The sequence below is a fragment of the Gossypium hirsutum genome, chromosome D08, assembly GCF_007990345.1.
Source record: "Gossypium hirsutum isolate 1008001.06 chromosome D08, Gossypium_hirsutum_v2.1, whole genome shotgun sequence".
Classification (NCBI taxonomy): Eukaryota; Viridiplantae; Streptophyta; class Magnoliopsida; order Malvales; family Malvaceae; genus Gossypium; species Gossypium hirsutum.
Window position 1 is genome coordinate 60,789,371 of NC_053444.1, and position 72,089 is coordinate 60,861,459.

General features: G+C 34.6%; 2 protein-coding genes and 1 long non-coding RNA gene across 4 annotated transcripts in view; 2 read left to right on the forward strand and 1 right to left on the reverse strand.

Moving 5' to 3' along the window:
- Positions 1–27,028: 27,028 nt before the first annotated feature.
- On the reverse strand, positions 27,029–28,082 carry LOC107936690 (protein LURP-one-related 4). Its single transcript, XM_016861579.1, has 3 exons — positions 27,770–28,082; positions 27,461–27,679; positions 27,029–27,376 (listed from the first exon to the last, which is right to left on the reverse strand). Exons 1-3 carry the CDS (start codon positions 28,004–28,006, stop codon positions 27,242–27,244), a joined length of 591 nt encoding a protein of 196 aa, XP_016717068.1. The 5' UTR covers positions 28,007–28,082; the 3' UTR covers positions 27,029–27,241.
- Positions 28,083–59,487: 31,405 nt separating this feature from the next.
- LOC107936702 (probable LRR receptor-like serine/threonine-protein kinase At1g63430) lies at positions 59,488–64,014 on the forward strand. Of its 2 annotated transcripts, XM_041098642.1 has the most exons (13): positions 59,488–59,922; positions 60,143–60,281; positions 60,402–60,473; positions 60,563–60,706; positions 60,805–60,954; positions 61,443–61,559; positions 61,645–61,709; positions 61,939–62,187; positions 62,283–62,488; positions 62,581–62,713; positions 62,795–62,952; positions 63,106–63,321; positions 63,471–64,014. In XM_041098642.1, exons 1-13 carry the CDS (start codon positions 59,838–59,840, stop codon positions 63,714–63,716), a joined length of 1,980 nt encoding a protein of 659 aa, XP_040954576.1. In that variant the 5' UTR covers positions 59,488–59,837; the 3' UTR covers positions 63,717–64,014. The 2 variants fall into 2 exon arrangements, with proteins under 2 accessions (XP_040954576.1, XP_040954577.1); XM_041098643.1 differs by lacking the exon at positions 59,488–59,922 and having other exon boundaries at positions 60,379–60,473.
- Positions 64,015–68,832: 4,818 nt separating this feature from the next.
- Positions 68,833–72,089, forward strand: part of LOC107936709 (uncharacterized) — a 3,322-nt gene continuing 65 nt past the window's right edge. Inside the window, exons 1-3 of the long non-coding RNA XR_001694478.2 lie at positions 68,833–69,077; positions 70,807–70,883; positions 71,698–72,089. The exon at positions 71,698–72,089 is cut by the window's right edge and continues 65 nt beyond it. This is a non-coding gene — a long non-coding RNA (uncharacterized lncRNA). The remainder of the gene's footprint in view (positions 69,078–70,806; positions 70,884–71,697) is intronic.

The following is a 72,089-nucleotide window of genomic DNA, read 5'->3' on the forward strand; positions in this document are numbered from 1 at the left end:
CACGGCGGGCTATTCATTGTTTTCTTTCATGGACGGTTTCTCTGGATACAATCAAATAAAGATGCATCCTGGAGACATGAGGAAAACCACATTTATTACCTTATGGGGAACATTCTGTTACAAGGTAATGCCCTTCGGATTGAAGAATGCGGAAGCAACATATCAAAGAGCTATGGTGAGTTTGTTTCACGACATGATGCACAAAGAGATCGAAGTCTATGTTGACGATATGATCGCGAAGTCTAGAACGGAAGAAGAGCATGTTCAGGTCTTGAAAAGGTTATTTTTGAGATTAAAGAAATTTCAGCTCAAGCTTAACCCGGCCAAATGCACGTTTGGAGCCAGATCAGGGAAGTTATTAGGCTTCATAGTTAGCAAAAAGGGGATCGAGGTTGACCCAGACAAAGTAAAGGCAATACGAGATTTACCTCCCCCGCGCACTCAGAAAGAGGTTCGAGGTTTCCTAGGGAGGCTGAATTACATTGCTCGGTTCATCTCACAACTGACAGAGAAATGTGATCCAGTATTCCGGCTCTTAAAGAAACATAATCCGGGTGAATGGGATGAAGAGTGTTAGAGGGCTTTCGATAAGATAAAGCAGTACTTGGCTAATACTCCAGTCTTATCACCTCCAAGTCCAGATAGGCCATTGATATTGTATCTAACAGTGTTGGAGAATTCCATGGGATGCGTATTGGGCCAACATGATAAGACGGGAGAGAAAGAAAGGGCAATATACTATCTCAGCAAGAAATTTACCGATTGCGAAATGAGGTACTCATCAATTGAGAAGTTGTGTTGTGCTCTAATCTGGGCAACCCGAAGACTGAGGCAGTATATGTTGTATCACACGACTTGGCTGATTTCAAAGTTAGATCCTTTAAAATATATGATGGAATCGACTGCTTTGAACGGGAGAATGGCTAGATGGCAGATCTTGCTCTCAGAATTTGATATAGTATATGTCAGTCAGAAGGCCATAAAGGGAAGTGCAATAGCCGATTTCCTAGCTAGTAGAGCCTTGGAGGACTATGAATCTTTGAATTTCGATTTTCCAAATGAGGACTTGATGTATGTGGCGAATACTGAAGAAAATCCTCAAATGGATCACGTATGGAAGTTAAATTTTGATGGAGCTTCAAATGCCACGGGTAATGGAGTTGGGGCAGTTTTGGTATCCCCAAGTGGAGATCATTATCCTGTTGCTAGCAAGTTGGACTTCGATTGTACAAATAACATGGCAGAATATGAAGCATGTATTATGGGCATTCGTGCAGCCATTAAACGGAACATCAAAGTACTGAGAGTATACGGGGATTCAGCGTTGGTGATATACCAACTCAAAGGGGAGTGGGAGACTAGAGATCCTAAGCTAATCGGTTATAGAAAACTAGTTCTTGAATTGGCTGAGGAGTTTGACGATATCACCTTCTATTACCTCCCACGGGAGGAAAACCAAATGGCTGATGCATTAACTACTCTAGCTTCGATGATTCAGGTGAATAGACTTGAGGCAATGAGGCCTGTTCAGATGAGTATCTCTGAGACCCCGGCTAATTGCTGCAATATTGAGGAGGAGGGAAAAGATGATTGTCCTTGGTATCAGAGTATCCTACAATATGTGAAGAATCGGGAATACCCTGATCAAGCGACAGAGAATGACAAAAGAACTCTGAGAAAGATAGCCATTGAATATGTCTTAGATGGAGAAGTGTTATATAAAAGAAAGAAGGATCAAGTACTGTTAAGATGTGTGGATGCTGTGGAAGCCAAGAAAATTTTGGAAGAAGTCCATGAGGGTATTTGTGGGACGCACGCCAGTGGTTTCACGATGGCCAGACAGATCATGAGATTTGGGTACTATTGGCCCACCATGGAAGGAGATTGTATTGATCATGCCAGGAAGTGCCACAAATGCCAAATTTACGGAGACAAAATACACGCGCCTCCTTCACCTCTTCACGTCATGACCTCTCCTTGGCCGTTTTCCATGTGGGGTATGGATGTTATTGGGCCAATATCACCAAAGGCTTCTAATGGGCATCGCTTCATCTTCGTAGTAATTGATTACTTTACCAAGTGGGTGGAGGCTGCTTCATATGCAAATGTCACGAAAGCAGTAGTCAGCAAATTCTTGAAGAAGGAGATCATTTGTCGATATGGAATGCCTGAGAGGATCATATCCGACAATGCGATGAACTTGAATAATAGCACAATAGCTGAAGTTTGTAGCAAATTTAAAATTAAGCATCATAACTCATCGCCGTATCGTCCCAAAATGAATGGTGCAGTGGAGGCGGCCAATAAAAACATTAAAAGGATTGTGGGGAAGATGACTGAAACCTACAAGGATTGGCATGAGAAATTATCATTTGCTCTCCTTGCCTATCGAACATCTGTTAGAACTTCTACTGGGGCAACGCCTTTTTCTCTGGTTTATGGAATGGAGGCAGTATTACCCATTGAAGTTGAAATCCCTTCTCTACGGGTGTTATCTGAGCTACAGTTGGATAAAGCTGATTGGATCCAATCTCGGTACGATCAGTTGAACCTAATAGAGGAAAAGAGGCTAAGAGCTATTCACCATGGGCAAATGTACCAGAAACGAATGATGCGAGCCTATAATAAAAAGGTTCGCCCCCGAGAATTTCGTGAAGGGGACTTGGTACTAAAAAAGATTCTTCCTATGCAAAAAGATTTTAGAGGAAAATGGATGCCAAATTGGGAAGGCCCTTATGTTGTAAAGAAGGCCTTTTCCGGTGGAGCTTTGATCCTATGCGAGATGGATGGCAAAAGTTTACCAAATCCTGTAAACGCAGACTCCGTCAAGAAATACTTCACTTGAAAGAAAGGAGAACCAAAGTGAAAACCCGAGAAGGGCGCTTTACTTCCTAAAAAAAAAAAGGGAGACTTTGGAGAGGCTAAAGTGAAAACCCGTAAAGGGCACTTTGAGACCAAAGAGGGCTTGAGTCGAAAACCCGAAAAGGGCGACTCAAGTATTGGGCAGGATTGGAACATCAGGACTTGAACGGATCAAATTTTGATCGGGGGGATATGATGATCTTCCTTTACTTGAACCAATAAGAAAGGATATGCAACGTCTTGGAACATTGACAGAGTATTGCAGATCTCCTGAACACATGTCAAACTTAGAAGGGTCTTCGGAAAGTTTGTACAGAGAAACTCAAGCTGCGATAACTGGGGCACCTAGTTCTTATGTGTATTCTTGAAAATACATTCTCTTTTTTTTTCTTCCTTTCTTTTTGTGAAAACGCACATTCTCAATCCATTTCTTTGTTACCTTTTCTTTCGCCATCTTTGATGTTTTATTTGAGTTATGATCAGAACTAGCTTTATTCTTATCCATTGTTATGATCTTTTTGCAAACATGTTGCATAGGAATAGTGATTAACGAACTAATGAAACTTTCAGGAAAGAAGTTTTGCACATTACTCTGGAAAATTTCTAAATAATATAGGGACCTGAAACATGACTATTGTTTAGAAAATACCAAGTTTAAAGGGTGAAATATCTAAGAAGGAAGAGTCTAAGCTAAAGACTATCCTTTCAGATTTTGTTGTCTAAACATTGATTGAACAAAATGACAAGTTGTCGTGTTAATTACAAAGCTTAAATGAACAAGCAAGAAATGATCATCAGGCAATAGGAAGAGGTTACCTCGGAGAAGAGAGCCTTCACTTGCGCATAAGACTTTGGTACGACACCTTGAGAATGGTGTAGGAAACCAGAACGGTTCAGATCCTATATCCCCGAATTGTGATAAAAGAGGACAGAGGAAAAGCCACATATTTCTACCCTTAGATTACTGTGAGAGAATGATGGTACAAATTTTGGCGTCCCAGTGGATATAACTTTGAGGTTTACAATGGGGACAGTCTGGCTAAATGTTTCTTCAGAAAAATCAGTCAAGCGAGAAGGCGTTGTAGCACATCAGTCACAAAACCTTGATAAACTTCGAGTAGTGATAACCTAAGCGAGATCATTCTCGGAAAAATAAAATTCTGCATTCATGCAAACACCATTCACATATGTCTAGTTAGGAGCATTTGTTTCATTTTGATCATGTCATCCTAATCATTAGGCATAATTAGGTTTATTATACAGGTCTTATCTCCCTGAGATTACAGTGGAACAGACCAAAGAATTTCAGATCTTATCTCCCTGAGGTTACAGCGGAGTAGATTGAAGCCAGAGATCTTATCTCCCTGAGATTACAGCGGAGCAGATCAAAGATAGTAATCCTATCTCCTTGAGATTACAATGGAGCGGATTAAAGGATCTTATCTCTCTGAAGTTACAGTAGAGAAGATCACATCAGGTCTTATTTCCCTGAGGTTACAGTGGAGTAGACCGGAGAATTTCAGATCTTATCTCCCTGAGGTTACAGTGGAGCAGATTGAAGCCAGAGATCTTATCTCCCTGAGATTACAGCGGAGCAGATCGAAGACACTATCCTATCTCCCTGAAGTTACAGTGGAGCGGATTAAAATAAAGGATCTTATCTCTCTGAGGTTACAGCAGAGTAGATCGCATCAAGTCTTATTTCCCTGAAGATGCAGTGGAATAGACTGAAAACAACAAGTCATGTCCCCCTAAAGTTGTAGCGGAGCGGACAGTAGATAGCAATTCTTATCATGTCTAATCTTATTCCCCTAAAGTTGTAGTGGAATAGATGGAAGCGAAGTCACAAACCTTGTCTCTCTGAAGTTGCAGTAAAGCAGGTTGAAGTCACGAATCTTATCCCCCTGAAGTTGTAGTGGGGCAAGTTGAAGATATGAGTTCGATCTCCCTGAAGTTGCAGTGGAGCGGGTCAAAATGATGGACCTTACCCCCTGAAGTTACAACAAGAATGGATTGAAGCCACAAGTCATATCTCTTCTTGAAGTTGCAGTGGAGAGGATCGACGCAACAAGACAAAGTGGACTGAAATGAAGCTACCTGAAGAAGAAAGGCACCAAAAAGTAAAGACTCAGCGAGACCGGGCAAATTTGGTCTTTCTTGGGCTTTGCCCTGTTCTCATTACACGACAACGAGCAAAGAGGGGAAGCTGTACAAGCCCAAATTTACCCGGGGCCCAATATGGTCCAAATAAAAACCATTACAAACCAACCCACCTAAACACTAACCCACAACCAGCAAAGCCCAAATTACAACCAAACCTAATTAACCCAAACCCAAAATCTAAAAGCCCAAACCCAATACACCCAACTACCCTAACCCATGTTCAGAAAAGAAAAAGAAAAAAGCAGCAGCAACCCTAGGTGCGCCGCACCTAGGGCCTTCTCACCAACTCCTTTGCACCGCCATAGCCACCAACTGTTCTGCCACTTGCGCCGCGCACGTCCCATCGTCCTCCATCAGCCCTGCAAAATGAAGAACACACGCAAGCAGCAACAAACAATAAATTTTTTTTTTGTAAAATGGCTCTATATAAAGCCATTCGAACATCATAAAAAAGGGGCTTTTTTTTTCTTTTCATCTATTTTGTAATATTTACCTGGAAATATAAACAAAAATCGAAAAGGTGATTTTTTTTGCATCTTTTATTCTCTATATTTATTTATTTTTAATCTTTCACACATATATACATATATATTAAAAAGCAGTTTATTTGCAAAAAGAAAAAAAAATAAAAAAAAATACCTTTTGAATTTTTCGGCCACCGCGTGCGGTGGCCGGCGCGGCGCTGGTGCGGCAAGGCGATGATCGGCGCGACTGGGGGCTGAGAACCCCAAAAGGTCGGAGCGTTAGAGAGTTGAGAGAGTATTTTGTGTTTTTTTTTAGAGAGGAAGAGAATGAATTTTTGCTAAAAAATTTAGAATTTTATACCCCTCTTAAACGGCGTCGTTTAGGGCTTGGCATCATAGCCCTAAAACGACGTCGTTTAGTCTTTAGACCCGATCCACCCGACCCGCCTGCCAAGGATCCGCGTGTTTTCTATCAAGGGGTTATTTGCGCTTCAGGCCCTTCCGCATTTTCAGTCTGTTTCAATTTGGACCATTTGTCTTTTTTCTCCTATTTTAATTTGGACCACGGATTTGTTCCCTCTTTTAATTTGATCCTCAATTAGTTGGGCCCCTAAGGAAGGGACGCGTGGCCTGAAAATCGGGTTTATTACCCATTTGGTCCTTCTTCCTTTCGCGCCCTTCTATTTTGGTCCTCCTTTGTGCATTTTATTATAGTCTTACCCTTTAAATTTTATTTTTATCACAAATTGACCCATTTCGTTATTTTTGTTGTTTTATTAACTAATCTAGCTATTATTATTATATTTTGGCCATTACATATATGTATATTTACGTCACCATTATTATACCATTTAGTTTTACATTGTTATTGTTATATTTAATTTATATTTACTTATTTAAATTTTGAATATATTTGTCCTATTATTATTATTATTATTATAACTATTTATATATATCATCTTATTATATATTTATATCTTATTATATATATCTATATATCTCTTTATAGACACGTTTTTAGCTTATATACATACATATGTTTTGTTATACATACATACATATACGTCTATATCCATCATTTATTTTTATAAAATATACGTATATATGTCTTTTTTTTTCATATATATGTACATACTTACACTGTTTTATTTTACAATATACATACTTATATCATTTATTTTATGTAATATATATGTATGCACATACCCATTTTTTTATTTATATGTACATATTTATACTTTTATAATATATATACATGTGTATGTACGTGTTTTTATATATATATACACATACTTATACATATTATTTATATTTTAAAATCTATATTTTTCTTACATATTTTCTATATTTTATAATTCACATACATATGTTTTTTTATATATATATCGCAATACATATTAGCATCGTGTTTCATTTTGCCCAATATATCAAAATCCATTTCAAATAAATTAAATCTCGTGTTCAGATATTTGAAAATAGTGCCCTAACTTACTGGGTTTCGACTTTCTCAATAAATCTAAATACACGAATCTTTTCAAACTCGAAGTTTTTTTAAAATGATCTCGGAAGTTAAGAAAAGATCGTGCCCTAACTTACTGGGCAAGATTTATTTTCTAAACCCGAGATAATAAAACATTTTTTGAAAAGGGGTAACATTTTAGCATTCACTCCAGTATCGAGAATTCGAGACGTTGTATCCTAACTTACTGGATATGATGTCTTTTCTCGATTAATGTGAAATATGCCACTTTTTCCAAAATTTTCAACTTTTTAATACAAGGATCGTATTTTTAAATTTCTTTAAAGTTTTCAGCTTTTCGACATTAAGACATTAAGTAATCAACTAAGGTACCAATTTTGGGCGTATCGAGGGTGCTAATCCTTCCTCGTGCGTAACCGACTCCCGAACCCGTTTTTCTGAATTTCGTGGACCAAACCTGTTGTTTTAATAAAATCAAACCGTTTATTAAAAACAACCACTTTTCAAGGTGATCCAATCACACCTCATAAAAAAGGATTGGTGGCGACTCCCGTTTCATTTTTCAAAACCCAAGTCAACCCCGTTTTTCATCAAAAAAATGGTGCCAACAATAGCATTATACATAATTTCACTATTCACTTATATTTAAATTCAAAGCTGACTAGTCGAGTTATAGTCACTAAATTATTTTTATCTGGAGCTACAGAGCTCAAAATTAAGATCCGTTAATTTTCTCTGAAACTAGACTCACATATCTTCTTACCCTAAAATTTTCAAAATTTTTGGTTTAGCCAAATAGTACAGTTTATTCTTTAAATTTTCCCAGTTTCGCTGTCTGACAGTTCCAACCACTCTTTACTAAAAATGAATTATCTAATTGTACAGAATTCGAATGATGTTTCCGTTTATTTCCTTTGAAAATAGACTCATTAAGGATTCTAAGCATATAAATTTTATCTCATAATTATTTTTCTTCAATTTTTTTATGATTTTCAAAATTCAGAACAGGGGAACCGGAAATCATTCTGGCATTGTCTCACAAAATTTATTATATCTCATAATTTACAATTCCATTACTTACACCGTTTCTTTTATGAGAAACTAGACTCAATAAGATTTAATTTCATACTTTATTCACCCTCTAATTAAATTCCCACAAATTTTGGTGATTTTTCAAAGTTAAACTACTGTTGCTGCCTAAATCTGTTTTAGTGTAAAATGTTGATTTCCATTTTGCCCCAAATTTCACAGTTCATACAATTCAGTCCTTGCTTAATTAACCCCTCAATTAAGTTAAATTTTCTCAATTAGTACTTTACCTAGACATTATAAATTATTTCACAACTATTGAAATTCAATATTTCCACATAAAACCATAACTTCAAACTCTTTTACTATTAGGTCCCAAACATTCACTTTCTATTCAATTCTTTCAATAAAATCAATATATGAACAATTTAAAGCTCTAATTCCATGCTAAATCATCATATACTTCCAGCATGTATTCATATCAACTTTCAAATTCTTTCATAGAATCAAAAACTAATGAATACAACAAGTGGGCCTAGTTGAATACAAAAACACAAAAAATTCAAGAAATAATCAAGAATTGAACTTACTTGTAGTAAAAATATGAAGAACCAGCTTAAGGAAACCCTTCTATGGTGTTTTAGCTGATGAGAATGCAGAAAAATGAAGAGAAATCTAGATAATTCTACTTTGGTCCTAACTTTATTAAGTAAAGTTTGCAATATTCCAATTTTGCCCTTAATTCTCCTGACTTTGTTGCTGATTTCATGCCTTTACCGTCCAGCCCAAATAGACCTTGGGTCTATTTCCATTTTAAGTCCTCTTCCTTTTATCATTTAAGCTATTTAATAATTTTTCATAATTTTGCATTTGTTACAATTTAGTCCTTTTTGTTCAATTAATTATCAGAACTTTAAAATTTCTTAACGAAACTTTAATACTAACTTTTTAACAGTCCATAAATATTTATAAAAATTTATAAATATTTATGGCTCGATTTAAAATCTCTGAGGTCTCGATACCTCATTTTCGATTCTAATTATTTTAATATTTATTTCTAGTGCACTATTCACTATTTTAAAAATTTTCCTAACTTCACATTTAACTTATACTCACTGAATTAATAATATTTTCTACCCATTTGTCGAATTTAGTGATCTCGAATCACCATTCCGACACCTCTGAAAATTCAGGCCATTACATTTTTTCCTCGTCGGATTTGTGGTCCCAAAACCACTGTTCCGACTAGACCCAAAATCGGGCTGTTACACGTGTGTCCCCTGCACCTAAGAAAAATTTGGAGATTTTGCGAAAAATTCTCTAAGTTCCCAATTGAGTCCTGACTTGTTTCTAAAGCAAAAATTGGGTTTCGAGGGCTTATTCAAGGGTTATTCAAGGGACATTCTGATTGAATATGTTTGATTTCAGTTATGAATAGTAAATGATATGTGTAAACTGTTTTTAAGTCTGTAAACTCCGGTAATGTTCCGTAATCCTGTTTCGGTAATAGATATGGGTTAGGGGTGTTATACTAAAGTTGTTCTTGGAGCTTTGAGACTTATTATATGTAGCAGGCCCAATTAGCCCTAAATCAAAATAGAAAAATACAATAAACAAGCCTACATTTTACACGGCCCAATAACCCATTGACATAGCCCAAACCAAGTTACCCTAAATCTAACCCAGCACTAAAAACAAACCCTAGTCGCATTTGCCTAGCGCCGCCTTCAACGCCTCCAGCGAGTGTCCAGTCACTGCAGGACTCGGAGATCGGCCTCCCCAAGCGCGTTTGCTCCCCATGACACCTGTAAAAACGGACTAAAAAAGTTCGAAAGAGAAAAACAAGCAGAAAATAATATCATTGATTTGATTTCTTTTTCTTTTCGGCCTATAAAAGGCCACTTTTAATATGTAAAAAGGGGAGGAAATAGATACGAAAAAGCACAAAGAAAATACAGATATAGAATTTGTTTTTTTTTCAAAGGTGATTTTTTATTTATTTCGCAGTGTCCATTTTTAATTACAAACGTTTCTTTTTTCTTTTTTTTTTCTCATTATTATTTCGCAAAATAACAAAGAAAAAGAAAGGGAAACTTACCTGAGGTCGCCGCGCCACCGCCATCTCCATCGCGATCGGAGCTTTTGGTGAGGAGGCCGACGAAAGGCGGCGCGAGGACGCTAGGGACTAAACCCTAGCAGAACAAAAGAGGGCATTTGTTTTTTTTTTCCTTTCCTTCTGCTGTAAATGATTTTGAAAGGAAAAATCTGTTTTAAATAACAGGGCAAAACGACGCCATTTTGCCCAGGCTTGACATTTTGTTTTTATTTATTATTTCCATTACTATTATTATTACATTATTTACTATCATTATTATTATCATAGTTTCTATACATATACATTCGCATACTTTCTATATCATATCTATGCATATTTAATATATATATATTTTAGGCTTTTATATATGCGTGCTTCTGTTCTTCTATATACTATTTTATTTCCATAATTTTTACATTCATATATATATGCCTATATACATACGTTTTTATATATGTTCTCTTTTATTATTTTTTAAACTTTTATATACTTTATATTATATATATATTTGTAAATACATATTCACATGTAATTCATTATTGAAGTACCTGTTTTGATATTATACATCCACTTTTAACATGCCCTTTAGAAAATGTATTTTGGTTTTGACAATACATCAAAGTTTTTTTCTTGATTCGAAGGGTTTTTTTAAATAAAAAATAAAAAGTAATATTCAAAGTTTGGGATTTTCAAGGGAAATTGAGCCCTAACGTATTGGGTTCTGATTTTCTTTGATGATTTTAAATAACCGAGGATATTCCTTATTCAAAATGCATGAGTATAAAAATCATTTTTGGGAGCTTAACTTGTTGTGCCCTAACATATTGGGTGTGGCCGTTATTTTCTCAAAATGAAGATTTTCACATAAAATAAAGTGATATTCAAAGTTCGGGGATTATGAAGAATTGTACCCTAACGTATTGGGACTCGATTTCTTTACATGACTTGAGCAATTGATTATCCTTTTTTCAAATTCCATCGCTTGAGTTGATTTTAAATTTTTTTTTAAAACTTTCGACATCAAGACATTAAATGATCAATTTCGTACCGATTTTGGGAGTTACGAGGGTGCTAACCCTTCCTCGTGCGTAACTGACTCCCGGACTCTTTTCTCAAAATTCGTAGACCAAAATAATTTTTAAGGTGAGCCGATCACACCTTAATAAAGGATCGGTGGCGACTCCATTTTTATTTTTAAAGTCAACAACTAGAATTTTTGTTTTCAAAAAGGTGGTTTCGACAGCTTGGCGACTCCACTAGGGGCAATAGAGAGTCAAGCCATAAATTGGTTTTCTTTGTGTCGTATGATCGAAGAATCAAATTTGGGTTTTAAAATTATGATTTCCTTTCACACTCATTGATCTTTTATCATGGAATGTTGGCTACTTTGCATTTACATTTGCATTTTTGCATTACATGGTCAGTTTTACCCTTTAAGTGGGAGCAAGAAACTAGTCCTTCGTAAGGTTTTCACCTCCGTGCAGGGTAGTGGACCGCTTCCGGGATACATCCGTACCTATGTCTTCGTGAGATTTTCATATCTGTGCAGCCATAGGGAAATGTATCCCCCTGAACTGAACTCGATCCACATGAGCCTATAATGGGTGATGATCGAGGAATCTGCTGGTTCGGGTACCCTTACTTTAGAAACTAAGCCTCATATAGTGAGCTTTAGGAACTTGCCCTAGGTAGAACTATCCCAAAACCCTAGCAGATTCCTGATAAGTGTTTTGCTATTTCATGTTTGTATTGGATATCTTTTTGGTGTGATACTAACTTGGGTTTGTTTTGTTTTGATTGCATGACATTAGGATTGCATAACATTTCATCCAAGAAGACGTTAGTTCATATTCAGTTACTAGATAGAAAGCTTATCATGGAAAAAAAGGGTTTCTTGATAAAGTGGAATATAATGCGGCTGTCTAAACTTGGTCAGAGACAACACAACAAGAGAAAGGTGATAGTTTGGCCAAATGATATGTGTCAGAGTTGTGGGACTTCACTCGCATCAGTGCGACTTAGAATTGCCTACAGGAACTGAAAGAAATGTGGGATCAGTGGGATGATGAGATCAAATAGCTCTTTTATTCTAGCTATGGAGATCTACCTTTTTTGCTCGACGTAAAGGTGGATAAGCACATGTTTCGTGCCTTAACCCAATTTTGGAACCCTGCTTATAGTTGTTTCGCATTTGGAAGTGTTGATTTAGTACCTACAGTGGAGGAGCATACTGCCTTACTTCGTTGTTCGAAGATCCAAGTAGACAAAGCCTACTCGAGAGCTGCTAATGTTCCAACCTTTTTGAAGAAATTGACGAATATTACAGGGATGAGTGAGCAATGGGTCGCAACACGAATCAAACAAAAGGGAGATAGTAAATGCATTCCATGGAAGAACCTGAAAGATTTAATCCTAGCACACCCGGATACGAGGAAGAGGGTTGATGTCTTTGCCTTGGGTATTTACGGTTTAGTTATCTTTCCCAAAGCCTTGGGACATGTTGATGAAGCAATCATTGATCTTTTTTACCGTTTTGATAAGGGGGTTACACCGGTTCCAGCAATTTTGGCAGAAACTTTCAGATCTCTGAATGAATACCGAAGAATAGGTGAGGGCAGATTTATTAGATGCACGCAGCTCTTTTTAGCATGGTTTCACAGTCACTTTTGGAAGGTGGATAAGGTTTCCTATCGGGTTTTTCTAAAAATTATTCGTCCTTAAAAGAAATAGTGGCATTACCAAGGCAGGATGATATTTCGGAGGAAAAATAGATGTCAATTCTTCAGAATCTTCAAGAGGAGGATATTGAATGGAGAGCTCCTTGGATGCTGCCAGATGAGATCTTATATAGGTGTGGAGATTTTGATTGGGTCCCTTTACTTGAGATTTGGGGAGCCATTGGCTATGCACAGTTGTTGGTACTGAGACAGTATAGGTCAAGGCAGTTCGTACCTACAACCCAAGGATTAGCTCAATGTGAATTGTCGTATAAATGTGATGGTTGCAAGAAGAAGATATGAGAAATGACTAATGCTTGGAGGCAGACTCGCCGAATGAAGAGGTTAGCAGTAGGTCCATCAACGAATCCTAAATATATCGAGTGGCTAAACAGAAGAATCAATGATAATATACCTGTACCAAGTCAGAGAGACAATCAACTAGCAGAAAAGCATGTACGAGTTGTCCCTTTCGAGCTAGAAATTATAAGGCAGGATTTTGAAAGAAAAAATTCAGAGCTCGAAAAGAAGATAGAGCAAATGGAAGATGAGAAGATGAATTTAAAGTTGGACATAGATGTTCAAAAGCTGGAAACCGAAGGCCTGAGAAAAGGAAAACGCAAAGCTGAGGAAGACTTGAATAGCTTGAAGATGGATTATAAGAGACTACGTCTGTTAGTGAGAACTGCTGGGTTGGGAAAAACTTCAGAGCAGTGGCACCAAGAAGTTCAAGAAGAAAAGGTCAAGGCTGGTAGGTGGGAAAAGAGATTTCAGGAGGCTCAGACGCAAAATAAGTCCCTTGAAAGGAATTTGTCAGAAAGCCAGAATGAAAGGGATAAACTAAAAGCTAGGGTAGCCGAATTGGAGAAAACTGTTCATCAATATCGAAATCGTAATATTGTGATGGAATTGCAAGCAAGCTTGAGCAGGATCGAACAAATGAAGATAACAGTAGAAGGATTAGAGATGGCATTACAGAACTGTGAAGCCAGGATTGAACATCTGGAAGCAAATGAAGAACATCAAAGTGAACAACTTCACTATCTCCAGGATAAAGTTGCAAAAAAGGATCATATTATGGGAGAAGCTGTGGTTCAGATTCATGGGGTAGCTGAGCACCTGCAGACTTTGGCAATACAAGCTGATATACTAAATGTGAAGTACGAATTGAAATCAGATCAGGGGCAGAAGTTGGCATCATTACTTAGGGAGATTAAAGTTCTAAGTGTTAGGGCAAAGCCATATTTATAGCCAGTTTATGTAAAGAAATTTTTTCTCTAGTAAAGTTTTCTAAGTGGAATTGAATTATGATTAACGTCTTTCTTGCGTTCATCTCATGCATCGCATCATATGCATTAAAAATCTTTAATTGATTCTAATTAACTAAAATTATTGCTTAGTTAACCTGGAAGCCAACCAACCAACCCAACACCGATACGGCACTTGAACAAAGATAAAAGACATGAATCAGATATTAGAAAAGCTCGAACAGTACCAGAAGGAGATGCAAGACCGACTTCAGCTATAAGTGCAGGAGCGGTTAGATAAGATGCAACAGGATATGTCTGAGAAGATGCAGGAATCCCAAGATGATATGATGGCGAAGCTAACCCAACAGATAACTGGGGAAGGTAATAAAGGAATGGGCCCCATGGCAAATGTCAAATAGGGAAATGATGATGAACCTCTCTATCCTCCAGGATTCACCCCTCTACATGTACGAACTCAAGCTGAATACCCGCGCAAATCTACTGTCACCATCATGCCTCAGCAGTTTCGGGCTGGTGTTTTGAACTTCCAAGATGGACCGAGTTCTAATCCCAAAAATAACCCTGTTAACTCTGCCATTCCTGACTTTGATGAAGTGGTTGAGAAGAAAAGAATAAAGGAGGAGTTACCGAAACAGTTAAAGGAAAGGTGCAAGTGGCTCGAGGAGAAGTTCAAGGCGATGGATGTCACTGAAAGTTATCGAGGCATTGACGCTAAAGAGCTGAGTTTAGTTCCAGATTTTGTCTTCCCTCATAAGTTTAAGATGCCTGAGTTTGAAAAGTACAATTGGACAAGCTGCCTAGAGGCTCATATCACCGTGTTCTGCAGGCGAATGGCGGGATATGTTAACAATGACCAGCTCTTGATACATTGTTTCCAGTATAGCCTTGCAAGGGCAACATTTAAGTGGTACAATCAACTGAGTCGTACCACGATTGGTTCATGGAGGGATTTGGCCCAAGCATTCATGAAATAGTATAGTCATGTGATGGACATGGCTCCTGATAGAATCACTCTTCAAAACATGGAGAAGAAGCCGAGTGAAAGCTTTAGGCAGTACGCACAGAGATGGAGAGAGGTCGCAGTCCAAGTTCAGCCACCGTTCCTGCAAAAGGAAATGACCATGCTGTTCATTAACACCCTGAAGGCACCTTTCATCACACATATGTTAGGAAGTGCCACAAAAGCTTTTTTGACGTAGTCATGAATGGCAAGATGATCGAGAATGCCATAAGGAGTGTGAAGATCGATGTTGGAGAGAGTAACAGAAAATCAGCCTCGAAGAAGAAAGAGGACGAGGTGAATAACGCGAGTATGTACAGCAAAGGTTACTCGAGGTCAATAACAGTGAACCAGCCAAGAAAAGTGGCCGCCAATCAGCAAAGCTCGTCAAGATAGGAGACCGGTGCAAGGGAAAGCACCGAGAGGCCCCAATTAATGCCAATTTCGATGTCATACAGGGAACTATATCGAAACTTGTTCGATGCACATGTAGTTTCCCCTTTCTATTTAAAGCCCTTGCAACCCCCGTATCCCAAATGGTACGATACGAATGCAAAGTGCGACTATCATACGGGAATAACAGGGCATTCCATAGAAAACTGTACGGCCTTCAAGAAGTTGGTTGAAAGGCTCATTGGTATGGGTGTCGTTAAATTTAATGACTCGACCAAGGCAGGAAACCCATTACCAAATCACACTGATAGTGGGGGCTGATTGTTTCAGAAGGAGATCATGAATAGATGAGGAACTATTGTGAGTTCCATCATGAAATGGGGCATGAAATCCAAGAGTGTACGGAGTTTAGAGCCATGGTTCAATATTTGATGGACAATAAGGAGATGAAATTCTGTGAAGGAGATCAGGAGAAGAGTCATGTGTGCGCGTCAGAGTTGACATCGGAAATTCAAAAGGCTAACCATCCTGTGGTCATCATCTCGCAGCCTAATAATAGTAAGGCTAGAGCACGAGTAACACCAAAGGTTATCATTCAAAAACCGGCCGTGTTTGCTTATAAGGACAGCAAGAATGTTCCCTGGAATTACGATTGTAATGTGACAATTTCAGGGAAGGAGGATGTAATCAGTAAGAAGGATCAGGACGAAAGTTCCTGTACTCATAGTGGAAAACGCTACGATCAGATGAAAACTCAAGTAGAGCCAACAAAAGATGAAGCGTCAACTGAAAAAAAGGGAAACATGGTCGAACCTAAATTATTGGTTAATGAGCCAGTAAAAGAGGAAAAAGCTAGGGAGTTTCTGAAATTTCTAAAGCATAGCGAGTACAGCATTGTGGAACAGTTGCACAAACAACCAACTCGCATATCCGTGTTAACTTTACTTCTGAGCTCGGAGGGGCATCGAAATGCACTATTGAAAGTACTAAACGAAACCTATGTGGCCGGTGATATTTCTGTCAACAAACTGGATCGACTGGTCGGTAATATAAGCACCGATAACTTCATCTTTTTCAATGATGACGAAATACCACCGGGAGGTATGGGTTCTACTAGAGCTTTGCACATCACTACTAGGTGCAAAGGGTACATATTACCGGGAGTTCTAGTAGATAATGGATTGACATTGAATGTATTGCCCCTGTCCACACTCCATAGGCTACTTGTGGATAGTTCGCATATGAAGTCGTGCCAGAACGTAGTGAGGGCATTTGATGGCACTGAAAGAAGGGTCATAGGAAGAATTGGCATACCTTTGTTGATTGGCCCAATTATCTACGAGGTGGACTTCCTGGTGATGGACATTAGGCCTTCGTACAGTTGTCTATTAGGAAAGCCATGGATACATTCAGCAGGAGCGGTACCATCATAGTTACATCAAAAGCTGAAGCTGGTGTTGGAAGGACGACTAGTGACAATAAACGCTAAAGAGGATATTATTGCAACAGTAGTTAATGATACACCGTATTTGGAGACCAGCGAGGATGTAATTGAATGTTCTTTCCAATCTTTAGAGTTCGTAAATGCTACGTTCGTAAAGACTACAAAGATGAGTCTACAGTTGATAGTGAGAAAAGGAGCTTTGCCGAGGAAAAGATTTGGGAGATATCTTCAGGGTCAAGTCAAAGCCCCAGTGTTGAAGGACAAACACGACCGTTTTGGCTTAGGTTACAAGCCAGATTTTAAGCAAATGACGATGGAGCGAGAGAAGAAGCAAATGAGAAGAAGAGCTCGTTTGACTGGAGATGAAGTCAAATGGGAACCTATGACCTTTCCCCACCTATACAAAACTTTTTCATCGGGAGGATTCATTCATCATAAGCAGTAAGTACTAGGAGGTAGAAGTATTCATGCCGTGTGTGAGGAATCATCGGAGGGAAAAACTTTGTGGGATATCCGCCCTTGCGAACCAGGAAGTGTGCTAAACAATTAGACTGCAGAAGAGATACCTGTAGTTTTTAGGGCTTCCTTAGAGTGATGTCCAGAACACCCTTATTGCTTTTAGCCTAGAAGCAATAAGGATTCCTTTGTGAAATAGGCTCATGTCCAAACATCGTTATTTTAATAAAATGCATCGCTGCAAGCATTTCTGAGCAAATTTTCTTTCTTTCCATATGAGCAGTGGTTTTGAATTTTCTTCTTATTCTTGCATCTCATTCATGACCATATTGCATAAGTAGTTATTCCTGAATCTATATTGTTTTTTTACCTATAACAGGTCCCTCGATATCAATGATACGAATGTCACTCTTACAAATTCTGAATCTCCTTTTGAACGAAAAATGTGTTTAGAGGGGTCACAGGATTTTGAAGATGGCGAAGACGGTGGTTTGTCTCCTAATTTGTTGAAGATGGTAGAACGGGCCGAGAAACAAATCCTACCTCACAAGGAGTCAATAGAAATTGTGAGCTTAGATGAAGGAAAAGAGGTGAAGATCGGATCTGATATCTCTGCAAAGACAAGACAAGACCTCATCAGACTACTCCGGGAATTCAAAGATGTCTTTGCATAGTCATGCCAAGATATGCTTGGGTTAAGTACTGACATTGTAGTCCATCGCCTTCCTATAAGAGAAGATTGTAAGCCAGTGCAGCAAAAGCTCAGAAGGATGAGGCCTGATATCGTGTTGAAGATAAAAGAGGAGGTCCAGAAGCAGTTTGATGCCAGATTTCTGCAAGAAGTCAAGTATTCTGGGTGGGTGGCCAACATTGTACCAGTTCCAAAGAAAGATGAGAAAGTACAAATGTGTGTGGATTACCGGGATTTGAACAAGGCTAGTCCAAAAGGTAACTTCCCATTACCCCACATCGACACATTGGTAGATAATAAAGTAGGCTATTCATTGTTTTCCTTTATGGATGGTTTTTCAGGGTACAATCAGATAAAGATGCATCCTGAGGACATAAGAAAGACTACGTTCATTACGTTATGGGGGACGTTTTGTTATAAAGTGATGCCGTTTGGATTAAAGAGTGCGGGAGCGACATATCAAAGAGCCATGGTAGCATTGTTCCACGATATGATGCACAGGGAGATCGAGGTTTATGTTGACGATATGATCGGGAAATCTAGAACGGAGGAGGAACATGTGCAGGTCTTGAGAAAATTATTCTTAAGATTGAGAAAGTTCCAGCTCAAGCTTAATCCAACGAAGTGCATTTTTGAGGCCAGGTCAGGAAAATTGCTAGGCTTTGTAGTCAGTGAAAAGGGAATCCAGATTGACCTAGACAAAGTGAAGGCAATACGAGATTTACCTCCACCTCGCACTCAGAAAGAAGTTCGAGGTTTCTTAGGAAGACTAAATTACATTGCTAGGTTTATTTCACAATTAACCGAAAAATGTGACCCAATATTTCGTCTTCTGAAGAAACATAATCCTGGTACTTAGGATGAAGAATGCGAAGAAGCCTTTAACAAGGTGAAACGGTATTTGTCTAGTACTCCAGTGCTGTCACCACCCAGCCCGGATAGGCCACTGATATTGTATCTGACAGTGTTTGATGATTCTATGGGGTGTGTGCTAGGTCAACATGATGAAACGGGAAGGAAGGAAGGAATTGGCAATATATTACCTTAGTAAGAAATTCACTGACTGTGAAATGAGGTATTCGCCTATTGAGAAGTTGTGTTGTGCCTTGATTTGGACAACTCGGAGATTAAGGCAGTACATGTTATACCACACGACTTGGCTAATTTTAAAATTGGACCCGTTAAAGTATATGATGGAGTCAACTGCTTTGAATGGGAGGATGGCCCGGTGGAAGATCTTACTATCTGAATTCGATATAGTCTATGTGAGTTAAAAAGCTGTAAAAGGGAGCGCAATAGCTGACTTTCTGGCTAGCAGGGCTTTGAAAGATTACGAACTGTTAAGTTTTGATTTTCCGAATGAAAACTTGTTGTATGTAGCCACTACTGAAGAAAATCCCCAAGAAGGTCACAGTTGGAAACTAAACTTTGATGGAGCCTCGAACGCTATGGGCAATGGAATTAGGGCAGTCTTAGTATCCCCGAATGGTGATAATTATCCTTTCACTTGCAAATTGAATTTTGATTATACAAACAACATGGCAGAATACGAAGCATGCATCATGGGCATTCGTGCAGCTATAGAGCGAAGAATCAAAGTGTTAGAGGTCTATGGAGATTCGGCATTGGTGATATACCAGCTTAAAGGTGAATGGGAAATGAGAGATCCCAAATTAGTCAGTTATCAAAGGTTGGTCCTTGAATTGATTAAAGAGTTTAAGGACATTACTTTTCGCTATCTCCCGTGAGACGAAAACCAGATGGCTGACGCACTGGCTACTCTAGCCTCCATGATCAAGGTGAACAGACAAGAGGACATGAAGCCTATCCAAATGAGTATCTATGAAGACCCGGCTCATTGTTACAATATCGAAGAAGGAAAAATCGATGATAACCCTTGGTATCAAGATATACTACGATATGTAAAAAATCGTGAGTATCTTGGCCAGGCAATAGAGAATGAAAAGAGAACTCTGAGAAGGCTAGCCATTGATTACGTCTTAGATTGGGAGATCTTATACAAGAGAGGAAAAGATCAGGTACTGTTAAGATGTGTGGACGCCGTGGAAGGAAACAAAATCTGAAGTTCATGAGGGCATCTGTGGAACGCATGCCAGTGGGTTCACAAGGGCTTGACAGATTATGAGATTCGGGTATTACTGGTCCACCATGGAAGAGGATTGCATCAATTATTCCAAAAAGTGCCATAAATGTCAAATTTATGGTGATAAAATGCATGCACCTCATTCGCCTCTTCATGTCATGAATTCTCCATGGCCTTTCTCCATGTGGGGTATGGATGTCATCGGGCCAATATCGCCGAAGGCTTCAAATGGGCATCGTTTTATATTTGTGGTTATTGACTACTTCACCAAATGGGTAGAGGCTGCTTCGTATGCTAATGTTACAAAGTCATCAGTCAGTAAGTTCTTGAAAAGAGAGATCATATGTCGATATGGAATACCTGAAAGAATCATATCCGACAATGCGTTAAACTTGAACAACAGTTCAATAGCAGAAGTCTGCAATCAATTCAAGATCAAACGTCACAATTCATCGCCGTATCGCCCAAAAATGAATGGTGCAGTGGAAGCGGCCAATAAAAATATAAAGAAGATTGTGGGGAAAATGACCGAGACTTACAAGGACTGGCATGAGAAATTACCGTTTGCTCTCCTTGCTTATCGAACGTTAATCAGGACCTCTACCGGGACAACGCCTTTCTCTTTGGTCTAGGGTATGGAGGTAGTTTTGCCCATCGAAGTTGAAATCCCTTCTCTCCGAGTGTTGGCTGAGCTAAAGCTGGATGAAGCAGAATGGGTCCAATCTTGATACGATCAATTGAACTTAATAGAGGAAAAAAGGCTAAAGGCTATTCAGCATGGTCAAATGTACCAGAAAATAATGATGCGAGGCTACAACAAAAAGGTCCGTCCCAGAGAATTTTATGAGGGGGACCTGGTGCTGAGAAAAATTCTTCTTCTACAAAAAGATTTTAGGGGGAAGTGGATGCCAAATTAGGAAGGTCCTTACGTTGTAAAAAAGGCCTTTTCTGGAGGAGCCCTGATCCTGGCTGAAATGGATGGAAGAAACTTGCCTAATCCAGTAAATTCAGATTCGGTCAAGAGATACTTCACTTAAGAAGGAGAGGGAACCAAGGTGAAAACCCGCAAAGGGCGCTTTGATTCCAAAAAAAAAGAAAATTGAGAGGCTAAGGTGAAAACCTGCAAATAGCACCTTAAGACCAAAGGAGATTTGAGTTGAAAACCCTACAAGGGCGGCTCAAATTTTGATTGAAGCATGTGGAGATCTTGTTGTACCTAAATCGACAAAAAGGAATATACGACATCTTCGGGCATCAACAAAGTACTGTGAACCTCCTAGACACGTGTTAAATTCAGAAGGGTTTTCAGAAAGTTGTATAGGGAAATTCAAGCAAATATATCTGGGGCACTTGTTCATAGTATTTGTATTTGTTGTTTTTAAAACACTTCATTCTTTTTCAATATAAGTGTTTCCAGTAAATTCTCTTTTAAACCTGTTTTTTTATCCGTTGTTATGATCTTTTCGCAAGCATGTTGAATTAGAATAACGATTAATGGACTAATAAAACTTTCACAAGGAAAGTTTTTTCATATTACTTTAGAAATTTCTAAATAATACAGGAACCTGAAGTATGACTATTGTTTAGACTTCACCGGGTTAAAAGGTTAGAGATGTCTAGGAGTAAAAAGCCAAGATTAAATTTTTCAAGTTTTATCGAAGCGTTGTTGTCACAAATGAAGCCTTAATGAGCAATAATGACTTTAACATTCAATATTCATTTTCATGACATAACATTCAAATGTCATTCATACACGCCTAGTTAGGAGCATTTGATTCATTCTGTTCATGACATCCTATTAGGCATAATTAGGTTCATAAGATGAATTATACAGGTTATGTTCCACAGAGAACAGACCGGTGAAATCATAAAGCCTTATCTCCCTGAGCAACAGTGGGGCAGGTTGAAAGGAAGCAGATCTTGTCTTAATGTATTGGCGTGAAGTAGATCCAAGAAAGCATATCTTGTCTTCATGTACTGGCATGAAGTAGATCAAAGATAGCAGATCTTGTCTTCCCATGCTGGTGGTGAAGTAGATCGAAGAAAGCAGATCTTGTCTTCATGTATTAGCGTGAAGTAGATCAAAGATAATAGATCTTGTCTTCATGTATTGGCGTGAAGTAGATCGAAGAAAGCAGATCTTGTCTTCATGTATTGGCGTGAAGTAGATCCAAGAAAACAGATCTTGTCTTCATGTATTGGCGTGAAGTAGATCGAAGAAAGCAGATCTTGTCTTCATGTATTGGCGTGAAGTAGATCCAAGAAAACAGATCTTGTCTTCATGTATTGGCGTGAAGTAGATCGAAGAAAGCAGATCTTGTCTTCATGTACTGGCATGAAGTAGATCAAAGATACCAGATCTTGTCTTCCCATACTGGTGGCGAAGTAGATCGAAGAAAGCAAATCTTATCTTCATATATTGGTGTGAAGTAGATCAAAGATAGTAGATCTTGTCTTCCTGTATTGGCAGTGAAGTAGATCGAGGATACAAGTCTTATCTCCCTGAAGTTACAGTGGAGTAGACAGAAGTAACCAATCCTATCTCCTTGAAATTGCAATGGAGTGGATTAAGACCACAGATCTCATCTCTCTGAAGTTGTAGTAGAGCAGATCGCATCAGATGTATTTTTTTTAAGTTGTAGCAGAATAAGTTGAAGCTATAAGTCTTATCTCCCTGAAGTTGCAGTGGAGCAGATTAAAGATAGCAAATTTTGTTCTTTTGGAAAGCTACAACGCATGAATCCTATCTCCCTGACCTTACAGTGGAGTAGATTGAAACACCAGTTCCTATACCTCTGAAGATGCAGTAGGAAGGAATGAGGCTACTTGAAGAAGAAGAACGCCAAGGTTCATACGACCAGGAAAAATTGGTCCTTTTTTAGTCTTTTGCTCTGTTCTCGTTACACGACAACGAGCAAAGAGGGGCAGCTGTAGCGGGCCCAATTAGCCCTAAACCAAACCAAAAAAATACAATAAATAGGCCTACATTTTACACGGCCCAATAACCCATTGACATAGCCCAAACCAAGTTACCCTAAATCTAACCCTGCACTAAAAACAAACCCTAGCCGCATTTGTCTAGCGCCGCCTTCAACGCCTCCAGCGAGTGTCCAGTCGCCGCAGGACTCGGAGATCGGCCTCTCCACGCGCGTTTGCTCCCCACGACACCTGCAAAAACGGACTCAAAAATTCTGAAGAAGAAAAACAAGCAGAAAATAATATCATTGATTTGATTTCTTTTTCTTTTCGGCCTATAAAAGGCCACTTTTAATATGTAAAAAGGGGAGGAAATAGATACGAAAAAGCACAGAGAAAATACAGATATAGAATTTGTTTTTTTTTCAAAGGTGATTTTTTATTTATTTCGCAGTGTCCATTTTTATTTACAAACGTTTCTTTTTTCTTTTTTTTTTCTCATTATTATTTCGCAAAATAACAAAGAAAAAAAAAGGGAAACTTACCTGAGGTCGCCGCGCCACCGCCATCACCGTCGCGATCGGAGCTTTTGGTGAGGAGGCCGACGAAAGGCGGCGCGATGACGCTAGAGACTAAACCCTAGCAGAGCAAAAGAGGGCATTTGTTTTTTTTTCCTTTCCTTCTGTTGTAAATGATTTTGAAAGGAAAATTTTGTTTTAAATAACAGGGCAAAACGGCGCCGTTTTACCCAGGCTTGACCCGCACGGTGACCCGACCCGAAGGGGAGGATCCGCGCGTTCTGGCCAAATGGTTAATTTGCGCATTTAGTCCATTGATTTTTAAGAGCATGTTTAAATCAACTTTTTATTTCTTTTAATTTTGGCCGCATTTTTTATTTTTGTTTCAAATCAGTCCCCATTGCTGTGTAGCGTTTTAGAGAGGTGAATTATTTCTATTTTGACCCCTCTCGTATAATGCGCATCGCAATTTAGTCCTTCATTTCGTTTTAATTACATTTATTGTTTTTTTTTCTTTTTTCTACAATTCATTTTTAATTTTGTTTTTATTTATTATTTCCATTACTATTATTATTACATTATTTACTATCATTATTATTATCATATTTTCTATACATATACATTCGCATACTTTCTATATCATATCTATGCATATTTAATATATATATATATTTTAGGCTTTTATATATATGCGTGCTTCTGTTCTTCTATATATTATTTTATTTCCATAATTTTTACATTCATATATATATGCCTAGACCTGTCCATGGGCCGGGTGGCCTGGCCCGGCCCGACGGCCAGCCCAAAATATGGGAGGGTTTGGGTAAAAATATAGGCCCGAAATATGGGCTTGGGCAAAATTTTAGGCCCGTTTAAAAAATGGACCGGGCCTCGGGCAAGATTTTTAAAATATAATAGTTTTTCGTTTTAAGTTTATTTACTTTCATTTCCTTGACTAGTGTTACAAAATAATAATAATAAAACATCAAGTTTGTTTTACTAATCAAATATTAGATTTTGTTACAACAATTAATACAATTAATAATTTGATAAATTTACTAATCAAATGTTAGATTTTATTACAACAATTAATACAATTAATAATTTGATAAATTTACTAATCAAATGTTAGATTTTATTACAACAATTAATACAATTAACAATTAATAATTTGATAATTTTACTAACAATTAATTTTAATAACAATTAGTTTTAATTTTATTAAAAAAATAATTTTAATTTTAATTTTAATTAAAACGGGCCGGGCCAGGCCCCATATTTTTCCTTCGGGCCGGGCTTGGGCAAAATCTCAGGCCCATATTTCGGGCCGGGCCGAGCCCGGGCCTAGTAAACGGGCTAAAAATTTTTTATGGGCCCTGCCCGAACCCGACCCGGCCCATGGACAGGTCTATATATTCCTATATACATACGTTTTTATATATGTTCTCTTTTATTATTTTTTAAACTTTTATATACTTTATATTTTATATATATTTTTGTAAATACATATACACATGTAATTCATTATTGAAGTATCTGTTTTGATATTATACATCCACTTTTAACATGCCCTTTAGAAAATGTATTTTGGTTTTGACAATACATCAAAGTTTTTTTCTTGATTCGAAGGGTTTTTAAAAAAAATAAAAAGTAATATTCAAAGTTTGGGATTTTCAAGGGAAATTGAGCCCTCACGTATTGGGTTTTGATTTTCTTTGATGATTTTAAATAACCGAGGATATTCCTTATTCAAAATGCATGAGTATAAAAATCATTTTTAGGAGCTTAACTTGTTGTGCCCTAACGTATTGGGTGTGGCACGTTATTTTCTCAAAATGAAGATTTTCACATAAAATAAAGTGATATTCAAAGTTCGGGGATTATGAAGAATTGTACCCTAACGTATTGGGACTCGATTTCTTTACATGACTTGAGCAATTGATTATCCTTTTTTCAAATTCCATCGCTTGAGTTGATTTTAATTTTTTTTTAAAACTTTCGACATCAAGACATTAAATGATCAATTTGGTACCGATTTTGGGCGTTACGAGGGTGCTAACCCTTCCTCGTGCGTAACTGACTCCAGGACTCTTTTCTCAAAATTCGTAGACCAAAATAATTTTTAAGGTGAGCCGATCACACCTTAATAAAGGATCGGTGGCGACTCCATTTTTATTTTTAAAGTCGAAAACTAAAATTTTTATTTTCAAAAAGGTGGTTTCGACATTATAGGTTATAATTTTGGTTAGAAATTTGGTTCCCTGGAGCTGGTGAAGGGTACCTAGGGTGGGGGTCCTAATGGGCTACTAGCTAAATGGATTGTAGGGATGATGGTACTATTGGCCAAAGTTTATGTTTCCTCGGGGGACAAGTCAATATACTTTGATATTATTGAAAGTTTTGGTTGTTGGGTAATCTTAGTTGCAGGGGAAGTTTGAAATTTTTTAAAGTTTTGGTTGTTAGAAAAGTTGTTATTGGGGTAAGCATTTATTCTATTGATCATGTTGGTCGAGAGTGAGCCCATGCTCACTGCACCAATTATTAATATAAGGAGAAAGTTATGATGATTTGTTATAGTTCACCGAAAGATAGAGTGTCGTAGAAGGATTGAGATGGTTAGAATGTGGATATGAGTTGAAGTTTGGAGAGAAGAGACTTTAGAATACTAAAAGAAAGAGTATCTTAACCCTTATTCCCGATGCCAATAAGCATTTAAAGAATTGTTTCTAATAATTATCAAAGTACCACATGTCATCCATATGTTAATTTCAAAATCCCTAAAATTTAATCAACCACTTAGGCCTTATTGCCTTATATATGAGTTATGTTTAGAGAACATCTCAATGACAAGTATCATGATGTTGGGGTCGTAAACGCCCTAAGTCACATGGTATTTCTTTAATGAAAGATGTTGACTTGCAAGTCATGAAACTCTCGAGATTATAGCTTATGCTACTCATTGTAGGCAGAATTTTTAGATTTTGTCTCTAATTCAATTCTAGAAAAAGCTTCAGGTTTTTCCGTCAAGAATGCCGTATGTGAAGTGAATTCTGTACGAATACATCTCTCCTAATAATCCCTAACTCCCAATGATGTTAAAGAATTAATTTCACTATCCAAAACGTTTCTTTTGCATAGTGACTAGTTGTTGTCAGGCCATGCGATTCTGCCACCTACACTTTGCTCAAGGAATCAATCTGATACACACAACACTTAATAATCATATAATTTCATACATACTCTTTTTCATGATAAAACATATACTAATAAATATGTATAAATTATGAGGTTGGTCAGACTGGTTGTGCTCATCACATCTTATCCAATCCCTTCTTATTGCATCAACCTTGCATTATGATTTTACAAATCAAAATAATAAACAATATCTTCTAAAAACAAAAAACAAAAAAAAAAATCAAATCTCATTTTCAAATACAAATAAAGATTGAAGAGAAAAAATCACGTAAAATTACAGTTTCATACAATCCCTTCTCTTTTTTACAGTTCTCTTCCTATCTAATTCTTTGCTTTTCTCAATTACAATAACAAATCTACCAATCCTGAAAAGAATAAAAAGAATTACATGAAACTACATGTATTTATACTTCAAATTTCTGAAAATTGAAGCTGGTAGTTATCTACAATCTCCTATTCATCAATCCATAAACGAGAACAAGAGCAACAGTAAGAGCTTGATCAATACTTGGCTCTATCTCCAAAGTTAAGACATCATCTCCTAACACCATTCCAGTAGGTAATTGCTTCTGCTTCACCTGCAACCAGACTTAACTTTACTGCTTGATAAATGATTTAGCATAGCATACGTATATTTACTTTCATGGTGTTAATTTAATTACCTCTGCTATAATATCTCCACCCGAGTTTACAATCTTAAATCCTTGTTTCTTGCGCCCTAAGCTAACCATGAAGTACTTGTTAAACCCCACTCTAACTTCACAAACTAGGTCTCCCCGTAGAATTCTGCAACATTTCTTGACTTGAAGGCTGGGTTTTTCCTTCTTTCTGCTAGTAAAGTTCCCTCTATATCCATTCCAACATCCCAATATTTGTAGTTTCTGCAAAAAATCAAGGACGTAATGTAAATCTCAAGGTTTATATACTTATATCTATATGTATATATGCGTGTGTGTGTGTGTGTGTAGTACCTTTTTTAGAATGGTAAAGAGAACATGGCCGTGGAGATTCATGAGATGAACTTCACTGCTACCTTTGGTGTCGTAGTTTTCGACACGATACACAATCTGGCCTTTTGAATCAAAGACGGTGCAACCATTGGTGTGGCATACAAGAGATTTCATCCATAGAGTGAATGTTCCCTTACCTGCAGAGTTCATGCTGCAGGGACCGGAAACTTGTGGTTCAGTTGGATGAACCTTAGCCATCTAAACTTTCATACAAAAAATTAGAAAGTTGAGGTGAGCTTCAATGAGAATGGCCGGCTTAGGATTATGTAAGCTATATGCCTCTAGGAATTGAGTTGTAACTTCTATTTAATATATATATATATATATAAACATGGCAATTGCCATGTGACAGTCATGGAGTCTTATAAAATAATTGGAAAATGACATAAAAGAAAATTTCAAACCTCCCCCATTACCATTTTATCTTATCCTATTATTAAGGGTTAATATGTGGTTTGGTACCTAAATTATATCTTATTTTTCAATGTAGTATTTGTAGTTTTTTTAAATGTATTTCCAATTTGGTACTTGTGGAATTATTCTATTAAACAGTTTACTCCAAGTCATTATTAATAGACTGATTTACAATTGATATTTGACATTATATTTAAAAAAATACATTTTTTCCCAAATTTCCCTTTGTTTTATTTTCTTTTTATTTCCTCGTTTTGTTCTTCAAAAATGAACTCCCATGACACGAAAACACATGCATTCATCGAAAATTTTATAATTTTTCATATTTTTATGAGAAATATTAAATTTTGACGACAACATTATCTTCGTTTTTAAATTAGTTGACAGAAAGATTTTATATATAGGTACAAAATTCAGAAAACAAATAACCCTACAAGTATGATATTAAAAGATAAAACATATTAACTCTGAATATGCAGTCATATGAGATTAATATTTAAACCATGTTTAAAGCATGTTTCTTCTGCTGGAAAAAGGAAAAAAAAGGACTGTTTACAAAAATCAACTCTTTTGAGCTAATCCCAAAACTCTAATATTTTATTTATAAATTCTGCTTCTAAAGTGTACAATGTATTGGAGCTGGTTGACGTAACGAATAACAGGGACATCAAACCTTTTAATTTTGTATATATTATTATCGGTTGAATGATGTTATTTTATTCATTTTCATATATATTCTCATCACCTTATACCAACCAGCCTCCAACATTATATGAAAAATAATGAAAATTTTATTATTATCTAATTGAGTTGATGTTTGATTAATTCGTGATACTAATCTAATCCATTTATATAAACTTTTGAAGTTGTGTTCAGATAGTAGAGTAGATTATTGAGTTTACTAATAAAGTCTAGTCAGCTGTGACAAACAAAAGGTTTTGTAATGTATAATTTTTTTGAACATATAAAAAATTAATAAAAATATCTTTACTATCTTATCTTCCATATTCGTCTTTATTCATGTGACATGAAATACAAATACAAATGTTTCTTCTACCTGCTATAATGGCATCGGCAACAGTTTTATTTAGGATTTAATTATATAAGATATAATACATATGACTATGAAGATTAGGGTGATCAATATGGATTCATCTACTTCATTAAACACACAAAAAAACGTGCAACTATGTGTATATATTATATTAGATACCAAATTAATACATACATTTTTTTTTGCTAAAATATGTCATAATTTTATATACCTTTTAAAAATTTAGAATTTATATTTTTACTTTAATTTTTAAAATTTTAAAATTTTATTTTTTAAATTTCAAAATTTAAGTTATAACAATTAAATAAATATCATGTGTAAAAACCAGTTCGAGACTAGATACACAAAACATCATCTTATCACTCTCACATTAAGAGCAAAGGCCATCTTGGTGAGACCCATTAAGATTATGGCGTTTGAAAGTGGTGTACTTAGTTCAGTGGCAAAGGCTTGGGAAAGCACAATTGGGCATTGGCCCATCCAACTAAAAAACAACTATGATTTCATGGTTTCGGATTGGGAGTAAAGGTAAAACATCTGGGTATTGTCATGTCTGATCACCTGAAATTTTGTTTTCAAACAGTGCCCTAAAACATTGGGTAACAAGATTACCTCCCAACAGCGTTCACAACCCACAAGAGTCCAAAAAAATGGAAGCCATTAATGGAATTTGGGACCAGCTCCTGGTGCAGGATGCTTCTAGTTCATCCCTGTATTGATTGTCATGTATCAAATTGATTTCTGGAACACCTTGCATTGGTCTGTTATCTGTTATAATCCACAAAATAATGAAAAAAATAAACATCCCCAATGAATGCAATGATCCCGCTGGTCCCTCCCCTATAATAAAAATTTTTGTACTTTATTTATTTTAATCAATTTTTTTGACAAATTAGCTTATGTACATTAGATCAAAGAACAAACTGATTTTTTGTTAAAAATTGATTCATGTATGTCAGCACGTGACAGACTAAGTGTTATAATGTGGTTATTTCGTCAACCAAATTAGCTTTTAACAATACAAATGGATGAAATTTTTAATAGAAAAATTTAATATTTTATTTAATCTAATATACATGGACTAATTTTTTTTTAAAAGACAAAATGTAATCTAAATTCTAATATAAAAAAACCCATAATGCTTTTACCTTTTTACGGATGACTCCAAAAATCAAATCAAATCCCATCTCACAATTTCTTTTATCCATACTCTAATCTAAAAATGAACACATTTTCCCAGGATTTTTTCCCTTTGGTCTTTTGTCATGTACTCTTTGAATGAGCATGAAAAAACAACGTAAAATTGAACAGGGCATGGTTGTTGACAGTCTTGACCTCCCACATTAATATGCTGAAACAATTTGATAAAAACTGACACAAATTTTATGACTGTTAGGACCAGCTTGAGGATTATTTCGGGCAAAACACTAAAAAAAGTCTTTTTTTTTTAATTTTTCGAAATAGGCCGATTTTTTAATTATTTATCGAAATGGGTCATTTTTCTCAAAATCGCTGCCACATAAGCGCGATGTCAGGGTACGTGACAGGTCAGCGCGACCTGCTGACGTGGAAAGAAATTGCGCCGTCAAGGACGCGATTTCCTTCCACGTCAGCAGGTCGCGCTGACGTGGACGCGCTGACCTGTCACGTAGCGCGTTTTTGGGGACGCGATTTTGACGTTGGTTTTACGTTGGGTTTTCTGGGTTTTAGGGTTTAGGGTGCAGGTTTTTAGGGCTTAGGGGTCCCGAAAAAAATTATTTCGAGTTGATGTTTCTGGTCAAATAGTATAAAATCGCTTCTACCAGGATGCTATCAGAGAAGAAATTATGAAATCGTGTCCTTGTGGACGCCATTTCGGCACAGTTGGTCATGTCAGAAATAATTTTTTTTTGACGTTTTCTGAGCAAATAGTATAAAATCGCTGGTACCAGGATGCTATATGAGAAGAAATTGTGAAATCGCGCCCTCGTGGACGCGATTTCGCTACAGTTGGTCATGTAGGAAATAATTATTTTTTGACGTTTCTGAGCAAATAGTGTCAAATCGTGCCCTCGTGGACGCGATTTTGCTACAGTAGCAAGTTTGGGCTGAGGCTATAAATTAGGTAGAAAATGTTCTTAGAATGCATAAGTCATAGCAGAAACATTTTAGAGAGGCTAAGAAAGTTAGAGTTTCAAAATGAGTGAACGTATTAGTGCTGTTATTTACTACGATGGTGAGGTTTACCACACCGAGAATAGTGTTGTTTTTTTGTCGGAGAATACGGTGCGACTGTCATTTAGCCAAAACATAGATTTGACAGAACTTCGAAAAAGAATTAGGCGTAAAATCTTTGGAACGACGCCAATGAAAGTTCTGTCAATCACGTATCGATTTTGTTCTTCTGTTGATCTGGTGACATATGAGTCGTTCGACATAAAAGGTCCTCGTAGCTTGGAGGCAATGGTGCAGACTCATCTTGCTAGCGGAGCAACTTATATTGAGTTATATGTACAATTTACGTCGCCAACTGATGTACTTCTATCCAGTGTTCGAGATGTATACACGACCCCTGGCCGACACTCGGTTAGCGGGTTTGTAACACCCCCTAACCCCAAACCGTCACCGGAATAAAGTTACGAGGCATTACCGGACATATCAGATAATTTACAATAATTCTTAAATAAATATTAAACACATTAAGATAAAATCATAAATTCATATAATATTTTAGTACTTGACTTCATTCATTTTTTTATTTTTTTTAAATTTCGGCAGCATTTCTGCTTGTTTTTACATAAAACCCCCTACAATTAAAAACCATTTCATTTTCAAATCACAGCCAATTCAACCAATTCATTTCACATGCTTAATTTCTATTCCAAATACTTTCTAATCAACTTAATCATCATAATATCAATTTAAATTTAACAATATACTAAATTAAATAAATATAGATAAACTTCTTTCATTATAATTCATAAACTTATAATACTAATATTTTCAACCGTTTATATTAAAACATAATAACCTTTATACACATCCTATGTACATGCCACATTACCAAAAGAAAATATACATCACCAAAAAGTTTGCTGAAGTCGGGTCTGGCTTTGGATGCTGGTTCAGTACTTGACTTCTACAACCTGCGCACGGAAACAACCGTACGCTGAGTATGCATATACTCAGTGGTATCACTATAATTCAATTTATAATTAAATACATTAAATCACACACATACTTTTTATTACAATTATCACTACTAATAAACAATTCAATCATTTAATATTATCAATTAATTATATATATATATATAAGCATCATTCTTATTTCTTTATTTCAAATTTCAAGTTTCACCTTTCACATACACTACACTATATCATTGAAGAAGTAAACTTATTTCATTCACCCCTATTAACTTGACTCGGACTCGACGGATACACGGATTCTAACCAAACACACCAGTATACAGTAATCAGTAACAGTAACAGTAACAATAACAGTATTCAACACACAAAGCGCTGAACCTGTAACAGTAACGGTAACAGTATTCGACACACAAAGTGCCGAGTCAGTAACAGTAACAGTAACAGTATTCGACACACAAAGTGCCAAATCAGTAACAGTAACAGTAGTCGGCAAATAAATGCCTGATCAGTAAGCCGGCAAATACCCCGTACTCTTCCATATCCTATGGCATGCCAACTATATCTGACTAGCCCGACTAGTTAATAGGGTATTTAATTCACTCTCCAGTACAATTTCCATTTTTAGTTCAGTATCAATTATAAATTCCTTATTTCAATCAGTTTCACAGTATTACAGTAATTTATTATTCCAGTAATTTCACAATTCAATGCAATATACATAACAATATTCAGTATTTTCACAATTCACTCAGTACTCAAAACAATATCCAATATTCCATAACTCAGTTCAGTATTAGTTTCAATTTCAATACCACATTATAAATTATGATTTATTAAACACTTACCTTAAAATACTTACCACACATCATTAGCAAATTAAACACTTAATAATAATAAAATTTGAATTATAATGATACAAACTGTAATTCCCGTGTCTATTCCTCGTCCACTTTTTCTTTTCCTTTCCTCGTGGATGCCTCGGGTGCGATATTAGCTACGAAAAGAAATTAAGATAATTTTCATAATCATTAGCACAACACAATTTACTTGCTGAAATTTTTATCTAACTTTTACTTTAATTTCAATTTAATCCTAACTAAATCTATATATTTTTCTTTCTCAATTCATACCTTCTTGCTACTCAATTTCTTGCCAAACTCATATGTAACTATCTAATTTTTATCATATTTTCATAATTTCGAATTTATTTCAATTTAATCCCTAAAATTAAAAACTTATAGTTTAGTTTACAATTCAATCCTTTATTCAATTTCAATCAAAATTTCTATCAAATACATCCCTAATTTAACAATTTATTCAACATGAACCATGCTTAATAATCTATAAACTTCCAAAACCTCAACTTATTTTTAACAAAACTAACTTCTAAAACATCTAAATTAAAAGAAAATGACTTGATTGACTTACCAAATTAAATTCCAAGCTTTAAAAACCCTATTTTCCCTTTTTCTTTCTTTTTCTTCTTTCTTTCCCCTGTTTCGTTTGCTTCTCTGTTTCTTTGTTCTTTCTATTCTGTTTCTTTCCTTTTGCTTTGTTTTTATTTCCTTTTATGTTTAATTAATTATTATTTATAAAATATCTATTTTAATAACAAATATAATTAGTACATTTGTACCATATCATAACCTTACAATTGTCACTACTTAATTTGTTTATCAATAAAAATCTCATTATATAATTATTTAGTTAATTAATATCTTTTACTTAAATTTGAAGTAAATAATAATTATAATACAAGTGTATATATATTATTATTACACTTGTACCATCTTCTCACCATACATTTGTCTTAATTTTAATTTATTCCATAATAAAATAATATAATTAATATAAATTACCATTTAAATAAATAATTATAATAATTATAATAATTATATACATATAATATTTATATATATAACTTAAACAAAATCTTGAATTTAATGCATATATGCCGCCCCATTTATGGGACTTGGCATATTTGCCTATTTAGTCCTTTTAACTTTCTTTTAATCTATAATTAGACTTTCACTCTTTATTCAATTTAATCCTCTTTCCTAATTATTCTTAATTAAGCTAAATTCACCTATCTAAAACCTAATTAAACACACAACTAATCTCGTAAGTATTTCTAATAATTATTTTCGAACTCAATTTAGTAAGACGGAGGCTCGATAATACACACTTTTTCGGTGCCTACGGATTTTGGGTCGTTAGGGTTACAAAATATGGAACAGCCCATGTTCGGTAGCGGTGTCGAATGCACATCCCCACCAAGACACTCTGTCGGTGGATAGGACATGTACGTCGGTGGCTCGACGTTTGACGCTAGAAATACGATATGGGGAACTGCATCAAGTTCTACTGGATGGCAATCTACATCCAATTGGGGAAGTTATCAAATGCCCAGAAGAAAGGATGACGTACTACCTACAACATCAACCGGTGAGGGGACGTCGTACGCTACAGATGATTGTGGGTTAGAAGATGAGTCCGATGTGGATCCACCTCGAGAGCCCGAGCCGGATGGTGTAGAGGTGGGATTATTTTCTGAATCGGAGCCTATTCCAACAGAAGGTGAAGATGGTGATAGGAGTGCAGATGATGAAGAAAATCCACGATTCAGAGCATACTCACCTCCAGCCCATATGCATAATGTCGATCTGTCAGCAGATGATGCGTTAGAGTTTCTAGATCTACCACACCGGTTGCGCGATCGTACAAGTCCGGGGGTAGATCTCAGTGAACTTGAAGTTGGTAATCAGTTTACCAATAAGGATAGTTTTTTTGGTGCTTTGAAACAGCATAGCATCAAAAACGGCGTTAATTACCACGTCGTTAAATCAAAATCTGATAAGTTTGAGGCGAAGTGTGCAGTGCAAGATGGCACATGTTCATGAAAAATCGTCGCCTCGTTAAGGAAGAGGATAGGGTTGTGGGAGATCAAAAAGTACAAAGGTCCACATACATGTACTGCAGGTACAGTATTGAATGTGTCTGAATAATATTTTTATTTTCCAATGTTGCATTATTTAATGTACTCCCTCCCTCTGTAGGTGTTTCAGAAGATCATCCGAAAACGGATTCAGCTATGTTGGCTAGCTTGATACTGCCCACGATAAAAGCAGATCCTAGGACTTCAGTGTCGGTGATAATTGCCAATATCCGTAGCCAAATGGGGTACACGCCCTCTTACCGTAAGGCTTGGATAGCTAAGCAAAAGGCATTAGAGAAGATGTATAGTGGGTGGGATGCCTCATATAATGAAATATGGCAATGGTGTCAGGTGGTAGAGAGATATGTCCTAGGTGCCATCATAGACCTTGAAACGGAACATGGTACTATAACGGTCGATTGCTACGTGGATGCCAAGTGTTCAAACGCCTATTTTGGACCTTTAAGCAATGCCAAGACGCATTTCCATACTGCAAGCCGTTGGTACAAATTGACGGTACCTTCATGTTCGGTAGGTACACTCATCGGCTATTGGTTGCAGTGGCACAGGACGACGGTGGGAGAATCCTTCCAATTGCATTTGCAATAACACCGGGGGAGTCGTCTGATGACTGGGATTTCTTTCTCTCTAGGTTAAGGAGGCATGTGTGCCCCCAACCTGATATCTGTGTTATTTCAGATCGGGGCGCTGGTATACTAGCTGTATTTGATCGAGAGGGAAGCCTGTGCCAGCGTACACACCATAGATATTGCCTGAGACACGTTGCTTCGAACTACTACAGGCAATATCCATCTAAGATCGAACGATGACAAGTGACCAACATGGGTATTTACTATATAACTGTATTATTTTGTTTGTCATTTTGAATTAGTTTTATTGGTAGAAGTGGTATAAAATATTCACTATGTTCTTATATTGGTAGGGTATGAAATGAATAAAGATCGTTTTCACGAGATGTTGGCAATCTTACGATCCCAAAACGGAGAAGGGGCGGACTACCTTTGCAACATACATTTCAAACACTGGGCACAAGCATATGACGGAGGCCTACGATATGGCCATATGACGTCGAACCTGGCAGAATGCATAAATTCTGTTCTTAAAGGAACGCGCCATCTACCGATAACAGCGGTTGTGCGAGAAATATATTTCTGTTTGGCGGCGCTATTTCCAAAGCGAGCGGCAACTTATGCAGGCCAAATGCAGGGTGGGCATGTATGGTGCAGTAAGGTAGTTCAAGAAATTAACAAGGCGAACGCGAGGGCAAACACCATGCACGCAGTGTGTCACGATCGAGACAATTTATGGTTTCGCGTGACGGAGTTTGACAGACCGCACCAAGGTGTTGTTGGCGGGCAATATCGTGTACACTTGCGAAACATGACTTGTGACTGTGGGAAGTTCGACGCACTTCGTTATCCATGCGTTCATGTTATTGTAGCCTGTCAGAAACTCCTTCTAGATCTGCTGAGTTATGTGGATGAAGTGTACAAATTAGAAAACATGTACCACGTATGGAGACACATTTTCCCACCGGTCCCAGATGAACGTAAGTGGCCGCCCGTATCTCTTGCTCCTTTTAAGCTGTTACCGGATAGAGAATTGCATCGCAAGCCGAAGGGTCGACCTTGCTCCACTAGAATACGGAACAATATGGATATCCGAGAAACATCCAGTCAACAGAAGTTGTGCGGATGGTGTAGGAACCCAGGCCATACAAGTCGATCATGCCCTAATCGCAATAGTTGAATGTAATAAGTGATGCAATTACATTTTATTCAATTATTAATTGATAATTGTATTAATTGTTAGTTAAATTATCAAATTACTACTATTTCTTAAATGTTAGTACAAGTCAAAACATTTTACGAAATCCAACATTATGTAAAACTGTGTAAAATTATTATGCCCAAAAAATTTTGTTAATGGTTAGTCAAATTATCAATTTATGTAAAATTATTAAGCCGGAAATAGTGTGGTACAAATTAGTAAGATTATCAAATTAGGTTAGGGTTTTTAATTAAATTAGATTAGGTTGGGGTTTAGGGTTTTTAATTAAATTAGGTTAGGGTTAGGGTTTTTAACTAAATTAGGTTAGGGTTAGGGTTTTTAATTAAATTAGATTAGGTTAGGGTTTAGGGTTTTTAATTAAATTAGGTTAGGGTTAGGGTTTTTAATTAAATTAAATTAGGTTAGGGTTTTTAATTAAATTAGATTAGGTTAGGGGTTAGGGTTTTTAATTAAATTAGGTTAGGGTTAGGGTTTTTAATTAAATTAAATTAGGTTAGGGTTAGGGTTTTTAACTAAATTAGGTTAGGGTTAGGGTTTTTAATTAAATTAGATTAGGTTAGAGTTTAGGGTTTTTAATTAAATTAGGTTAGGGTTAGGGTTTTTAATTAAATTAAATTAGGTTAGGGTTAGGGTTTTTAATTAAATTAGATTAGGTTAGGGTTGAAGGTTTTTAATTAAATTAGATTAGGTTAGGGTTTAGGGTTTTTAATTAAATTAGGTTAGGGTTAGGGTTTTTAATTAAATTAAATTAGGTTAGGGTTAGGGTTAGGGTTTTTAATTAAATTAGGTTAGGGTTAGGGTTTTTAATCAAATAATATCAAAATAACTTGGAAAAATTTCTATGTGTATTACATCATCATAAACTTCTATTTCATTACATCAAATGATAAATTTTAATACGGTAATCAATGTCTATGACTGGGGGATTCGGTTCCACATGGCGGCCGTCGACGGTTACGCGCTGGATTCCTCCTTCCTCTAGCTTCTGGCGGCGGTTGTTCTTCCTCCGGTGCTGATTGTTGTTCTTCCGGTTCGGCATCTGGTTGTCGAACTTGGGACGATGATCCACCTTCAAAGAATAGTGTATGGAGAGATGTTTGCATCATGAACGGTGACGGAGTTTGAAAGCCATGCGTTGCTGGCGATTGGTAAAAAGGAGAGCTCCTCGACGGCCCCCCTTGCGACCCCTCCTGCGCCGCTGGCCTAGTTATCGGTGGTCCACTCGGCATTATAGGAAATGGAGCTGATCCGGGCATTTGGCTCCAACCTGCCATAGGATTCAAAAAAGGATACATGTACGGGTTAGGGTACATATAAGGGCTAGGAAACATACCTGGCATCATAGGGAAAGGCGAATACGTGGGTATCATCTGTTGAATTGCTGCGTCAGGTGACTGCGTCGGTGCTCTCGTTGGAGATGGTGATTGTATGGCCGCTGATGATGAACCGGGTGAATGTCTGGGCCTCGTTGAGGGGCTGCCCTCATAATCTTGTCCCTTTGGATTTAGAGGCGGGCGTCTTTCCCTTCCGACACGTATTTGTCGCTGCCTCTCCTCCGGCGTAAGTAAATACAGCTTCCCATGGACCCTAAACCATGGCATGTATTCTGGAACGCACGCTAACTCGGGAACGATGATTTGTTCCCGAGTAGGTAGATATTCATTCCGATTTTCCCACATTTCTATGTACTCTGACCAGTATCTAGTCCAATCCGTACCTAATAGCCGAAGGTCGATTTTGTGGTGCTCGTCAAACACCTCAGGGTCTACAGGGATCGGTTGTCTACATCCAAACTGTCGTAGGACTCTGTCTGTCTGGTGGGGCTCCATGGTTGCATAGTTGATCAACACCACTTTCATGTGCCAAGCGTTCGGATTTTGTAAAAACTCTTCCGGGATTACTGCCTGGACTGCCGGATCCTCGTATGGTGTCCATTGAAACTACATGAACATGATAGAAATATTACATATATACATAATACTAAATACTAAATATCAATCCACTAGCGAATGTATGGAAATATCTATTTGCAATAATACTTACTTCTGCTTCCGACCGTTGGTCCAATAGAAGCCGTATATCTTCAAGTTCAGACGGCAATCCACGATAACTTGCCGAATGGTTCCACCTAATTAAATAAGTGATGCAATTACTTTTATTCTTACAAAATCTACATAACAATTTCAAAATGTAATATAAAATTTACCTCGTTACGAGTGGGAATGTATATGGGTGGTTCACTCGATGACGTAGAAATGGAAAGCAAAACCGTGCCCATAATTGCAATAGTGACAGGCAACCTCCGATTTTTGCTCTCCTCGATTTGGTCGTGTAACAGCCCAATTTTGGGCCTAGTCGGAATAGTGGTTTCGGGACCACAAATCCGACGAGGGAAAATATGGTTATTATTATATTTTTATGGTCTACAATTTCACGGAAAATTTTCGTAAAAATTTCGTTCGAAAATTTCGACGTTTGGGCACTCAATTTAGTCAAAAGGACTAAATTGTAAATAGTGCAAAAGTTGAGTTCTATATGTAGAAGTATCTAATTGATATGAAATTTTAAATTGGAGGTCTTTATGTGGTAATTAGACCATTAGTTAGTTGATGGACAAAAATAGACATAAGAAATGAGAGAAATAGATTTTTTTAAGTGGGGGCATATTAGTCATTTGGTAATAAAAAAAATAAAATGGGAAAAAGATGACAAAAATCATCATCTTCCTCATTAGTTGCTGCCGAAATTTGAAGGAAGCCATAGCTAAGGTTTCTTTGCTTTCTCAAGCTCATAGTAAGTGCATCCTAGCCCCGTTTTTAATGTTCTTCGCATTTTTGGAATCCTCGTAACTCGGTTTAGCTTATTCTAGCAATAATTCGTGTTAGGGCTCATATTTGGAAAAATACCCATAGGTGAAATGTGTTTATTTTGCTGTTTTATGGTGGAATATGAAGCTATAAATTATGTTAAACAACTTTTGCTAAGCGATTTTAAGCGAAAACGGGTAAATAGGCATAATCGGTAAAAATAATTATTGTTCATAAGTGTATGTTAGAGTGAGAATTTGATGTTGCCATAGAAGGGAAAAATGTCCAGCATATCATAAAACCTAAGAATAAGTGATGAAGTTTAATTTCCGAGCTTGGGGACAAAAGTGTAATTATGCAAAAGTTTGGGGGCAAAATTGTAATTTTTCAAAAAATTGGGTGGTGGATTATTTTAATGAATGTGAACATTAAATGAGTTAAATTTGCTATTATAGATCAAGAAAGACGTGAAGATTATCTCAAACGAGGAAAAGAAAAGATAGTGGAGTGAAGTGCAAAATTACGATATTTTGCACCGAGGTAAGTAAACACGTGACTTAATGTATTATTTTGATATTATTTAATATATGTTGAGATTTATTTGGAATTAAAATAAATGTTTGGCAATATCCTAAAAATGTTGTTAAATCGGGAAAGGTGATAAAGGGTTGCAATATATGGGTTATGGGTTGAACACTCGGAATAAGCCGTAGTATGTTGTATATAAAAGGGGTTGCTGTGTGCTGATTCCCCGATTTATGGGTGGTGCTATGTGCGTGATCCACCATATCTTTGAAATGTGAAAGGGGGTTGCTATGTGCTGATTCCCCCGAGGGGTTGCTAAGTGCTGATTCCCCGGTTCATTGGTGGTGCTAAGTGCGATATCCACCATATCTTTGAAATGTGAAAGGGGGTTGCTATGTGCTGATTCCCCCGAGGGGTTGCTAAGTGCGATATCCATTGTATATTTGAAATGAAAAGGGGGTTGCTATGTGCTGATTCCCCCGAGGGGTTGCTAAGTGATGATTCCCCGATTCAGTGGTGGTGCTAAGTGCGAGATCCACCAATAACGGTTAACATTCCGAGTGTTCAACGAAAAAGTGTGGAAGGTGAATATTGCCATATGGTGGAAAATTTTATGGGGTAAATATTGAGTTGGATACTAAATCGATCCATGTATGAGATGGGAGAAAATATCAAAAACGAAAAAAGGAACGATTTAGTTATAAACTGTGTTGAACAACAGCAGATGGGTAACTTTGAAAAATCACCATAAATGGTGGAAAATGAATGGGAAGCTGAATAATATATGAAATTGAAGCTGAATGTGTCTATTTTCATATGAAATAAATAGAATAAGCAAAAGAGTTGTATTTTTGGAGATATCTGAATTTTACTGAAACAGGGCTGGATTGATTTCGGGATCCCCTGTTCTAACTTTGGAAAATCACCAAAAATTGTAAAAAAATAATTATGGTGTGAAATTTATATTCCTGGATTCCTTATTGACTCTATTTTTAATAGAAACAAGCAAAACCATTTTTAAAATTTTGTACAGAGAGATAAGTGAATTTTTTTTAGGAAGGGTCAGAACCGTTGGGCAGTGAAACAGGGGAAGTTTTAATGAATAAACTGTACTAATTGGCTGGGTAAAAATTCTGAAATTTTTATGGTGAAATGGTATATGAGTCTAGTTTCAGGGAAAATTTACGAAACTCAATTTGGAGCCCTGTAGCTCCGGATAAAAATAAATTAGCGACTATGACGCAGAAAAATAGTTTGCTGGAAATTGCCTAAACAATGAAGTTATTCATGAATAAGTTTATATTTTGGTGTAGTTATGTGAGTAATTACTTATTTATCATGTGTTTACTTACTAAGCTATATGCTTACTCGATTTTATTTTTCCCTTGATTATAGTGACTTCCGACAACTCGGAAATTTGGAACGAAGTCAGACAATCATCCACACTATCCTTCACACTTGGGGTATTTTGCTACTATCGTTCCGGAAAATTATGGCATGTATAGACGACCTATGAAATATGGAATCATCATGTAAATATATGTTATGGTTTGATTTAAAATGTGGTGTTCATTAATAGTTAAATTGTGAGTATTATTATAAATGAGTTTGGTTGATATATATATATTGGATTGTGATTTAAATTTGCAGGAGGTTTAAGCAAAATTAAGCAAAAATGCTGTCGAAATTTTTTTTAAAAAACTTAGTAATACCTCATACTCTGTTCCGAGCCGGAATACGAGTAAGGGGTGTTACAGGTCGCCCCGCACATCTCCCGATATAATGTTGCCAAGACGGCAGACCCCCAACTAAATTCACCGGCTGCTTTAAAATCAACGAGTTTTAGCAGCCACCTTAGATGTACACGGCTCTGTGACGTGTTGGCCATCAGATAGCCTCCAATTATTTGAAGAATGAATGATCGGGCATATCAGATTCTTTCAATTTCGGTTGAATTTTCATTCAGATTGGGAAAGGTGGCACGTAACCAGCTCATCTCCACCTTACCTCCATCCATTTTATCCGGAACAGCGCCCAAAAGCTCGTAGCACACCGCCTCCCAATTGCTAGATTGGGCAGACCCGGTGACTGAGTGCCCGTCCACCGGCAATCCTAAATGCAGATGGACATTTTCTAGAGTGATAGTGCACTCTCCACATGGAAGATGAAATGTGTGCGTCTCGAGTCTCCACCTCTCGATAAGCGCACTGCTCAGTTTCGACTCTAACTTGAATCCCCGGCCTACCGTCGCCACGTGCCAAAATCCTGTTTCTCGCAAGTAGTTCTCTACTAACGGTGATGGAGGACCATGCATATTCCGAATATTGCATTCCAATACCCGATCTTTAGACTTTTATAACAAAAAATAAATTAATATTTATCTAAAAATACATAAATAAAAATATCTTACATAAAATTTAAAATTTAAATTTAATACTTACCATTTTTATTTGCTCCACCGATATGTGATTTCTATCAAGACGAATCAATGATTCGGCCATTGTTGAAAATATTAAAAATATTAAAATTATTTTAAAAAAAATAAAAATATTTAAAATTTTCTTAAAAAATGAAATTGAATGGAAAAAGAAATTTAATATGGAGTTGAGAGATTTTTTGAAGGAAATTGTGAGGATTTTGGAAGGAATTTGAGAGTTTAAGAGAATTTTGGAAGTAAATTGAGAGAATTTTTGAAGGAAATTGAGAGAATTTTTGAAGGAATTTGAGATGGGGTTTGTTTGTGAAAAAATAAGGGGTAGGGGGTTTTATAGTAAAACAAAATCTGACCGTTGGGGGGGCAACGGTAAAAAATTTGACCGTTGGGGAACTATTCACGCGCGCTTGTCAGCGCGTCCACGTCAGCGCTGACCTGTCACGTACCCTGACATCGCGCTTATGTGGCAGCGATTTCGGGGAAAATGGCCCATTCAAGTAAATAATTAAAAAACCGGCCTATTTCGGAAAATTTAAAAAAATGCTTTTTTTAGTGTTTTGCCCGATTATTTGGACATAAAATCTTTTCAAGCTAAGAAAAATTTACCTACGACTGATTTGAGTTCGACCCCCAAATTTTTTAAATAATAAACATCAATTTAATTGATTTTTTTTCTAAAATATGGTGGGACAGGTTTTCTTCCTTTTTTTTTTTTAAGAATTTTGATAAAGTTGACTGTCAATTAAATGTTGCAAAGGGGAGGTTGGACTATCTTTTAGAAAAAGTCTTCAAAGTATCGTCTATTAGGAATCAAGAAGCCCTTGACGGTGAAGGTATTATGTTTGGGATGTTTGTGCTCATTTTTATCCTAGGGTTTTGTCTCCCAACTTCATAGAAAGCCTTTGTCAAGTTCACAGAGTGAGAGCATCTCACTCACCATGGAAATGCGAATAAGAATGGTACCACTTGAACCAACTAATCCCATATAAGGGTGTGGATTCGAACTCCATCAAGGCCAAATGCTTACATTTCCTTGAAGGGCAACACAATCTAACTTCGTGAGCTTGTCAAGGGCCTTCTGCGAAGTTGGTAGGCAAAACACGGGGATAAAATTGAGTACAGACACCTCGAGTACAATACCTTCACTATTGAGAGGTTCATTGACTCTCAACGAATGACACTTTAAAGGCTTCTTCCAAGAAAGAGTCCAATCTCTACTCAACAAATGTAATTATATAAGACGCCTATAAATATCAAGATCAAATGTCATTTTCAAAGATCCTTTCATAAATCTAATACAAATATTACCTTGAACTTGCCATGAATGGCGAGGTTAAGATTATGTTTATATATCTCATTTCCTCAAACACTAAAAATTTACTCATAACCTGATTTACAAATTAAAACTTTTTTCTTTCCATTTTTCTTCAAATTCTACAAAGTATTTATATACATTTTTTTATTGTTTGTAATATTGCAAGTTTTTATATTCCCATTAGAAATTTTTATTACATAAATAAGGTCTACTCAAATTCAATCTATTAAAATATGTTTGACTGGATAAAAAAAAAGTAAAAGAATGGAAGGAGGGACTGAAAAGTGGGAAGAAAATTAATTGAGAGTGCTTGGTAAAGAAAAAAAAAGCGAGAAGAAAGAAAGTAAGAGAGATGATTATTTTCCATCCTAATACATAAAAATCAATCCTTTCAAATTGAAAAGATGAGAGGAGAGAAAATAAGAGACATGTATAGGTCAATTCAAAATTATGTATTTTTCAAATGTTTTGTATTATTTTATTTTCTTTCATTTTCCAACTCTATCAAACAATGGTGGGGAAGAAAATTGTTTTTTCTTTCAATCTTTCAACCAAGCACATCTATAAAAAATATATTATATTTTCCATCTTTTCACTCTACCAAGTAAAGCCTTAGAAGAATAAATACTTGGAGCTTAAAGAAGAATTGATAACCTATTTGATGGGTAATTTGAATGATATTTATTTAATTAGTGAATAGAAGAATGAAGGAATTAATGTGAAAAGTAGCTTTGATTTTGTTTGGGAACTTAAGCAAGAAAAAAAGAAATATGGTACTTTGATTGAAAATTATATTATCTGTTGGAGGGTGATTCTCTCAATTAGTCCGACAATACATAGTTGTTTGGTTATTTCGTAGGTTTATGATTTTGATATATGGACTTAGATAATAGACCTTTTAAAGTCCATTCATTATTAGTGCACTAATTATGATTTTGTTGTGGGTGTTTCATGTACACTTGTGGAAGATGATGTTTGAATATATATATAATTTGATTTTGTTAATAGTTGATGTATCTCATCATTTACATTGCAATTATGATATTGATTATGGTGATTTGTTGTTTGTCATATAATGATGTTATGTTATTAAGCTTTCTTTAATTTATTAATATTTTTACCTACCGTTTCATATTACATCTAAACGAAATATAAATTTAATTGAAGTAAACAAATTTGAGATTGAGAATTTAGGGTTTAAGCAATATAATATTTTAAGAGAAGTAAAGAATTTATTTAGTAGAGTTTAGGGTTTATATTAGAAAATTTTAGGGTTTGATGTGAAAAAATAAATGGAGGGTATTTTTTTTTGTGAAAAAATAAAATTACAAAGTAATTAAATTAGATCAACAAAGGAGGATACTCAAACAATCTTAAACCGAGGCTTCTAGTGCGAACTGACTTAGCCAAACTATCTGCAATTGAGTTATTTTCTCTAGGCAAATGTTGAATCTTCCACTGCTTAAACATATCGAGGACTTGAAGAATTCTCTTGATTAGGGTAGAATTAGAGTTTCCTGAAGAACCATCTTGAATAATGTTAACGGCCTCAAAACTGTCAGTTTGGACTGAGACCTTATCAGATCGTCTTTCCAAAAGAAGATTTAACCCATCCAGGATCACTTAAAGCTCTGCTTCCGTCGCTGTGCAGTTACCCAAATATGGACAGAAAATGGAGGGGTATTTACAATAGGAGAGGAAGAGAGTCAGGTGCTAAACTTAATACCAATAATTTAATTATATTATAATTTCTTAGAAATTCAAACTTTAATAAAAATATATTTTTTAAGTAAGTAACCACAAACATAATTTATAATATTTGAAATTAAAAAATATTAAATAAGATGTTTTGTTAATAAAATTGTCCACAAAATGAGTTAAAACATTGTCAAATAACAAAAATTTTCTTGCTTACCTCAATCTTAACTATTTAACATCTAAAGAATTCTTTTATTAAAATCAAATAAAATATTTTGAAATTAAAAAATATCCACCACATCAAACTATCAAATTAAACAAATAATCTATCTTAATAACTTATTTTTATTTAAATCATTATATATAATCAACATAAATATATATATTTCAATATTACCATAATTTTAATTTCGTTCCTATTATGCATACCGACCCCTCTTAATGATATTCCTAACTTTGTCTCTGTATTCATGAATATATAATTGAATATGTTTATCAACAATTTTCATGCAAACAATAAATAAACATACATCTTATTTTACAGAGATAAAATAATTAAATATTAATATTAATATATAAATAAAATAAGTACACAAACTATAACAATAGTATTAATTATATAATAATTGAACCATAAATAAGTTTTAAATAAAACAACATAAATGAGTTTATAAAACTTTGTTTGTGTTTAATTTGTTTAATGAATGTTGCAATTATTTAGATACCATAACCCGACACCCATGACGAACCTAAAGTTAATCATGTAATTGGAGTCTTGATTGGCATGTGAGCCCACTTCATACCTCGCAATTCATTGTATCCGTTTCCTATAAGTGGTGAGCTTTTCTTTTAAATGAGAATTAATTCCTAGAAAGAATTAAGAAAATAGTAGTAAATGGTTAAAAATAATTTATTTGAAGATTTGGAATTTTAAACTCTTCAATGTTATTTTTAATTAAAAATCGATATTAAATGCAATTTGACCATATATTTGAATAAAAATATCTTGGAAGCCTTTATACTAAGAGGTAAATTATATTTTACTCTTTCTATTAAAAAAAACCATTTTACATTAAAAAAAGTGCAAATTGACCATTTCGATAAAAATTCCATTCATATATGTTATTAAGTGATGACTTAACTTTTTTAAATTAAGTGAAATGTGTATATTTTTTAATGGAAAATGATTAGGAAACGGTTTCTAACTTGTTAGAAGTGTAAAAATGAAATAAAAATAGTTAGATAATGTTATAATAAGTTTCGGCCAAAGTGAAGGGGAGGAAAAAAATCTTGGTCACTTTGTTTAAAATTATGTCAAATGATAGCTTGTGAGGCAGTAAACATTCTTGTGTAAACGGAAAAAAAAAGATTAACCGAGTCAAATGATAGTATTTCGTTTTAATTGTTTAGAATACTATTTTTAAAAAAATATATTTTATATGTTAAATCGATTGTTACATAAGTTGGACCCCTAAAATTAATATCCTATTCCGCCTCTTCTTAAACATACGTAAACAAACTTGAATAAAAGTAGTAGAATTTTCAATACCAATCCAGGAAGAAAAAGGCAATTACCAGTCAGCACCCTAACTTAATTAGACTTTCAAAACCACAGAAAACACCAAGAAGACAAAGACTTGGAAACAATAATTAGGGACATTGGACGCCAGATGAGTCTTTCTTTGAGCATGCTGAGGAAATCTGAGATATTAAGGTTGATGCCCAAGACGTTAGGCTTTGCAAATTTCAACAGCGTATCTGACAGACATGGCGCCGGGTAAATCAGCAGTTACATTGTCCATACCAAGCGTTTCAACACGTCCATCATTTTCAACAAATAAACTGACCAAGAAGGGTTTGGGTGAACCAGCAGTTACATTGGCCATACCATGCATCTCAGCACATTCATCTAATTGAAGGGTATCTCTGGGGAATTTGCCTGAGGGGGATGGGGAAGGGGTGGGCTTTGGTTTTGGTTTTGGGTTGGGTTGGGGGAAGGGCAAGAACCACAAGCACTGACAAGAAAAAAGAAGAGAACGTTGAGGGCAAAAAAGAGGGCAAGCGATGCAGTTCTTTTTGAAGCCATCTTTGCCTAATGTACAATTATAGTATGGGAGGATGGGGATGCAGAATTGGGAGTGAAGGAAGGAGGTTTTATAGTGTTTTAAGAGCACAACTCGGTTGTATTATAATGTAAGCTTAGTTGATAAAATTTTACCATAAATCAATTTAATGTTTGCAATTTGAATTGGTTAAGGCAGAAGATTGTTGGTGAACTTGGTTAAGGCAGAAGATTGTTGGTGAACTTTAGACGTTGGAGATTTACACCAAAATATTAGCAAGTCCCAGCCTCTAATGGTGGAAGAAAATGGGACCCTCAAATCACTTAATCTATCTATATAATTCATCCTAATAGCCTTATTATCAATCTAATATTGGGACAAATTTTAATGGTCTTCTAAACAATACTTAACGTATAAGTTGATTTCGTCCACATTTATTTTACAAAATGTCTCCTCTGTTCCGAACTAGGATAGTTATAACTTACAACTCACAAAAGCAAACTGCTGAAGGCATAATGGATAGAGATTCAGAACAACATAATTACTTCCCTGTTGAAGGATGGCTTGTCAGACCTTCATCTTATTCTTGGGTTTCATTTTTTGTTTTGTTTTGATTTCGCTATATTCCAATCTTGACAGTATCATGTATGTCATCCAACCAAACCCATATCTTTCACCTTCAACTTGCTGTGAAAAAATTAAGAGTGGGTTTGGATGGGCGATTGGGTGCGATGCGATGTGTTTAGTTTACTTTTTGTCTCATGTTACAGTATCACCACAATATCTAAGTACACCGCCACTGCTATTTTTACACCAACCGCAAGTAAATGCACCGCCCATCCAACCTCACCCTAACTGTAATGAGCTATACAACTAGAAACGTTCGTTATTTAATCCTTTAGTTTTCCTCTTTTGCCACGACTGCGTTTGGAGTAAAGAATTATTAAAAGAAAAACATAAAACAGCCTCATGTTGCAGCGGTGCGGTGGTCCAGGTGGACTATATATATACATATGCATGCATTGAAATAACTTGGAAGTTATCTGCTTTCACATCTTGTGGGTAAACTTGACACACAATCATTAGCTTTATTCCCTTTGATGTGATTCAATATATGATAAATATTCTTCTTGCCGACCATATTCCTCAAAATATTTTTTATATATATTTGATTATGAAACATCTATAATATAAGTGGAAGAAAATAATAACATAAAAATATATTTATAACCATTTATATAGAAATCAAAAGAAACTTTGGTTGAAACAACAAATCTGAATCTTTGTTAGATTTTGATGTCTTAATTTAAATCTTATAAATTCATTTTTGATAAAATTTTAGGACTGTTTGATGAGTTTAGATTCAGTTCGAAAAATAGTGATAAAAATGCTAAAAACTAAACCTGACCCAATCCGCCTGTATTAAATTTTTATATTATTTTTTATAGAATTTTTAAAATATATATAATACAGTAAAAATATTAAAATAAATGTTTCAGACCAAATTTAAAATAAATTAAAAAATCTTTATACTTAAATAACATTATAATAGATGCAACTTAACAAGTAAATGCCTCTAAAATAGTAGTAAAAGTTAACAATAAACTAAAAGTTATACAATATCTAAATAATAATAATAAAACAGTAGCAACATAATAATGAAATGACAGCAAAACAATCTTTTTTTTTACAAATTTGAGTCGGCCCAGGCCCGGACTAAAAAAGCCTTACCCAATGCTTGACTCGTTTTCTAAACGAATTTTTTTTTTGTCCAAACTCAATTTTTGGGCCTATATTTTTGCCCAAACCTTCTCACTTTTCGGATGGATGCTCATGGACAAGTCTAATTAGGATAATCCTAAAAATTAATGTTTTTAGGCACTAATAAAATTTTGTCACATTATCAAATTTTAAAGACATGAAATTATTATACACACCCGTATATTCAACCTACTCTCTAACTCTAATTAAATTATTTAAAACGATAAGTAATTACAATAAAAAAAATCCATAACTAATTTATATGATTTTGAAATTAAGGTTTTTTTTTTACAAAATTTTAATCTGCCTTATCATTTATAAAATTTTGATTATTAAAAAATTTCTCAATCAACAATTTCATTCATAATAAAAACTAGAATACCGTTAAGAAAGTCAAATATCATTTTTCCAATTGTAAATCCAATCATTGTTAATTTCAAGTAAGCTTTGTAAAAAAAACACCTTCTATTAAATTTATGATTTATAATTTAGGTCGCAAAAGTCAAAGAATTGTCTTTTATTATACATTTTTGAAAAGTAACAATTTTATTGCATTGAATTTTCAGTAATAAGAATTGTGTAATTTTTAAAGTTTCTATGTAATTTGATTTTTTTTAGTACTTTTATGTCCGTTTTACGGTCTATGTTCGGAGTTTGTAGCTGCTTCTCCCAACAATTTTGTCTCCAAAGCTTAAGCCCCATTCTTTCCTTGGGACTGTAACGTGGCTTGCCACTACACTTAACACTTAGTATCTGAATTTTATTATAATTACTTAAGTTTTGAAATAATTTAATTAGAATTGAAGAGTGAATTGGTGTATAATAATAATTTCATGTATTTAAAATTAGTGATGTGACCAAATTTTGTTAGTGCCTAAAAATAGTAATTTTTAAGTTATTCCCATTTTCAAATTTTACTTTTAATCATTTTAATGAACAACTTCATTAAATTCATTGTATCTTATATTTCAAATGATCTCCGTCTCCTATGAGTGTTGAGCTTTTCTTTAAAATGAGAATTAATTCCCAGAAAGAATTAAGAAAATAGTAGTAAATGGTTATAAAATTTATATATGAATATTTGAAAATTTAAACTTTTTGAATGTTATTTTTAATTAAAAATGGATATTAAATGCAATTTGATCATATATTTGGGTAAAAATATCATGAAAGCCTATGTATTAAGAGGTAAATTGTATTTTGTTCTTTTTATTTAAAAAAATAAATAAAGTAGTCCTCATACATTAGAAAAAAAAATGCAAATTGACCCTTTCGTTAAAAATTTCATCCATATATATTGTTAAGGATGAGTAGGAGGAGAAAGTACTCTGGAGGCCCCTATGCTAAAAGTTAGATTGCATTTTCTTTCCTCTACTAAAAGCATGGCAAATTAATCCTTATACATTATATCAAAGAACAAACTGGTCATTTTGTTAAAGATTCTATCCCTTTCTACTTTTAAGTGCTGATGTAACTAACGAAGCAGCCAGACACTAACACGTAGCGTGTCACGTGTACCTTATATTGACGTGACAAATTTTAAAAAATCTTAAAAATAAATTATTTATTTATAATTATTTAAAAAAACCCACATCTAGGATAAACATAGACAAATAATTATAAATATATAAATATATATAAATATTAAAATTATAAGAATTTATAAATAATGATTAAATTTTTAAATATATATATACACATATAGTATGTTTGATGAATTCAAATATACACATATGTATCTTATTAATCGAGTTGATATTTTTAATTAATTAAATTGATGAATTATTTTATTAATTTTTTTATAATTCTTAATATTTTTATTAATTTCTTATAATTCAAATATATATTTACACATATATAATAGTAACCTTTTATAATTGTTTTTATTACTAACTTCTAAAAATTTAATAATTGTTTATTTTGTTATAACTTAAACAATTTTTTATAATTTTGTATAATTATTTAAGAAACCACTATAAAATGATCTTAGACAAATAGTTGACTAGACTTATTAGAACTTAGAGGTGTCCATGGGCCGGGCACATAAAAATTTTGGCCCGCGACCTAGGCCCAGGCCCAGCCCAGCTCAAAATATGGGCTTGAAATTTTGTCCAGGACCGACCCGAGAAAAATTCCTAAGCCCGAGCCCGGCCCGGCCTATTTTTTTAATAAACACCAAAAATTTATTTTAAAAATAAAAAAATAAAAAAAGTATTTTAAAATAAAAATTATATTTATTATATTCGGGCCGAGCCCGGGCCAAAAAAGTGGTGCCCGAGGCCCTGCCCGTTTTTTAAACGGGCCTCATTTTTTTGCCCAAACCCATATTTTGGGCTCATATTTTTACCCGAATCCTCCCATATTTCGGGCGGGCCGTCGGGCCGGACGACACCTCTATTAGAACTTGGATAACATTTGTCCAAGTTCATTATGGATGTTTTTAATAATGTTAATAATTTTCAAATAGTTTTCTATATTTTTTTTGTCCAAATTAATCTTGGAAGTGGTTTATTAAATATTTATTAAAAGTATTTACTTTTAGAATTTTTAAATATTTTTTGGTGTGATAAAATGTCACATCAGATCGAGGTATACGTGGTTTACCATATGCCGTTATTTGGTTGCTTCGTTAGTCACGTTATCACTCAAAAATAGAAATTGATAAAAATTTTAATAGAAAGATTAGTTTACTTTTTAGTCTAACATATAGAGGCTAATTTGCTCATTTTTTAAGTAGAGGGGATAAAATGCAATCTGAATCTTAGTACAAGGGCTTTTATGATACTTTTACCTAATCCAAATTTTAAAAAAAAAATCAAATCATCACTTAACAACACACGTGGATAAAATTTTTAATAGAAAGATCAATTTGCACTTTTTTAACGTGCAAAGACTAATTTATTTATTTTTTTAAATAAAAAGAACAAAATGTAATCTACCTCCTAATATAAAGGTCTCCACAATACTTTTATTTAATACTTGTTTTTCGAACCACTTGCATTTTATAGCTATCGCATAATCTAAATAGGGCGGCATGAAGTGAGGTTGGATGCATCCAATGTCCATAGAGGAGATAATTGTTTTCAAAATGACACATTTATAATAAACTAGGGCAAGTGACAAGGCAGAGCATACATACTATAATAAATTTGACAATATTCTTCCCGACCCGCTCTGTTTCCATCTTTAAATGATGCTTTATGAGACTTGAAATAGTATATCATAAAGCTTCCCATTGCTCTTAATTTGAGCTTTCCCTTTGAAACTACTCGACCTATTAAACTCAGCATTGTGACAATAGCCCTCACTGCTGGCCTATGAATCTTATGAATGACAAACTATAAAAATTTGTGACATTTTTTTAAAAAAAAATGCTTTTTAGTTTAACAACATGACTTTTAGGTAAATGAAAAAAACTTTATTCCCTTTCAACAATTACAGTACTTTGATTTACATAGTTTATTTTGAATTTTAAAATAATTTTTAAAAAAATTAATTGACTTCTTTTTTTAGATGTTTAAAGAGCATTTTTTAAGATTATGTTTGGACTAAACATATTTTTAAAATGGAGTAGTTTTTTTAATCCATTAACAGTGAAGTTTTAAAGTGTTTAGATAAATATAATAAAAAATTTATCAGATTCTTCATGATATAATCCTTTGCCACCACTGCGTGTGGACTGTGGAGTAATGAATTATTAAAAGGAAAAACATAAAACGGTGGTCCAGGTGAACTATATGCATATGCATGCATTGAAATAACTTGGAAGTCAATATATGATAAATATTCTACTTGCCCACCATATTCCTCAAAATATAAGTGGAAAATAATAATAATGTAAAAATATATTTATAAATATTTATATCGAAAACAAAACAAACTTTGGTTCAAATAATAAATTTGAGTCTGTGTTTGATTTTGATGTCTTAGTTTAAATTTCTTCAAAATGAATTTAAATAAAGAAATAATTTATATTACGATTAGACTTGTCTGTGGGTCGAGTCGGATTCGAGTTTGGTCTTGATAAAATTTTAGGCCTGTTTGATAGACTTGGACCCAGATAGAAAAATAGGCCTAAAATTTTGCCCAAGTCTGACCCAGATAAAAATGTTAAAACTCAAGCCCAACCTGACTCGGCTCGCCTGTATTAAATTTTTTATATTATTTTTATATAATTTTTTAAAATATAATACACTAAAAACCTTAAAATTAATGTTCCTCAACAAATTGAAAATAAATTAAAAAAATCTTTATACATAAATAACACTAAGATATGTGCAATTTAACAAGCAAAAGCCCCTAAAATAGTAGCAAAAATTAACAATAAATTAAGAGTTATACAATATGAAAACAATAATAAAAAAAAATGGTAGCAACATAATAGTGAAACAACAAGAAAGCAACATTTTTTTTTTCAAATTTGAGTTGAGTTGGGCCAGGCCAAAAAAGCATTACCCAATGCTCGGCCCGTTTTTTAAACGGGCTTTATTTTTTTATCCAAGCCCATTTTTTAAGCCTATATTTTTACCCAAACACTCACATTTTTCGAATGAGCCTTCAGGTTGAGCTGAGTGGCCTGGCTCATGGGCAAGTCTAATTAAAATGATTCTAAAAACTAAAGTTTCTCAGCATTAATAAAATTTTACCACATCATCAAATTTTAAAGTTATGAAATTATTATTATACACCCTAATATATTCAAACTACCCTCCAACTCTAGTTAATTATTTAAAAACATAAGTAATTACAATAAAAAAACATCCATAAGTAATTTATATGATTTTGAAATTAAGGGGTTTTTTTTACAAATTTTTAATCCCATAGTTTGTTGCCTTATCGTTTATAAAATTTTGATATTATTAAAAAATTTTCTCAATCAACGATTTCATCCATAATAAAAACTAGAATACAATCAGATTATTAAAAAAAAAATTGTAAATCTAATCATTGATAATCTGAAGCAACCTTTGTTAAATTTACGATTTATAATTTTAGATTGCAAAAATAAAGAATTGTTTTTTATTATAAATTTTTGAAAAGTAACCATTTTATTGAATTGAATCTCCAATAATAAGAATTGTGTAATTTTTAAAATTTCTATGTTATTTGATTTTTTTTTGTAGTTTACAATTCATATTTAGGATTTGTAGATGTATGTCCTTTCCAATAATATCGTCTTCAAAGTTTAAACTTCATTCTTTCTTTGAGAGTGCAATGTGACTTGCCACTACACCTAACACTTCTTAATATTTGATTTTTTATTTTAATTACTTAGGTTTTGAAATAATTTAATTAAAATTGGAGAGTAAACTAAATATGTAATAATTTCATGTCTTCAAATTTTGGTGATATGACGAAATTTTATTAATGTCTAAAAGCAGTAATTTCTAAATCGTTATTCCCATTTTAAAATTTTACTTTAATCATTTTAATCTAACAACTTCATTAAAAAAAAATTCCTTCTACTAGAAAAACTAAACTCTTCCCTTTGTAGTTGTACCCACATACTTACCTAAATATTTTGAAAACAAGTGAAATTTGTTAGGAAGAGTAGGCAGGTGGCATGTTTTCCAACACTATTAACATTACATATTCAACCTAACCCAGCGTCCATCGTCCCATCGTCTTTGTTTAACGTCTATCATCCTATAAATTTATCGGCTGTCATAGCTCAGTTTTATCTAAGGTTTCTGAAATGCATCATTCTATTCCTGATTTAATCGATGAAGATGTATAGATTTTAAATAAAAAAATATTGAAAATGATGGATGATATTTTTTTTAAAAAATTTTAAATTTACATATAATTTTTTTTTAAAAAAAAGAAAGATCTTTTGCAAGAATTGCAATGTATAAGGTTGTGAGTCGCTGATGATTAGAAAAAGGAAAGTAAAATTAGGTTAGGTTTAAGCACTTTTGTTAGTTGTAGTGTTAGATGGTGGGACAAATGCCACTAATCACAGTCCTACCTCATGGATTAACAATCAATTATCACACAAACTTCACCTTAGGAGACTATGTGAAAATATATGATAATTCAAACTTTTGCCAATCGCCATTATTTCACTTTTCATCCTTTCAAAACTGTAAATATAAGTTTTGTTGACACGATTAGATTGATGTTTTTTTTTGACAGGTGATTTTCTTTTTTATTTTAAAATATTATACTTGCGGATTCAATAAAAAAAATTAAGGGTTAACGATTAGAAATAAATTTTGAAATATAAAAAGAGTGAATGTACTTACGGGGTCTTTCTATTATAAGGATCTGATCAAATTAGCCATTCTATTACTAAATGGATCAATGTAATTCCTGCATTATTAAAAAGAACCAAACAAGGTCAAACTAGAATAGAATTAACATTTATTGTTTAACATAGTTGAAATTTTTTAAATTTTTATGGTTTTGTAAATGAAATCTTTTGTTAGGGATTAAATTGCAATTGAAAAAATAATTTTCTAGACATTTTTTATGCAACAAATGCTAACCCTGTTATAATTTGGACTTATTTAATTTTTTTAATAACAATGGACTAAATTGATCAATTTAATAATAAAATGATTAATTTGATCCAGTCCCTATAATATAATGACCTTTCGGGTACTTTAACCCCTCTCTATATATACACAGCATAGAGTATAATTTAACCATTAATTTAAGCACCCACAATTAAGAGGAGTATACAAAGATTTATCAAGAAAAAAGGAACCGCATCAAATCATGAGCAATCTTGGTTTTAAAGCTTTTAACCAAACTTAGAAAATTCTTTTTTTTCTTGAACCAACACTTACAAAATTCCTGTTGTTGAATCCAGTTAGAGAGTGAAGGAGACAGCTTATCCAATCCCACAGTGCCAAGCCATTAATATTCAGATTATTAGGCATACATTTTTGGCTTCTCAACCATTAAATTAGATTTAGGATTAGGTTTAGGATCGCCCAAAAAGTTTTGAAACTGAAATGATACTTTGATTTTGCTTTTACCAAAGATTATTATATTGTAAGGGAAAAGTGGACACCAAAGAGGAGGACCAACCTTATTGTCTAAGACATTAAATCTCACGATTGCAGAAAAATGGCCAATTCTGATGAGGTGCTGCTTGCTAAGGGAAACTAATTAATGGTAGAAATGTGACAGTAAGCCATAAGGTTCAGTGACTTTTAATTAAATAACACAGCTTTAATTTGACCCAAATCTGAAATGGATTTGAGAGTTGAGTAGTTAAGTTGGGGTTATCGGTAAAATCCGAATCATACGTTAAAATTTTAAATTGATCATTTGAAATGAAGTGAATACTTTTTTTGAAAAGAGGATGCATAGGTCCTTTTTTAGACCGTCGGCATAGAGCATATATATTAATTGCTTGCCCTTTCTGCCTCGCTTCACCATATGAAATTATTATTTTACCCTTATGCAGTTGTAGCTATTAAAAAGGTAAAAATGTGTTTATAAAAAAAAGTCATGTTTGATGTTTAAATAATTTTTCTTGAAAAATTATGTTTAAATACTTTCTTGCCTTTAAAAATATTCAAAATATTAGAAATAACTAAAAAAAATAAATTGAAGCAAGGGGGTATGAAGTGAGGTTGGATGCATCCAACATCCACGAAGGAGATAATTATTTTCAAAAGTATACATCTATAATAAAGTATACATACTGTAATGAATTTGACAATATCCATCCCGATCTGCTCTATTGCCATCTTTAAATAATACTTTATGAAACTTGAAATTGTATATCATAAAGCTTATCCATTGCTCTTAATTTGAGCTTTCCCTTTGAAAGTACTCAACCTCTTAAACTCTTTTGCTTGGGAGCATTGTGACAAAGGGCCCTTCAAGCTTAAACAAACACAATGTCCATGTCTAGTGTCACCCACCCTTTGGATTTATCTATCTATTTTTATGCAAAAAGATTTTCACCAATACATAGCAAACCATAAAAGGCAAATTCCCCATCACAATAATTAAAAAGAAAAACCCTAAAGTTAGTCAATTTTAAATGGTCCATAAATTCCCACTTTAATAATAATTTCCCACTTTAATTATATCATTTTCTATTCATGCACTATGTCTATTCATTTATAAATGTGCTATTTGATTATCCTATGGTTTTTTAAAGTCATGAAAATTCCTTTTATGCTGTTTTGAGTTTTGGGATTTTATTATTATTATTTGAAGATAGGACTGGTTGTGTGTCCATGTCTCTCATAGCCCTTATTGCTTGCCTATCACAAACTATACAATTTTGTGACATTTTTTGGCTTTCTTTTTTTTCTAGGTTCAAAGACATTTTTGGCTTTTGGTTGAAGCTTTAACAAAAGGAGAAGCTTTTCTTTTGAAAAAGCTTTTTAGTTTGACATGATCACTTTTAGGTAAATGAATTTTTTTTTATTCCCTTTCAACAATCACACATTTCGTGTTTTTGATTTACATAGCTTATTTTGAAATTTAAAAAAAAAAATTTAATTGGCTTACTTATAATTCGTTTTCACAAATACAATAAAATTATGTTTAGATCAAGAATTTGAAGGAAAACTTTCATTTCTAACTAGGATTTTAATATGGATAATTATCCTATACACTATTAATCGAGTAAAAAACACTCCACAAACGAATTTGTGTTGATGTCATTTATTTTTAAGTTTGTGAATTTTTTTAACCATTAACCGTGGATAGAATAATTACCCTTTTAAATTTCCAAAAATAAATTAATTTATTGAGATAAATATGATAGAAAATTTAATTTTTTTAACTAATTTCAAAAAGTTACTCAAAACCCTATTCAAAATTCTACTAAAGATTCAAATTTTTTTTAAATTCATTTTATTTAATACATGTGATCTAACAAGAAGATAAAAAATGAATTTCTAAATGTAATTTTATTTAATTCCAATATACCTTTTTATATTTTATGTTATTTATGAAATTTTAGTAACTTAAATTGTTTCTAAAAATAATCACAAATACTAGAATTTTAAAAACGATACATATTAGAGATTTTTTAAATTCTAGCATCTTAATATAGCTTATGCCCAATCTATTACTTACTCTATCAAGTTGTTATTTAAATACTTATTATATGGAGTTGTAATATTATAGTATATGAAAGAAAGTATGTGCCTTTCACATTTGCAATTTATCGTAATATAGTAAGAATGGTGAGTATTACATTTTATTTGTTATGCACGTTCAACGTTTATTCTATTAAATTTTATGTTTTATTACATGGACCAAGTATGACAATATAAGATTTTTAGTCCAAATTTATGAACCAATGAAGTCTCAAATCGAGTTGCCAAAATGATGGTAAAAGTATTATAGAAACCTTTATAATAAGAGTCAAATTGCATTTTACCTCATGTACGATAGATAAAAAAGTAACCTAATACAAAATAACCAAATAATTACACAAGGCATGTCACGTACACATCATGCTAACGTATATGGACTAAATTGTCTATATTTTAAATATAAAGAACAAAATACAATCTATACAAAAACTTTCGTGATACTTTTATCCCAAAATAAGTAAATTATTTATATATATTAATTTATGTTCGGGTTCTTGACTACGTAACACTCTACTTTTCTTTTCTTTTTTTTCTCATAAACAATGGCATCAAATAATTTTGTAGATGAAAGAAAATTATAGTTATTTATGTGATGTTGAAAACCAAATCTAATTTTATTATTAAAAGTCAAAAACCAAAACAAAACCTCTCTTTGAATCCAAGTTTTCGCTCACATCTGTTCTTTGTCTTGTTTTAGTTTACTCAAAAGACTTCACTTTTTCTCTACTCCTTAGTATCGTATTGTCTTTTTCTTAACAAGTGATTTGCTTTCGTGGGTGGTTGCAATTTCTTGAATTTAAACCCACTACTTTAGTATTCCTACCATCTTCATTTCTTCTTTATTTTTTGTTTTTGCTTTCTTTCATTTTTTTTTTCTATACTTAACAAAGCAACCCCATTTTTCAGCTGATTACTATTCAGTGTCTTCATAAACCCCACATCTTCTACTCCCTTCTTTCTTTCTGGTTGATGAATTCTACTTGCCGGTCATAAAACAGAGTAGAAAACTATGAGACCGTACATTTATTTCTTGCTTTTGTTTCTTGGCTATGGAGTTTCTTTAGCCACTTGCAGTTTTTTCCCTACTAATGAAGGTAACTAGCTTTTTTCTTTTTCTTTTGTTTTCCAAGATATAAGTTGGTTTCTCGGAAAATGTTGGTAGATATAAGGGCATTAAACTGTTAATCATGTCTCTCACAGTGTTCAAATTTATTCTTTTAGATTTCTGTTGTTGAATTTTAGGGGATTCCTATAATTCTAGGTTCAATATTTCTCACTGAGCTGGGAACTTTCTTTTTTCTTTCTTTTTTAAAGTTTGGGCTCTTACAACATTTAAAGAAGCTATATATGAAGACCCACATCTGGTTTTGTCAAACTGGAATGCTTTAGATGCTGATCCATGTAACTGGTTTGGGATTACTTGTAATCCAGAGAGGCAACATGTTACAAAGATGTAAGTATATGATCTGCCAACTTTTCCAAGTTCTTTAACCAGTTTTGATCCCATTTAAATGGTGGATATCTACGCAATTTGATGCCTTTTTTCATAGTCATGTCTCTCGTTATGTTGCAGAAACATAACCGGTTCATCTTTGAAGGGATTTCTTGCACCAGAAATAGGCCAAATTACCAACTTGCTAGAACTGTATGTTTTTCTTAGTCTTTATTTGTTCAAAATGATGCTTTTGGTTCAACTTTTACAATGGTTGATGTATACTTTCATGTGTTTTGTAGAACTTTACATGACAACAATCTGATTGGAACAATACCTAAAGAACTAGGCTTTTTGAAGTCCCTCAAAGTGTTGGATTTGGGGATGAATCAACTGACTGGTCCTATTCCTCCGGAGCTAGGGAATTTGTCCGGTGTGACGAAGCTGTAATGAACATTTCATGTGTTTTGTTTTAAGGAAGTGTTTTTTTTTGTTTGGCCATTTATGCATTTTTTTCATATTTCGGTTTCCTTTGTTATCACAGAAACCTTCAGTCAAATCGGTTAACAGGGAGCCTGCCTGCTGAACTTGGGAATTTAGAGAATCTTCAGGAACTTATCCTCGATCGAAATAAGCTTCAAGGAACTGTTCCTGCTGCTAGCAATTCAGCATTTTCAGCCAAGATGCATGGAATGTAAGCAGAATATTGTGAAAATGGAATTATGTTCTATTGATCTCTGAAGAACAATTCTATTTGATGAACTTCTCATTAGGAAATATGCCCAATATACCTTCTTAATGAACAGTTCTAGTTTCTAGACATACAATTCTGGTAGAAAACAGTACTATATTTGTTGGTGTTAATCCATCATCATTGCAAATTCTGAAAATAAGCCAGCGGCAACTATCTTTGCAAAATGCGGAGGATGAATATCCGTTAAATAGAATGCCAAATGTGCTATCTAGAATTTTATGGTCGGATACGGCAAACTCTCAACTTTACCTACTTTCAGAGTATATTTTTCACCCTTAGAACTTGAATGCTAGTTTAAAGTTAAAAGACCACTATATGGGGTCATAGAAGTTGAAAATATTGCAGGCTTCTTCTCTAGAAATTTAGCCGCCCAAGTTAAATCATGTTACTATTTAAGAGTTGATTGCTCGTAATTCTTTTCACTTCAGGTATGCCTCTCATTCAAACTTAACTGGACTTTGTCGCTCATCTCGGTTAAAAGTGGTGGATGTCTCCTACAATTATTTGGTTGGAAGCATACCTAAGTGTTTGACAAACCTTCCAAAGTATACTTTCTTTGCCTTTGTCATAGATCCATTTTGGCTTCTTTTTTATCCAGTTGCCTCATGTTATCCCTTATGATTAATGCAGCGCAAGCTTTCAAGGGAACTGTCTTCGGGACAAAGATGTTAAACAGCGTCCTAGCACACAATGTGGTATGTATTACATCTTACCTTTGGCAGTGGCGTGGATGATGATATTTGAACAGAAACTTATGTCCTTGGCTAAGTCAAACTGACTATTATCGACATCTTGAACTTCAAAATTCATGAATTTATTTATTTATTTATCACTCTTAGTTATGCAAACTGATGATTTTATGACCATTAGAATATTTCAGTATTGACACTGAAGTAATTGACAATGACAGTATTCCTTATTTAGGTGCTTTTCCATCCAAAAGTCACCAAGTGCCCAAAAGTAAGCATCGGCCTACTGAAGACGTTCCAAAGCATCAGAAAGAATCAAAACCTACCTGGCTCTTAGCTCTTGAAATCGCAACAGGAATCACGGTGGGTTCTCTCTTTCTTGTTGCCCTCCGTACTGCTTTCCATAGATGCAATAGCAAGCCTGCAATCATAATCCCTTGGAAGAAATCAGCGAGTGAGAAGGAACAGTTGGCAGTATATGTAGGTTAGTTTGCTACATGTGACATTATCTACTGCTCAAATTAACTTCGGTAGTGTACTTTTCGGAGCAATATTGATTCACATTGTGATTTTCTGCAGATTCTGAGTTGTTGAAAGATGTGACTAAATATAGCAGACAAGAGCTTGAAGTAGCTTGTGAAGACTTCAGCAACATCATCGGTTCCTCTCTGGACAGTTTGGTCTACAAAGGCACCATGAAGGGTGGTCCTGAAATTGCTGTGATATCCCTCTCCATTAAAGAGGAGCACTGGACAGGCTACCTTGAGCTATATTTCCAGAGAGAGGTACTTGTTATTACATTTAATAGTTTCGTTGTATAATGAGCAAAACTTGGAGTGATCTGGTTCTGGGTTTTTTGGTTCAAATTTCTATTCAGGTAGCAGATTTGGCAAGATTGAATCATGATAGTGTAGGGAAACTACTAGGATACTGTAGGGAGATCAGTCCATTTACAAGGATGCTTGTTTTTGAATATGCATCAAATGGAACACTTCACGAGCATTTGCATTGTAAGCATACTCTTTCTTGCTCACATATAATGATAAACATTTTTATATTGGTATTTATCCGAGTAATTGATTTTAATGCAGATGGAGAAGGATCCCAACTATCTTGGACAAGACGTATGAGAATTATTCTCGGCATTGCTCGAGGACTCAAGTATCTTCATGCAGAACTTGAGCCACCATTCACTATATCAGAGTTAAACTCTAGTGCTGTGTATCTTACAGAGGATTTTTCCCCCAAGGTATCTCCTTACCTCTTTTATTTATGAGCATCTAATATTTATATTCATAAGAAGGGATACTCGAGTTAGGATCATTTCAACCTTATCTAAAGGAGGTTGCTGTGCGGTAAAATTCTATTGTCATGCCTAAAGTCTTGGTATCTGGTGATGCAGTTGGTTGATTTTGAAAGTTGGAAGACTATTATTGCTAGATCAGAAAAGAACTCTGGTTCTATTGGCAGCAATGGAGCCATGTGTCTACTTCCCAGTTCTGTGGAGAATCGTCATCTTGATATCCAGGGAAACATACATGCTTTTGGCATACTTCTACTCGAGATAATCAGTGGTAGGCCTCCATTTTGCAAGGACAGGGGGTCTTTGATAGATTGGGTAAGCAATCTTTCTAAATGCTTTAACTTTTTTTATCTATGTTACTCGTCGGAGTAACATAGAAACTTATATAATCTTTGCAAACAAACAAAGCTTTTAGCTTTTCGATATGCTCCGCAACATTTAAGTTGCCTCCCTACATATTACAGGCCAAGGACTATCTTGAACTACCGGATGTAATGTCTCATATTGTGGACCCTGAACTAAAGCATTTCACGTACGATGACCTCAAACTCATCTGCGAAATCATAAGCCTTTGCATTCATCCAGACATTTCGAGACGGCCATCCATGCAGGAAATAAGCCTCATGCTCGAGAGCAGCATTGACACGTCGGTATCTATTGAGCTCAAGTCATCTTCTTTGGCATGGGCTGAACTTGCTCTTTCATCATGATTAATTGAAGCTGCTAACCACACTATTAGATCAAAATACATACAGTTTTACCCTTTTTTTTCCCTTCCTTTCAATCTTTGTAAATGCTGTACGCCAAAAGAAACATTTGGGGTTCATCTAGTTACTGAAAAATCCCACTTCATTTGTATACCTTGGATGTTTTCAGAATTTTTTCTTTTCTGAAAATAACAATACAACTGGTTTAGTTCTTTTCCCATGGATCAGTGTACACTCAGTTTCACTATATGTGTAAATTAAGCTCGTTGTCCCCACTTATAAAATGAAATTGTTGGCTGTTTATTTTGTCATATGGAATAGCAAAAAGAACCCATTAGCTGTGGGCTAAGGATCTCGAGTTACTTTTTCTGTTTCGATTTTGGTAAATCTCTTTTCTTCTTTGCGCATTGCTATTATTTGTTTCTTTTCTCCTTTCTCTATGGCCGGTTTCCTACACGATATGTTTAGCAAGCTTTCTTTCGTGGAGGAAGAAGGCATTGTTTTAGAAAATGTCATCCCGGAGGTGGACCTATGGGTGGTGGGGAAGCTTTCTGGTCCTAAAACGATCAAGGAGGTATTTCCCGGGTTTTCAAAAATGTGTGATACATAAATAAACTTGTGGTTTTCTCTGCACTTGGCCCAAACGTTTTTCTGTTTAAGTTTGGCGAAATGAATTATAAGGAGAAATTCCTTAAAATGGGGTTGTGGAATTTTGATCCACATATCCTAGTCCTCAAGAGCATTGAGGGGACTTTTGGTCCAAATAATCATAATTTATCATTGGTGGGCTTGTGGATATGTGTTTACGAGGTACTGGTAGGATGGATGAAGCGAGAAATAGTAGTTCGAAGTGGACAAGTATAGGGTGACATCGACGCGATCGATTGGAATAAATCATGTGGGGGTTGGACAGAATACTTTGTTTTGCGAGTACACATTGATATCACCTAGCCTCTAGGCATGTGATTTTACTTGGATCGAAAGATGATGGGTCCAAGTGTTATGCTTTGGTCAAATATGAACGATTAGCAACGTTTTGTTATAAGTGTGGTATAATTGGCCACTTGGTGGATTCTTGTGTGATGTCAAAAGGCCTATGCGATGAAAATTGTGAAGTTTTCCAATATGAGGGATTGGATGTGTGTGCCTCTATTCGCAAGATCTTCTAGGGGCATTTGTATCCAAAGAAAACGAAGGTTGGAATTTTTTCCAAAAGAGTGTTAGAGCGATTCAACTGCAAAGGATGGTAATGGGTCTTTTGTGGAGGGCAATTCAACCTTTACACATGAAGAAGGGAGGGAAAGACCGAATATGAATGTTCAAGGGGGAGCTAATTTCATTTCGAGTTCCTCTTTTAAGGGGAAGGAGAAAGCTTTCCGAGATGGAAGGTTGCTTTGTTCCGGTAGCTAGATCTTCGATTAAAAAGCCTCGTGTCAAGACAATGAAAAATAAAGGGTCTACCAATTCGGGTGGTGATAATTTCACAACCAAAGCAGAGGAGGCTAATGATCAATCCCGATGTGAGCCATGAGGATTTTATGTTGGAATTGCCAAGGGCTTGGGAACCCTCGAACAATTCATGCTCTTAAAAGGCTTATAGCCTCCAATAACCCACAATTAATTTTTCTTTGTGAAACTAGGCTATTAGATAATGAGGTCGAAAGCATAAAACGTCGATGTTTAATGCATGGTTGTATCCATTTTAATTCTAATAATAGATCCAACGGCCTTCTGCTTTTATGGGTGTTAATTTTTCAATAATTTTACTTTTTTACTCTCCTAATCACATTGATGTTGACATTAAGGTAAATGGTGGATTTTCATTTCGATTTATAGGCTTCTATGGCCATAACATCTCTTCTCAAAGGATTCATTCTTGAAATTTAATTAAATCAATTAAATGGGCTTCAAATAAACTGTGGCTTATAGGTGGAGATTCTAATGAGATCCTTAATGGATCAGAAAAACAATGTGGTAGAAGGAGGCCCTAAGCCCAAATGTATGCTTTTGGTGATGCTCTCAGTGAAGTAGAGCTAGTGGACATCACGCCCAACTATGGACGTTTGACATGGACTATTAAAAGGGGTAATGCAAGATGGTTAAAGAAATGTTGGGTCGATTTGTGGCCTCTTTAGACTAAATAGGATCTTTTCCTAATATTTGTACTTCTAATGAGCCACATACGGCGTCAGATCATTTCTCAATTCTTTTGGATACTGAAGGTTTGAGTTAGAGGATTGAAAGACGAATAGAAAAAGGCCACTTTCGTTTTGAGGAGTGTTGGGCCTCGAAATTGTATTCTAGCTTGATTGCATTGACAACTACGTGAATGTGTTTATGAATGCTAAATTTGATAAGCCTTTTGAGGCTAAGGAAATCTTAGTATCTTTGAAACAGATGACCCCTAACAAAGCTCCTGAGTTTGATGGGCTGAATGGTTTGTTTTTTAAGACATTGAGATGTGATTGGACAAGATAATATCCGCTAGTGCCTAGATTTGCTGAATGGTAACATGGATATGGTTGAGGTGAATCAAACAATTATTGTCTTGATCCCAAAAGTGGCCCAACTAGATGATCTGTCTAAATTCAAACCCATTAGCCTTTGTAATTAGTTGGTCTCAAAAAACACTAGCTAACCGGTTGAAAGTTATTCTCTCTATGTGCATACATGCGAATCAGAGTGCTTTGTACCAGAAAGAATGATACAAGATAATGAAATTGTGGCTCATGAAATTATCCACTATGTTCGGTGTTCTAAGAACAGTTCGAATAAAAGATGTGCCCTAAAGCTTGACATGAGTAAAGCTTATGATTGAGTGAAATTGGGGGTTTTTTGAAGGCTGTTATGGCACGAATGTGATTCTCTAATAATTGGACTCGTTTAATTATGAGTTGTGTTTCAACCATGTCATTCTGTGTGAAGTTTAATGGCCAACTTACCAACTTCTTTCATCTTGAAAGAGGGTTGCAAAAAGGTGACCCATTATCCCATTATTTGTTCCTCTTATGCATACAAGGTTTATCGGCCTTGCTTAAAAGGGCTCAAGATAACAATTGGTTAAAGGGATTTGAGTTAGCCAACGGGGGCTAAGGGTGAACTGTCTCTTCTTTGTAGATGATAGTTTGTTTTTTCTTCGGAACAAGTAGTTTGCTTTTTCTTCAGAACAAGGAAAAGAAGGCTAGAGCTGTAAAGTATATTTTGGCTTTGTTTGAGAGGAACTCGAGGCAGAAGATTAATTTGGAGAAATCGTCAATCTATTTTAGTCGCAATACTCGTATGAGTCTAGAAGTCTTCTTAATTTTGTTCTGAAAGTCTGTGTTGTTGAAGATTTTGACTCCTATTTGGGTCTACCCCTAGTGGTGGGTAAAAAATAAAACATGCGTTTAAATGGGTGGTGGATTGCATTTTTAAGCATGGCCAGAGTTGGACGAAACATCTTTTTTTTCTTATAGTGGTAAGGAGATTTTTATTAAATCAGTATTACAAACTATTCCAACTTATAGTCTATTTTTCTATTGCCGAAAGGTATTACGGATGATATCACTAAGGCAATTAGGAAATTTTGGTGGGCAAAAGCGGGAGCAGATAAGGGTTGAACGATATTAGGCTAGAAACAAACGAGAAAACCCAAGGGCATCACTACATGAAAATAGGTTTTTTAGTGATGTTTTTAAAGCTTTTTGCGACGTTTATAAAAATATAACGGTGAAACTTGAATAGCCACAAAAAATGTTGCAATAAAAACTGTCGTAGAAGATAGCGGTGTTTGTCCAAAAACACCACTAAAGGTAAAGATAGTTTGAGACATTGGCATTGGAAATGTCACTAATTGCAAACCTTTTCACGGCGTTTGTCATTAAAACGTTTCTGAGTACATGAACCTTTTGTGGTGTTTGAATATACAAATGTTGCTGAATGTAGGACTTTTTGCGGCATTTTTAAGAAAAAAATGCCACTAAATGTATTTTATTAAAAATTACACTACACTAGAAATTGTTTTTTTTTCAAATTTATGGTATTTTTGACATTATTATATAAAATAATATATAATTCATAAATTTCAAATATTACATATACAAATTCTTGAAATATACAAGTTTTAATAAATCAAATATAACATACATTAAAAATTTATACAAAGATTTCACTCTAAATACAATGTAAAACAAAGTTAACAAAGACACCCCTATTACAACCAATATCAAGCAAACTATGATGTCCAAAAATATTCATGTAAGAGAACGAAGCTAAGTAAATTTCTTTACAATATCTCGGTTCCCTAACTTGCTTCTTTCTTTCCTTTAAAAGAATCAACTGAGTGAGGACATCATCAAGTTTCTTTATTCGAAATAATCATTAATTTATCCAAAAAAATAAGAACATAAGTTCAAGGCAGAAAGAAAAGCATCATATATGTTGATACATAGTATCAACCGGAGTGAAAAATGGGAAGATAGGGTGGTCTTGAAGAAGGTTTTGGAGTAGGGAGACAGAAGACTTTCTAGAGAAGAAGAATATAAGCCATGTGTTAAAGCTAGATGTCGATAATAACAATATAGAAAGATCGCAAAGTAATAAGAAAGAAAAATAAAACACACAGATTTTATGTGGAAACTCTTTCGGGAAAAAATTACGGGCAGAAGAGAAGAAAATTCACTAATGTTGAAAATCAAATAATATAATAGGAGTTTCGACTACATCTATTTAAAGGTTGAAAAACCTTATTCTAATCAATGTCAAATAGAAGAAGAGTAGTTTTATATTGATTCTAGTTGTGCAATCAATGTCAAATAGAAGAAGAGTAATTTTATACGGATTCTACTTGTGCAGCTTGGTCTGTACCATGGCTTACCCTCGGTGCGAGGATCTATTGGGCTACGACCTTAAACCCACCACAGATCTCCTAGTTTTACCACTATATTATTTCTTTAACAGGAATATAGGTCACAGAACTCTAACACCATGGACTCTTCTACTTACGTGTCTACCTCAAATAAAGTGTTTAGGATTACTCAAATCATGGGTTTTTTGAGTCGGACCCTAAATCAATTTATTTTTATTATAATTATATGATATCTTTAGATAAGCTATGGAATCATGAACAAACACTAGGGCCATGTTTGGTTCAATGGTGTATCACCATTACAACTCTATTTTGTGGGTCCACCATAAACAACTGTTTAGTTCAATGGAATAGCCTGTTACGGGCCTATGCAATAAAATTGCCCGATTTCTATTAGGTTTCCTCACCACCGATTACTGATTCGGTGCTTAAGGAGACCATCACCACAAAAACGCTCACTACTTTGCCCTCATCCACTTTTTCACCTCAAAAGATAGTCACCTTCATAGTAGCGTTAGGTGAAACATTTTCTCCCTCTGTTCCTTCCATTTTCCTCTCTTCTAATTTTCCTGCACTTTTTTTTGCTTTCTTTTTCTTTCTCTTAATAAAGTTTTTCTTTTCCTCTCTTTCGTTTTTTTCTTATCTATAAAATTCCATCGATTGTTGGAAAGAGCAAGAGAGGAAAATTAAATCAAAGGTTCTAATTCTCAATTTTATTTGAAAAACCATTTAAATCTCGATTTTATTTTCTTACCCACTAATTATTTTGATCTATTTTTATTTTAGATAAAATGATTATTAGCAATAAAGGACAACAATGAAGAACTGTGAAAAACTCGCCAATTTAGCTTTAGCAAGTTTACTTTTCTTTTTCTTTTTGATTGATTATTGGTTCATTTTAGTTTATTATTTAAATTTGTTTTTTTTGAACATTTTTTTTTGGAAAATTTATATTCAATTTCGTTATTCAGTTGTTGAATTTAGTTGAATAGGAGAATAGAAGACTCAGTTAGCTACTTAGCTATAGTGTCTGGGTTTTATTGGCAAAGAAAAGAAGAAAACTGAAGGGATAGAAACGATTTGGGTTGAAATTTGATTTTCTTTTAACCCTAGTATCTAGAATGTGTAATTTTGGGTAGAAATGTGATAGCTTTGATGTTTGATGGTATGAATGATCAATGCTTTCTTTATGAAATGATGGATTATATTTGTAAAATTTAGAGCAATTATACTTAATTGATCTCTAAATAATTATCGATTTCAAGGAAAAAAAACTTAAAAGGAATGTAAATTTAGTCTTTGGTTGGTTGTTGCTTTTTTTTTTTTTTTTGAGTCCTTCTAGTGACCAACACTCCATTGAAAAACATGGCTTTGCTTTAAAATATGCAGAATATCCCGAGATGGAAAAAACCTGATGATATTTGTCATAATAGTGTCATTTGCGATGTTTATATTAGAGTAGAAGGAAAAATGACAAGTTTTTGCTCATTTTATAGCTCTCTGGTGGAATTTTGAGCACGTGCATTGCTTGAGCTTACATAAGAAAGGCCAAAGAGATGATTTTATTCATTTACATACACTAGTGTCTTCATATGAGAAACAAAATATTGTTTATCTCTATGTTCAAGAGAAAACCAAGTTCTATAAATTAGCATTAGAATGTTTGGGTATTGTTTGCAGTTGTGCCATTAAGTTTATAATTGACCACTGGAATTAGTGCCTCCAAAATCTTTGACATGCAAATCTAATATGAAATCATAGAAAACCAAAATACTCATTTTTGCAAAGCTCATAATGAAACTCAATAGTAATTTTAGAGTTTCACAGCTCCACGATCACTTCAGAAGTTTTAAGGGTTGCTATTGTTCTGAATGTGTTAATTGCTCCATTCATTGGTAAGACTTTCTAATTTCCGAAATAATATCTTGGGTATATATTGTTAGTTCATTTTACTTTTTCCTTTTAAGTTCCCTAGTCCACTAATGATTTTTCCCTTTGAGTTTTCATTATGGAAGGTTTCGTGCTGAATTATTTTGTCTTCATATTTCACTTTTCTTGATATAATATATATTTACATTAGGCAAATTCAGCGCTTGTTTCTCTGTCATTGATTTTTTTATTCTTAGTTCTATTCTGATCACATATTACTTGTATTCTCTTTCTATATTCTACATTTTTCATAACATATAATCACATTTCCTTTCCCTTTTTGCTTGCACTAATAATGATTCTTCACTTGTCTTCCAGACCAAAATGGCCTTCCTTCTTTATTTGTTTCACCTGATGGATTGATTACAGCCATGGCCTACCGCTTGCCTCATGTTGTATGTATCATATTTAAATTATTGCATCCAGTTGGTATTTATCTTGTTGCCTTAAAGTATGTATGTATGTATGTATGTATGTATGTATGTATGTATGTATGTATGTATGTAATATTTGGAGTCCTAAGAATTTAGATACGACGAAAGCTTGTTCTATTCAGGGATCAGTTAGAGAGGAATTCACCTTTTCCACTACTTTTGCTCCCTTCAAAAGTTGTCATGCCTCTACTATTGACATTACATATTTCTGTTATCAGATGAAGATTGATGTTCAATTTAGTGAGTGCATTCTCTTGGCGTCAATGGTATAATATGAGTATGTATTTGTTGAGTTGGACCTTGCCAATTAGGTATTGCAACACCAAGGGTTTTTGCTGTTAATCTGGGGATATATATGGTGTGAATGGGCCAAAAAGGGTTTTTGCTGTTAATGTAGGACATTAGTTTGAATGTTATTTTGCTTCTCCTTTTGCTAAAGGGTTAAAGTTTAAACATCATTTATTGATTAGTTGAGTTAAGTTAGTTTATGTGTCTTGTTTTTTGGCTTGTGAATATCAGTCCATCAGACTTAAATAATCATTGAGAAGCTTAATTTTACTATTAGAATTTTCTTTTCCTTATTGTATCCAATACATATTATCTTACATCCATGTCCAACATATTTATATAACTAGCTGCAAATTGCTCATGGTTGTAATTTTTAATCTTTTATGCATATTTTCAATGCTGAATTGATTTTCCTCTGTTAAAAGTTATGTGAATACCTTTTGCTCTTAGAACTTTTGACTGAGTATGTTACATACATTTCAAACAGGCTTCTTTTGCAAAACCTCAAGACTCTGCTGCTAGAGCCAACAGTGGATCACAGGCATCTAATGCTCCACAATTGGGATCCAAAACTGTTTCCAGAGGTTTAAATTCATCACTGAAGCTTCTAATGAGCAATTGTTCTTTTTTTTATTCTTTAACAGCTTTCACAGTGGCATGTGCATTTGAGTGTTTGGGGTTGGAGTAATGACTGGATTGGAGTAACAGAGATAAAGGTGGGGTTTGATGTTCAGGAAGTGAGAGCCATGAGACTGAGAATAGGGTTTTTATGTTCTAATGGACCTTTTGTTATTTGTTTGTGATCTATTATTTTGGGAAATTTTTCATTTGTTAGAAGAAATGAAGAGAAACCAAATCTTGGGCCTTTTGGGGTTATAT

What these genes read in the sequence shown, in the direction of transcription:
- LOC107936690 (XM_016861579.1), bottom strand. Translation starts at nt 28,006, where the DNA reads ATGGCTAAGGTTCATCCAACTGAACCACAAGTTTCCGGTCCCTGCAGC. An exon ending in TCTTTACCATTCTAAAAAAG is followed by an intron (nt 27,680 to 27,769) that starts GTACTACACACA and finishes GATTTTTTGCAG; the next exon opens with AAACTACAAATATTGGGATG. An exon ending in GTGGAGATATTATAGCAGAG is followed by an intron (nt 27,377 to 27,460) that starts GTAATTAAATTA and finishes GTCTGGTTGCAG; the next exon opens with GTGAAGCAGAAGCAATTACC.
- LOC107936702 (XM_041098642.1), top strand. Translation starts at nt 59,838, where the DNA reads ATGAGACCGTACATTTATTTCTTGCTTTTGTTTCTTGGCTATGGAGTT. An exon ending in ATTACCAACTTGCTAGAACT is followed by an intron (nt 60,474 to 60,562) that starts GTATGTTTTTCT and finishes TGTGTTTTGTAG; the next exon opens with AACTTTACATGACAACAATC. An exon ending in CAGAGGATTTTTCCCCCAAG is followed by an intron (nt 62,953 to 63,105) that starts GTATCTCCTTAC and finishes CTGGTGATGCAG; the next exon opens with TTGGTTGATTTTGAAAGTTG.